Source organism: Medicago sativa, chromosome 5 (assembly GCF_051527215.1).
Source record: "Medicago sativa cultivar Bolivia chromosome 5, Bolivia_mono, whole genome shotgun sequence".
Lineage (NCBI taxonomy): Eukaryota > Viridiplantae > Streptophyta > Magnoliopsida > Fabales > Fabaceae > Medicago > Medicago sativa.
The window spans coordinates 20,999,349-21,071,437 of record NC_140753.1 but is presented as its reverse complement, the minus strand read 5'-3'; the positions used below and the strand labels follow the sequence as shown (position 1 = coordinate 21,071,437).

The following is a 72,089-nucleotide window of genomic DNA, read 5'->3' as shown; positions in this document are numbered from 1 at the left end:
GATAGGTAGTCCACCATTATTCCATGATTAAAAATCATTGAAAAAATTAACGATGATAGATGTCATCTTTAAGAAGTAAAAATTCATGGTTCTCTTTATTTGCATGGCAAAGACAATCATTTAATTGATACCGATTTAACAAAAATAAAAGAAAATGAACATATATATTTTAAAATTCAACTCATATTCTGATTCATCTTCTCCAATTGCTAAGGTGGAAGGCCTCCGTGAAGCATATCTAAAGAGAAGTCGATAGGTTTGCTGACACTCTAGCTCTTAGACGTCATAGTGGGGAGTTTTCTCTTCATGTCCTTGAAGAGATGTGTTGTGAATTCGGTCAATTCCAAGCCTGACATCAATGAAATTTAGATTCGTGGAGTAAGTATCAATGGCAACCAATAATCAAAAGAAAATAACCACAAGCAACAACAACAATCTAGATTTAATCCGGAAATCAAGTGCATAGCAAAACCACGATCTAATCAAAGAATAAACAAGATAAAGAGAGTAGAGAAAAGATAACAACACCAAGAAATGTTTACCCAATTCGGTCCAACTTGACCTACTCTGGGGGAGAGATTGATCTCTCCAATCCACTATCAATGAGTTCCTACAAAGAGATACAAATGAGTTACAAGAAATTAGTTTCAACAAGCTCACAAAGAACAAAACTTAATTTCTACCCATTATCCTGATCTCACCAATGAACAAGACGCTCAATGATTTTCACACACCCAAGATGTTTACAAATGTTCCCCAACTCTAGAATCTAACCCCCAAAAGAGAACCAATCATTATAGCATTTGATTTCCTAAGGATCTTCTCTTTTGGTTTCACAAGACTCGCCCAAATTGCTCACAATTGACTCTCCACTCATGTGTTTTCCATCCCCGTGAATCTCTCCCCAAAAGGCACCAACCGTTTCCCAAGAGCCCCCTCTTTTGGTTCTCCAAGATTCACATCTTGAAGTTTTGAACCTCACCCAAAGACCCTAAGCCTTTAGTATCTAAATACCTTAAAAGTTCCTTCCTTTGATTTCCATGAGATTCACCAAGCTTCCCCAACAGATGGGTCATGGAGTGCTTAAATAGTGTTCAGGAATACGCAACATCGTGCCACATTTCCTTCCATCGTGCCACGATGGAGCAGGTAACAATACTGTACTATACCTTATCCGTCTGAACGCGTCACGTTGCCCTGCAAATGTGCCATGTTTTTTCAAATGGCAACCCAGACTTGAACCATCCAATCGTGTCACGTTGCCCTGCAAACGTGCCACAATTTTTCCAGTACTTCAACATCCAAATTTTGAGTCAATTTTCAACAAGATGTATCCAAGTCTTGTTTTGTTGTTTGACACTTATAATAGGTGCCTTAATGCTCCTATTCGTGCTGCGTAGTTTTTGTGTTTCTTTGTTTATTTAATAAAAAAGTAAAATAAAATCAAGTCATATTTACTTTTTTTGTTGTATTAGCATCGCTCAAATCGCCATTTTAACTGACCTATCAGATCATGATTTCAATCGTAAAAAGATAAGAAGCACCATAAATTTTTATTTTCAAAATAGTCCAATATATAACCCATTTACTTATAGATTGTAAAATTACTAACTACAACTTTTTTTCAATAAAAAAGAAAACTTTTTGAATGAAAAAAAAAAAAAAAAAAAACTTATAATGCACTATACCCTTATGTATAATATGTACCCGGTCCTTTCATTGTTGTCTTTTTTGCTTTTCTAAATGCTTTTTCCGAGCAAGAGTAGATACTAGATAGAGTAATTAAGGATGGTTAGGGAATATGATTGTGTTTACCAACAATGCCTACCTAAATATCCCATTTTTTATGGAACAGTGTCATAATGTTTTAACCGTACCACAACAGTGGCCTCAGCCATTTAAACAAGTTTATTACTCCCTCCGTCCCGGAATAACTGACCCATTTTCTAAAAAAAAGTGTCCCAAAATAACTGACCCATTTCAATTTTCAATACAACTTTCATCATTCTCAATACAATATAACACTAAATAATACTACTTTTATCATTCCCAATACAATATATTCCACTTTCCCCTTTATTTATACATTTTTCTTAATATGTGTGAAAAACAAAATTGTGTCAATTAAATTGGGACGGAGGTAGTATGGTATTGTCACACAACAAAAGAATGTGATTCCTCTGTGTCACTAAAATCATTGTTCTTTTGCTAATGATTCGATAGTTTGCTTTACTATCAATCCAACAAATATCGTTGTTAGTTAATGTCGGTGTGCTCTATGTATGGCCTTTTTCTTGACTTTGTGAAAATCTATTACTAATTAATAGTCTTATGTTTCAACATCGGTGTGGGGTGTAAACTTTCTATTATATCTGGGGCCTTGAATTATTACAATATTAATTAAGATCACTTTGGAGTGTAACGTAGTATTTGCTCTCATTACATCTATTAATTCTTTATTGCATATATGGGTGGGAAGGGGCAACTTAGGTAGACATGCCGCCTTAAATTTTATTTGTTTATTCTGTCATTTAGTTATCATATGTTATAAGGTAGTTCTTTTTTTCTCTAAGAAATGTTCTAAGGTGGTTTTCTTTAGGGAGTTTTTTTTTTTTTTTTTTTTTTTTTTGAAGTATTCTTTAGGGAGTTATAAGGTAGTTGAATTTGCTTTAATATACATACATATGTAATAAAATTCATAGTCTATTTAACGTCTATTGAGTTATCTACTATCGGCTCAATTAAGTTACACTTTACTAAGGTGGTGGTCATGATGCAAGGGATGGGCGTGGATGACGAATTTGATTACACGCTAGAACTGAATAGTCAGCTGTTAGGGGAATACCTTCCATTTAGATGTAAGCTGAATATTAGTGGAACAAGCATTTGACTTTGTCCCTCCAAATACAGTAACATATTATTAAGTGTTTGAGGTTAGTTTTCCCTTTTCACCAAGATATTCTACATCATTTTGAACAGTCAGTTAAAACCATGTTTTGGAGAACTCGAGTTTTATTTTCGATGGTCGGTCAAAACGATTTTTGGTCAGACTTTACATACTTCCTAACCGAACACTAAATTATTAGGGCCCTTTCCCAGATCATTGGAGGGCTAACACCATAAAATAAGTTAACCTTTGTTGTTCCAATATCCTTTTGGCTCCCTCTCAAGTAAACAAGGTTTGCACATTTCATTTTCACCTTCCGTGTGTGTCCCCCTTTGCAAGAAAAACCCCTTTCATCGGTTTTTCCTTTATTCACCTCACTCTACTACAAATTGTTGGCGTCTGTTTTGTTTGTTTCTTTCAAGCTACAATTCGTTGTTGTGACGTTGATATGGATTTAAATGGTTTATAGTGTACAGATAGTTGTGTAGACTAAACTTGAATTGCAAAAGTATGTTTATATCTTTATATTTGGATCTAAATGAGTTTCGCAATTTAATATGAATATATTAAATATGCATAATGCCTTTTGGATCATATCCTAATAATATCAACAAAAAAAAAGTTATTATTTTATAAAAAAAAAAATTAATATATCGCTGAATATGTTTGCGATATATAAAACTCTTTTTAACAATTTTTTTGACACGTTTGTTTTAAGATAAACTATATTTCTTTTTTGAAGTATTTAGTTTTTATATATCAAAAGAAAAAACATTCAACTCGGTAAACAAAGAGAAACTCTATATAGTCCACAACCACGTCAAAATAGTTTTATTTAGTAAAAAACTTTACAATTTTAATATGTTTTAACTACAAATATATTTCATAAATTAAGATTAGTAATGAATTATTAATGTTTCTTATTAATGTTTCTTAGATGATTATAACAAGTTAATCTTTTAAGTTTTTTTAATTACAAATTAATCCTTTAAGTCATAAAATTTCTGCACCATTATCCTATTTTATCAAGCTCAGTTAAAAATTGTTAATGTTACGTTTAATATTAAGTTGGTATGTCAAAATTCATTGTTATCAAAATTAGGGCTCATAGATGTGTTATTTAGATGTGCATAAGTAATCATGTTTTATGTAATAAGTTTTTTTGAACCTACCACCACAATTTTAAATGGTTCATAAGTACTTTTTAATGAAGTTAGTTGAAAAAATGTGTGATAGTTTAAATATACTATGATTTGAAGGACCAGTTTGTAAATAAAAAACGTAAAGGACCAATTGATAAAAAAAAATTAAAAGATTAATTTGTTATAAACAACTAACTTTAAAGAATTCAAGGAGTTGTTTTGCCTAAATTTTATCAACCTATCTTGACTTGAATTTCAAAATTTATGTGTATGACGGTATGTGTGTGTGTGTGTGTGTGTGTGTGTGTGTGTGTGTGTGTGTGTATATATATATATATATATATATATATATATATATATATATATATATATATATATATCGTATCGCACATGGACTCCATTTCTGCACCATTAAGGTGAGAAAGTCACATGACATTGGTCGATCCAATTGTGATATATAGGCCAATTTAACTATTTTCTCTCTCACTCTTTCACATCTTTTTATGTTTAAAAAAACTATATTGTCACATAATTTGAATTTATCAATATCATGTAATATTATGTCTTGTGTAATCCATTGAACGCGTATTTGCTTAGGCTTCATGACATTGAAACATCAATGTCACACAAGTGTTACCCATGGTTGTTTACATGTATACGATGGATGATGAGATTTCTTGCACCTTTCTTGCATTCTAGTTTTATATTTAACCTATATTTGAATATTGTTTGTATGGATGAATTATATTGGACCTGATAGTGGTGTTCCGAGAAGCAAGCTGAATTCTAGGGCCACAGTATATACACTACGTATACATGTACTGTAGCATGAGAGAAAAAAGCTGCAGAAGAATGTAGAAATATGCAAATCACGGTCATCCTATTGTTTTTGTTTTGTCTTGTCACCATCTTACTTCTCTTTTTTCCGCAATATTCTCTCTCTCCCCCCATTTGCATTGCAACCTCCACGGAGAGAGAACTTTAACTCTTTCCTTCATGCATATATTCTTCTGTAATGTCACTTTGTCCATTTTTTAGAGGAAAAAGAAAAGTGAAGGAAGAATGGCGTTCTAGCGTGCAAGGAAGAGATTAAAGAGTTTCATGGTTCATGGTTGGTTACTTGGTTTCATTCATGGTCATGGTTACTTGGTCTCATTCTGTTTTGTTTTTTCTAGGGTTTCCGTTAACTACAGTAATAAGATATCAAAATTATACAAATTAAAGATATCAAATTTTTTAGAATAAAATATACTTTTTTTCTCCAACTTAATCTCTAAATATGTAAATAAATTTAGTAATCTTTCAGGTATAAAAAATAGGTCAATTTAATTTCTGCTAGTAATATGTTGGGAACTAATTAATTGACTTATTCTTATTCCCAAAAAAAAAAAAAATTGACTTATTCTTATATACTTTAAGAATTAATTGATGAATTTGACCTTTACTATATGATATATATATTAACAACAAACAATGTCGCCTCTTCAGCACAAGACATGGAATATATATATTAACAACAAACAATGTCGCCTCTTCAGCTAGCACAAGACGTGCCAAAAGGGACGACTAAAGTTCACAAACAAAGTTCAAACAGAAAATCGACATGGTTAGCAAATGCCCACACAATCGAGCGGACATGCCAACCAATTGTGAACACCTAAAACATGAACAACATTTTGCTACCTTCATCCACCAATACGAGTGGATTTTAACTTTTTCCACCAAGTTCCGCATATGGGTTTCCTTGTTACTAAATAGCCTATTATTACGTTCGTTCCATAAAACCCAAACACAAACGACCCAACTGAGTTGCATAAAAGATCTTCTGGTGACCGAACCCCTTGATGAATAAGTAAGTTGAAGGAAATGGTCATCAATGCTAAACGGGTCAGCCCTTTAAACACCAATCCAAGCGCGAACTAAATGTCATAACTCTCTGAAGATGGTACAAGAGAAAAATAAATGTTGATTTGTTTTCACTTCTCTGCATCCAGTCACACATATCTGAGCCTCCCGAGTAATGATCCCACAAGCCATCAGAATAGCTTTGGTTGGCAACCTGTTACGGAGAAGCCTCCATGCGAGAATAGACACCTTAACTGGAACAAACATGTGCCATATCAAATCCGAAATAGTTGAGATGTCTTTTCTATCATGCGGTACATCTACATTCTAATTTTTTACCTAAAAAATAAATGATTTGAAATATACGAAGTCAGGTAACATTATCCTTGAAAAACCATTTCTCCCAGAAAAGTCATTTCACTTTATATCTCTCTAAAAATTGACTCGGGACTATTATTAGTGAGTGATTTGTAATGTGATGATTTATTTGTAAGTATTTATTTAAAGGTTATTTGAACTTTGAGGTTTGTGATAACCTAATGAGTCTTAATGTCCAACTCATCTAAACTTTATCTTAAACAAAAATTAATTTATGTAATGTTAAATCTTTTATCTTTCTTTTTCTTTACAATCCGGTCTTTTATTTTTGAAGAGTGTTAAAAAAATGTTCTAGAGATATTGGTTAAGCAACAAAATAAATAAATTTTTACAAAAAAAATAATGTAATTTTTTGAAAGGAGATAACATGATTATTATTTGATCAAAAATAACAATTTATATTTTTAAAACAAAATTTCTTTTTTAGATTTCAACCCTTTATTTATTGGGTCTTGCTAACAAGTATCTTACAAATGTCCTAAGAATATGGTTAAAGATTCTAAAATAGAAAAATTATTGATAAGTTTTATGTAAAAGAAAATTACTTTTTCAAGTTTTAATATATTGAATACATCAATCCCATGATAAAATTCTTTTTTAAACTTCTTAACTAGCATTTCCTTTATTTCTTTTATAATAATATCCTTATTTATTAATTTTGTTAGGTCTGCAGCAACTTAACATAATATTTTCCCTCCAATTTGCTGTATTAGGTTAGCAGTAATTTAACCAAACAAATTCCATCTAAAAAAAATGTATCGCACCAATTTCATTCCTATCCTCTTGCCTTTTTTTTGTCAATATTTTGTACACTTATTTAATACTAAAAAAATGCATCGCACAATTTCATGCCTTTTTTTGACAATATTTTGTACTCTTATTTAATACTAAAAAAATTCATCGCACCAATTTCATTCCTTTTTTTTTTGACAATATTTTGTACACTTATTTAATACTAAAAAAATGCATCGCACTAATTTCATTCCTATCATGTTCCCTTTTTTTTTGACAATATTTTGTACACTTATTTAATACGTTTACAAACAGAATACCCTAATTTCCATGCAAACTCGGCTACCCTAATTTCCATGCAAACTTGGCTATATATAGCAAACTTTAAACTGTGTTTTCTGGGTTAAATTTAAATCATTCTAAATCAAATATGCTTATATATGTGTCTATGCAAACGACCTTATTTAATATGTCTAACCCAGACAACGCCGGATCTCTAACATAGTGTGTATATAAAATTGCTTTACCCCTAACTGGCGAAATCAATTTAAGTTTAATCAGAAAATAAATAATAATAAATAGATATGAATAGGGGTGGCAAAACGGGCACGACCCGCCGGGCCAGCCCGTTTAACCCGCCATTTTAGGCGGGCTGGGGTGAGATTTTGAGCCCATCAAATTAGTTGGCCCGCCCCTGTTAAGCCCGCTGAAAAGGCGGGTCATAGCGGGTTGGGGCGGGTTGGCCCGCGGGCTTATTAAACCCTTTTTATATAAATTTTAGTTTTGTTGTTCTTTGTTGTTCCTCCTGTCAATATTAATATGGCAATTATAGTTGATAATTGATGAAGCACTGTTACAATAAAAGTTATAATTGTAAATGCTGACTCCTATTGTTGATAATTGATGAAGCACTGCTGTTATAATTGTTTGGATTGCTAACAAAAAAATTGTTTGGATTGCAAAAAAGTTGATTTCTACTTGATATATGCCTAGTTTTATTCCACAATATATATTTTTTTTACACTGATGCACAAAACCTTTCTTCACTGGAAATAATTTTGTTTACAAAAAATGTTTGCAGAGCTTGGTTCATATACTCTAGACTTTACTTCAAGTGGCCGGTATATGGCTGTTGGTTTTACTTACTAATAATTTAATAGTTTAGTTTAAAAATGTTTGTTTGATTTTATCTTCGTAAGAGTGATACTCATCTTGCCTTCTTTTGGATAGAGCCATTTAGGGCTGTGTATCTTCATAAGCTACTGAGATAAGCACTAAAACAAGTTTTTTGAGCTTTATTTAAATTTTAAAGTATTCTATTACATTGAAGCAGGAAGGTTTTTGTTTTGATTTTTTGTCTAAAGTTTTTAAGGTTTTTACTTGTTAAAAAATTTGACTTCTTCTCTTCTCCGATATTAAGCTATCACTTTGGTATTCCATTTCTTTTTATAATAAAATTAGCATTTAAAGTTCTTTCACAAAATGAGCATTTAAGAATTGGTATTCCGTCCTTTGTTTTCAAAGTAAGGAGAATATCTTTTTTTGGTCCTAAAGTAGTAAACATAATTTTTTGCCAACTTGTGTCTTGAAGTGAATCAGAGATAAACATTTTTGCAAAACCACTAAACAGATTTTAATAACTTAATTTAGCCATGGTGTGTACATATAAAATGAAGGAAATAATCATGTTTTGAGATGTGTTTTAAATTTGATTTTGTGAAGTTAAAATTGAGTTTACTTGATGTGTAGGTGTAGTAGGTGATGATCAAGAGAAGGATGTTGGATGCATGGAACCAACTGTTGCAGCAACACCTGAAGCATCAAATGTCTATTACATAGACGATTAACTTAGGGATGTTGAACAAATTATGTAGTACATGTTTTATCGAGACTTTTTATGGTTGATTTATTTTGAGACTTATTTCATGTTGTTGGATTTATTTTGTAATTTGTTTTATGTTGGATTTATTTTGAGATTTGTTTAATGTTAGAGTTATTATATTGAATTTATTATTTTTATAATAGCGGTATATTTGTTAATAACAATCGGAAAAAAAAAAAAAAAAAAAAGACGGGCTATCCCGCCAGTCCGCCTTTAGGCTGGGCGGGGTGTGAGTTTGAGCCCACCTCCTCAAGTTGGCCCGCCCCGTCCCACCCCGGCGGGCTAATAGCGGGCTGGGCCTAAACGGGGCGGGCTGGCCCGTATTGCCATCCCTAGATATGAATGGATTGGAAGTTTCAGGGATTGGTAGATAGATAGAGTTCAGTTCATCATGTGATTCTCCAAATTGAAAAACTGCCAAAACGGACGGATGGACGTCTGATGAGACATTCTGACACAGGTGCATAGTGGAGTACTCAATCTCCTTGTCGTGTATCCATGAAATATATTTAATTTTTTTTTTTTGAATTAATGAAAAAATATATTTAATTTTATAATAGGAATGCTAAAAACATTTTGATTTTATATTATAAAAAGCGGTTGCTAAGGAGTGTTATAAAAAAGCTTCTTTAAATGGTATGGTTCCTATAAAATTTGATTTTCCAAATTTAATCTTTACTTAATTTTAATACTTCTTTTAATCCATATAAAAAATTTCTGCACGCAGTTTTAATCCCTACTAAATTCAATTTTTTTTAATCATGCTTAAACTCTTAAGTTTTTGAACAATTTTTGGTACATGTGTTAAGAACATTAATAGAAGTTCTTTCAATGAAAATTATCTCAAAATTTGATTTCTACGTTCAGATTTCTGTTACTTTTATCTTGAACTTTTGTCATTTAAAAAACCATATTTAATTCATTTCATGTTAAAAAATTCTAAATTTGTGTAAATAAACCTTTCGTAATGTTCTAAACTTCTCTAAAAAAATCGTTCAAAAATTTAAGAGTTTAAGGATAATTAAACAATCTTTGTTTTAGCATGGACTAAAACTAAAATTACATGTAATTTTTTTGTAAGGACTAAAAAAACTATTAAAATTAAGTAAGGACTAAATATAAAAGTTTTCAATTTTATAGGGACAACAAACATATTTAACCTATGCCTTGTTTCTTTCTTTTTGAAAGGTAAATATATAATATATAATAAAGAGGTGGAAAACACACAAAGTACGAAAAAAAATATGTCATAAAACCAACAGGAGAGGTCACAAGAGATACTCCAACATGCAAAGAAAAAAAGAAGGCAAAGAAGAAGAAATACCACAACTACAAAATATGAAATAGTAAAAACACCAAAACTCGTTAGACAACACCCCAAAAAGAAACGACGTACCCACGAATGGCAAGGAGGAGAGACAACAACAGATGGGCGTCTGAGAACCAGAATCCCAACAAGACAAAACACATTAGGACCTTGCCCCGACACCACAAAACACTGTAGATCAAGCACATGACGGAGAAGACTTCCCACTTATAAAAGGAGCAGGGGCTACCATGGTTTTTACCAGATACCACTTCCATGAAGACAATTTCGCCCTATCCACCAAAACCTCAACATAAACTGAACCCCTCTCCCACAAAGATAGTATCGTTACGAGAGCTCCAGACATCCACAAAATGACATGCCAAACAAGGGACAACCCTTGCCTCACCTGTTTACTAGAACCAACCTCGTGAAAGAAAGGAAAAAATGACTGACATCCCTATCAGGAACAAAATGTCAACCCAACCATTGAAAAATGCCTAACCACCCCTACGAAAAGAACAAGTGAGGCACCGAACCCAAATGACACCCCCCTGCGCTCTCTCTCTCTCTCTCTCTCTCTCTCTCTCTCTCTCTCTCTCTCTCTCTCTCTCTCTTAATCACCATCTTACATCTAAGAAGATTAATTATTTTAGGGATCCTATCTTGGAGAAATTGCCAAGAAAACACTATCAATTTAGACGAAACCCAGAACTTCCAAACCTTACCCCATCTCAACTGGCAGACCCCCAACCTCTTCCTTACAATTAGTACGGGCCGTGTAGCCACCCTTACGGTTATGCTTCCACCACCAAACGTCCACTTATTTCTATTACTAATAACTAATGATTTGATCTAATTGCAGGTGAGCCAAGCAAATCGCTCATGTCTAATTTTGTGGTAAATCATTCACTTTTACATTATTAAAAACAATGTTACTCACGTATAAAAAAACAAAAGTTAGTGTTATCACCAAATGAAGTTGAGTATGATATAAGAGACTAAACTCCCACATCATAGCAAATCAAGGAATGTTAAGCACATTTGCTCATGCACTCTCTCTTGGACACTCCCACTATCATTGGTCCACATCCCTTTTATTTAAAATTCTTAAAACAGGCAACCGGTTCCATTTAACAATCAAAAGTCTCTTCTGTTCATTTACAAAACAAAATAAAAAAACTTTATTTATTTTTATAAAAATGAGGAAATCAAGTACTCATTTATCGTTCCAGATTTCATCGTAAAACCTCCTTCATCATCATAACTGCAACAAAAATTGCAGGAAGCGAAAAAAATTAGGAATAGCCAATAGACTTTTCGACGGCGGAGCCGTCAACGACGACGTCAAGTTCCACGACAACGGCATGGAGGCTTCCCTCCTCCAGTGACAGTAACTGATGATTGATTTCGTGACTGGCTCAAGAGAGATCGGGACAGAAATCATGGCTAAATCCAGGAGAAGCGGCGGTGACGAGCATATTTTAACGGCGAGATTGTGGCAAGATACCAAGTGGTGGTTATGGAAATCTGCATCTTGTTTGGGCTTCATGTGAATCTGAGGAACGATTTTAAAAATGGCTATGAATTTATCTAAAATTATTGAAATTAAATTAAGAAATTTATGGAAGTGGAAACTGTAAAACAAGTTGGCTGCATTCGGTGATGGTTCCGTGTAAAGAAGGAGGAGTGATTTTTTGTTTAATTTAGAATAAAAAAAAGGTGTGTGTCTTAATCCAAACCTGTATAGCAGGTTAGCAGGTAATGAGTTTTAAAAAAATGATGACATGGACCAATAGTTAAGAGAGTGTTTAAAGGAGAGTGTGAGAGAGGTTGTCAATAGCATTTCTCATATTTAAAATACTTACATTTAGCTTTTAGCACACTTTGAATATGATTAATTCCGATTAATGGAAGGAATCTAAGAAAAACTTTAAAAAAATAAAAAAAATATGAGTGCGAACAAACATTTAAGTTAAATAGTTAATCGTCTCTTTTTAACACGTACTATCTTATTTATTACATTCACGTGGGTTATACAATTTTCGAAATAAATCTTACCTAAAGTGGTGTGATGCACATAAATTTGATCCAATAAAAATATGTTAGAGTGAGTGTTTTTATTTTTTAGGGAATGTTAGAGTTTGTGTTGTTAATTTATCTTTAAAAACCTCTCTTATATTTATTTTATGTCTACGGTTTGAGTTAAGAAGAAATGCATTGTTAGTGTAAATTAACTTTTTTTTTTTTTGGTTCAATAGCCTGGTGGCAAGATCACACACTTTTTTAAAGTGTGGAGAAGTGAGGAATCCGGGGTTCGAACCCCGGCCCCTGCAAACATTGTCCCTGGTAGCTACCAACTGAGCTACACTTACAAGACAGTGTAAATTAACTTTACTCATCATACATCTAAAGATAATCCACCATTATAACATGACATCTCACTCTCATAGCTTAATACACCCTCCGTCTTTTTTTATGAGACTAGTTAACAAAAAAAACACAGATATTAAGAATTTTTTTTGAAGTATTTGTCACAAATGTATGTATATTGTCCCTTGTGTATAGATATATTTAATGTTAACTTTTCATATTTTAAGATATATTGATAGTATCAATGAGGGATATGTTTGAAAAAATAGTAATAAATGAATCCGAAAATTTGTAGATAGTCTTATATTTAAGGATAATTGTTTTTTTGAAGTAGTCTTATAATTAGAGACAGAGAAGTATTAAAATAACTGTTACAAAGAGGCATAACAAATGGTTCCCATTAGATATGGGAAAATGTTGGGGTGACATTAAAGTTTGAGATATCGGTCACTTTAATATATTTTGATGAGAGAGAATAATATATGAATGATTAAAATAAATTACTTTGAAGAGAATGAATGATTAATTAAGAAAGATAGAAACAAAGTTATCAATTCTTTTTTGGCTAAAGTGCAATTTTCACCCCTTAAGTTTTAAAAAGTTGCGATTTTGGCCCCTATGAAAAAAAAAGTCAAAAGTGACCCCTTATGTTTAGGGAAATATTCTCTTTTGACCCCTAACATAAGGGAAATATGATCTTTTGACCCCTTATCTTCTAAAAAAGTTGCGATTATGGCCCATTTTTTGGGACACGTGGCGTCTTCTCAGCAATTTTGGGACGAAAGGGGCCAAAATTGTAATTTTTAAAATAGGGGGCCAAAATCGTAACTTTTTGAAATTTAAGGGGTGAAAAGGGCACTTTAGCCTTCTTTTTTTTGGTGGTGGCCACGGTTTGAACCCTGGACCTTGCATATTACCATGCGTTGTCCCTACCAACTGAGCTAAGCTCACGAGGACAGAGAGTTATCAATTCATCAAAACTCGACGTGTCCCGAGTAAAACTTGTAAATATGGCAATATAAAACTAAAAATTAATTTACACATTGTATACGACTTTCTATCTCTATTTTTGTTTTGATCACTCATATCAAAGGTTCTGGCTTGATATGTTCCAATAATAACTTCATATGAAAAAAAAAAAAAAACTATTTTCCTTTTTTTTAAGGAAACTATTTTCCATTTATGAAGCAAACATTTTTCCACAATATTATTAAGAGGAATTCGAGGATACATGAGCAAAATCAACATGTACGGATATTGTACACCTATAAATTTAAATTTAAAGGAGTGATTATTTAATAAAAACTATTTAATATAATTAAAAAATATAATAATCGATTGACATTTGTTAAATTAAAGTGTGTTGAATAAAGTTAATTTTCTTATTAATAATTAATAGTGTAAATGTTGAATATTTTTAAGGAAAAATATACAAAAATAGTATAATGTTATAAATAATGAAATGATTTTTGTATGTAATTATTTTTCTTAAATTACATAAATTTATAAATAGTTGTTTGATTCACAAACATGATCATTATTTATTTTTTTGATACAAGAACAGGGAAGAGCCCAAGAAAAAAAAATTAAGAGATTAAATAAACATTTCAAGACTCTCAAGCACTAGAAATGTCATTAAATTGGAGGCATTGAAGCTCTCTGGAAGGAGTCTCTATAACATATAAATCAAAGGAGTCCAAATATAGACTAAAATTAGCTAGCCAATATGTCGATTTGTTTCCTTCACGCCATGTTTGGTTGATTTGAACTTACCAACTCATGTTTCCTAAGTCACGAATTTGCTGAATCAAGGTAGGAACATTCCCGTTGATGTTGCATTCCCATGTTACCATGTCGACTAAAACTGTTGAGTCGCTCTCCAATTGTAGGTGTGTGATCCCTATCTCCAAGCCATATCCATACCAATATACATGCCCCACATCTCTGCATGTAGCATGTCGCATGAACCTATCTTAGGAGCATAACTATTCAAATAAATTCCATTGTTATCACGGATAAGGCCGCCACATCCCGAAAGACTAACTGAGCTTTTATGCGAGCAATCACAGTTGAGTTTAGCCCAACCGTCCTGGGGTCTCTTCCAACCAATGAAAATAGTGTTAGTGTGCTAAGGCCATTCAGTTACGAGTGTTTGTTCGCAGTTAGCCAGTAATCAATCTCCATAGCCATCTTGAGAATCACATCAATTAGATTAAATATGGCGATGTAACTCTTCTAAAAAAATGCTATTATTCCTTATTTGCTCTAAGATAGTTTGCCACTCAATAACAAGTTACCATAAGATAATTTGCCACTCAATCTTGTGTGCTCCCATCTTTTTGATGTTGAGATTGTTAAAGATCGAATCCTTACAGTTCAAAGAAAAGAAATTAGTAATGTGATTAGATGCTACTAACCTAAGCCAAACTCGGGTTGATTGCCCACAATTTCTCAGAGCATGGGTGATTGATTCATCTTCATTTCCACAGGTTGGAAACAAAGGGGATATTCCAATTCCCTATCTCATTCTATGATAATTCGTTAAAAGTTGCTCATGAGCAGCAATGCACATGAAAGTTTAAATTATGTTAGGCCCTTTCCAACTCCACAAACTCTTCCGATTGCCTTTAATGGAACAGTCTCTCTCTCGCTGCAGGTTATAAGCACTTTGAATAGTAAAATGACGGGTGTTTGTTCCATCCCAACCAATGGAGTCCGACCATCTGTTTCTATAGGAGCTGGGATAGCCACCAACCGATTGACAGTTATGTGGGGAAGATTAGTGGTGAGAAAATTGATGTCCCACTCGCTTGTATTTGTTAGAGTGTCCTTCACGGTAAGTGTCGTATCAATGGTCTTCTCAGTAGATAGATTCATAAGAGCAACCATCGGGCATCCAATTATTAAGCCAAAATTTTATTTCTTGACGATCTCCCACCTACCGAATTGTATGTCTTTGGAATTGGTCCCAATATACATTAAGGCTTTCCATAAGGGGGAGTCGTAAGTCTGAGAAGTAATAGCATCTCAAAGATTGTTATTTGTACCATACTTACTGTAAAAGACCTCGCACCAACGATCATCAGGTTTATTGATCATGTTCCACAACATTTTCATAAGGAAAGTTTCATTCATTTTTTTTGGGTTTCTAATACCAAGACCTCATCACCTTTAGGTAAGCAACAAACTTCCTAAATAATCAAATGAGGTTTGCGAATTTGATATGTGTTCCCTCCCCACAAGAAGCCTCTTTGGATCTTTTCAATCTCATCACATAAAGTCTTTAGGAGTTTGGCATATTGCATGTGATAGTAAGGGGTAGAGCTAAGAACATACTTGGATAGAGTAAGTCTTCCAGCCAAGATACGACACTCATGTTTCCAGCCGCTCAATCTGCTTTAGATTTTCTCAATGATATGATTGAATTTTCCTCTTGTGGTCCTCGTAGGAATAATATTGGTCCTCCCATGATCACTTATGAATTAGGTGATAAAACAAATGTATTGGAACCCTTGTAGACGTTCAAATTATTTAAACGTCCAATATTGCATATATTTTTAACTAAATTTTATAGAGCTGTGATAACTGAACACACAATCTTAAACACAATATAGACACCACGTACAAAATACGTATTTGTTTTTTTTTTCTTTTTTTTTTCTTTCTTTCTCTTCTCTCCCTCCCATCCATGTTGCTTCCTTTCTCTGTCATCTATCTCCCACCCACCTAGCAACCAACTGCCCCTTCCTCTCTCCGGCTCCGGCACCACACTCTCTAATATTCTTCTAAGATCCATCTCAGCTGTATACCATTTCCATGTTGCTCAATACATCTATTTTTTATTTCCTTTTCTTCTTTCTCCTTCAACAACAGACTTCTCTCCCTTACACCATCGCCTCCGACCTCCCTACGCCGCCCACCGCCACCGGAGATGGGTCAGTTCTCTGTGCAACCTCCTTGACCTCTCACGCCTTGCTGTAATCGCCATGTCCCGAATGTAACAACACCATCAGAACCGCTACCTTCCATCGTCAATTACGATGCTTCCAGTGGCTGGATCTCCGGTCGTCTTAGATCCGGTCGTTCCCGTTGTCACAGATCCGTTCGTTACTTCGCTTTGGAAGAGAAGTTTCTACTCCGATTCTATTTTCATGGTGGCCTGTTATGTGAATTTAATCTTGCTGGTTTGTTTTTGTAACTTTTGTTGAGGAAGGAAAGGTGAATGGATGGTGATGTTACAGAGAGAAGAAGAACAGTTAGAGAGAGAAAGAGGAAACTACGATGAAAGGAGGAGAAAGAAGAGAGAAATTACAAAATTGCACTTCCAATTAAAGTTGAAATGACATAATTAACCATGGTGTCTGTATTGTGTTTAAAAAAATGTGTTCAGTTATCATTTCTGAATTTTATATGATTAAATTAAAGTAAATGCTAACATTTTTCTGAAAAGAACATGTTAAAGAATTTAATATAGAAATATATGTTTTAAAAGTTGTGCATTTAATTTTTTAAAAGCTAAAGTATATTACTTTTAGGGTTAAATATGTTTTTGATTCCTATAAATATTTTAACTTTTTGTTTTAATCTTTATAAACAAAATCCTTGACTTTTAATCTCTGTTTTTAAGTCAACTCATATGTATCGTTTGAAATATTAAATTTTTTTCGTAATCATGTTTAAAATATTAAAATAATATCTCCCAAAATAAGTTGAATTTTTAAAAAAAACAAGAGTTAAATATTTTTTGTTTTGTTTTTGGAGCTTAAAAATTTAATTTAATTCATGTTTTGTTATAAAAATTATCATTTTTTGGTAGCAATTCCTATAATATTTTAACATTCTTGCAAAAATTCATTAAATAATATAAAAAGTACACATAACTTGACTTAAAAGCAGAGACCAAAAGTGTCCTTAAATAGTTTGAATTGAATTGTTTGACTTTTTAATAAATAATTTTAGGAATCCTTAAATAGTGTCCTTAAGACACTCGTTAGCAAGACCTTATTTTTTAATACAAAATTATTACTTTTAAATTCCTTTATATATGTTGTTAAGGCACAAGTTAACGAGTCGTGAAATTAATTTCACATCTACACTAAAACAGATTGCAAATTTACCTCATATGGAAATGACATAAAACACTTCTATTTTTCCATGGATTGGTCACTTTGGATCTTGTAAGAGGATTAGCAAGAACACCCTTCTCTCTTCTCCTGATGTTTTTCCCAGCACTGTTTTGTAATTATTGTCTTTATTTATTTATTTACTTTTTTTTTTTATAGAAAGTTTACTTTTATTACTTGTTTTGGCTAAAGTTTCTCTCACTCGATGAAATGATAGAAAGTTAAAACGCTTTGCTTGCGATTATATGAAGCGACAATGGATTCAGAGCATGACCTGTGCCCCAGTGATCACCATTATCTTCCCCAATGTCCTTTTTGAGTGAATAATATTTGTCCCCTTAATACGTCCAAATTACATTATCTAATTTTGATAAGTACAAAGTTTATGGTAGTATAAATATTTTGAATAAGAAATAAGATAAGTACAAAGTTTATGGTAGTATAAATATTTTGAATAAGAAATAACCAAAAAGAAAATGAAAGATTTTTTTGACAAAACATGGGAGATTTGATGGCTATTTGATTCAAGGGTTCTAATATGATAATGTACCAAACAAAGTAAGGAGTCGTGTAACCCCCATTCCGCATCCATAACTGGGGGCCGGCTGTTTGTTGATTTTGGTGTGATTACACTGTCCAATTCCATGCCCCATCACCTCCTATTTCCAACAATTTCATTTTTTTCATGCAAATTGCATCCAAATGTAAAACTTTAAGGCTCCCCTGTTTGATCATACAATAATATTATTTGAACAACTATTTTATAGTACAACGTGTGGGACAACCAAAATATATAAAAGAATATAGGTTTTGGCATAAAATCTAACACAATAGAGAGAAAAAATAAAACCATATTATGAATATGAGAGAGAAAGTTGTCAAAAAATAGTTATTCAAATATCAATTCTCTTCGTTATAAGTCTCATCTTTCTGTATCAAATTTTTTACAATCCAACTTCTTAAGTGCGTGAAGATCAAATGGTAAAGTACTTCATAGATATGTTTAATGTATTTGAGAGGAAACCCCAAATGTAAATAATACTATTTTCGTCTCTAAATTATTTGTTTGTTTCAAATTATATGTCATTTTGCAATATTAATGTTTATTTTTTTATTATACTCTTCATTATTTATTACTTTATCTTTTTTTTAATTTATGTTTTTCATACCATTAATTAAGGACATTTTTGTAAAGTAATTCACAATTATTCTTTTGACTTTTCTATACAACATTATCTAAATTTCTTATTCTATATGAAATTTTTAATTGAGTCATTTCAATTTTCAATACAACTTTCATCATTCTCAATACAATATAACTCTAATTAATACTACTTTCATCATTTCCAATTCAATATATTTCACTTTCCCTTTTATTTATACATTTTTCTTAATTTATGTGAAAACCAAATTGGCTCAGATATTTCGGGACGGAAGGAGTATGAAATTTTTAAAGTGAGATATAATTTGAAACGAAGAAAGTATATATTAGTATGTGTGAGAGTGTCTAAATGATTTTTATTTAATGTGTAAGTGATCATACAAGAATTTCTCTATATTGAAACATAAAATTTCAATCAACAATATCATTTGTTAAGCACTTTGTGTGCTTGAATTTTGTTGCTAAAGTTTTTGAAAAAAAACTACAAATTAAATCATAATTCATCCAAACTTGTATTTACCAGATACTCCATGCAAATCATATACAATCTATTTTATCTCATTTTCATTTTTGGTTTAATTTAATTTATTTCAAAGCTTCAAGAATTTATGAGATTCAGCTAAAAGTATTTCAAAAATTCAATATAAGATCGGTTGAACTATCATATGTGGACAACTCTTTATTAAACTGGAGAATTAAGTAAAGGTGATGAATGATGCATGATGACGCAAAATACTGGTCACACATGTCGGAGAAGACCGCAACGCACATAAACATTTTATAATCTCCAAAATCTATAAATTCTTGTGTCCCTGTCTCTCCCCTCTTAACATGTCATGCTACACTACACAAGTGCCTACCTAGTAGTAGTAGTAGTATCTAATGTCAACAACGACGTAAACCCCCTTGTTCCTCCATTTGATTCCTCCCATGCAGGAGCAACAAACCCAAAACAAATCTTACATAACTAAACGCGCCATCTCACGCGCCACCGTGAACAGGTCCAATCTGCGTCAGTTTGTTACAGGTACGGGAATGCGTGAACTATGGAAGCACCCTGAAATTAGCTTACAGCCTTTCGGTTTCAGTGTAGGAGTAGTGGAGTACTGTTTTTGTCTTTGGACTTTCCATGACCGTGTGCCACATGGCGAATTTTGTTTTATTCCCATTCTTTTATTATTACAAGTTTTTTTTTTTTTTTTACCAAAGCAAAGTTACTCCCTCCGTCCCAATTTATTTGACCCATTGGCTCATTTCACACAGATTAAGAAAAATGTATAAATAAAGGGGAAAGTGGAATATATTGTATTGGGAATGATAAACGTAGTATTATTTAGGGTTATATTGTATTGGAAATGATGAAAGTTCTATTGAAAATTGAAATGAGTCAGTTATTTTGGGACACTTTTTTTTAGAAAATGGGTCAGTTATTCCGGGACGGAGGGAGTAACTATTATCATTACTCCCTCCGTCCCATATTGCTTGACCTATTTAGAATATTTGCACTGTTCATGTAACATGCTTTGACTCTATTTTTTTTACTTATATATAAAAACAAAATATAGCATATAAGATGTTGTTAGATTCGTCTCGATTAATATTTTCAAAATATCAAATTTTCGTAATTTTTTCTACTAGATTATTAAAGAAATTTAAGTTTAAAATTGTGCATTGACATACGTGATGGAGTCAACTAGGTCAAGTAATATGGGACGGAGGGAGTAATATATATAAAGTTTTTTTTATATATATTTTGGTTAAATATGTATTTATTTCTTATATACATTAGTTTTTCGTTATAGTTTTTCTAAAATTTTCCTTCAACTTTTACTTTCTATAAAATTTTCAATCACTATTTTTTTCCTTAATTTTTAAGTTAATTTTTGTATTTTTCAATGAAATTGTGCAGTATTGTATAGAATATATAAAAATCTCTCTCTAATAAATTAGAATTTTTTAATAAAACAAAAATTAAATATGAATTTTTAACCACAAAAAATATAAAAATTCATATTTAATTCATCTTTTGTTAAAAAATTCTAATTTTTATGGGAGATATTATTATAATATTCTAAATTTTTCTACAAAATTTTATTCAAAAATATGAATTCTACATGAGAGTTTACTTTAAATGAAGGACCGAAAGTGAAGATGGAAAACTTTTGGAGAATTAAAAGTTAAAGAAAATTTTTATAGAGACTAAAACGAAAAGTTGACATGTTTATAGAGAACAAAACATTTTTTTTTTACCAAAACAAAGTTAACTATTATCATTAATCAGCCAATGTTCAATACAAGAAGGATAAGAATAAAAAATGCGGTGACTAGCCCAAGAACAGGTCGCCCTAGCTAAAGTATGAGCAACCATGTTCGCTTGTCTCCTAACAAACTTCACCTCGAAGTTGGAATGTAAAGATAACTGGTAAATAATACTAGAAACAATAGCAAAAAATTCCGAATCACCATGACCCGAAGACGATAACGCTTGCACTAGAGTAGCGGAGTCGGACTCGAAGACAACCCGTTCCCATATGTTGACATCAGCAAAGTGAATGACCTCGAGTAAGGCTACTACCTCCCCCTCCAAAACTGTCATATTTGTCCGCTGCCATTTCGGGAATAAAACATATTTAACCCTTCTTTTTTTGGTATGTTTTTTTTTCTTAAAATGTTAACCAGTGTCCTAGGAACATTCTTTAAAGACTTTTAATGATAAATTTGATAAAAATTTGTATAATCAATGTATTGGAAATCAAAATATTTGACTTTTTTAAAGAATAATTTATTATTTTAGAATCTTTAAAGAGTGTCCTGGAGACACTCGTGAGCAAGACCCTTATTCTTTATCATTTTTTTTATTGTTGTTATAAAACTAAGGAAGTCCCACTAGTCACATTTATAAGCAAAAAACTACTTTTTAGGTTCATAGGATACCTAATGTATTTGGTCTGTAATATATATCAAATACATTAAGTATTCAATGAAACTAAAAAGTAGTTTTTGCTTATAAACGTCACCGGATGGAGTATGATAGTTCTGGTTGCAATGAGGGGTAAATCGAGAGATCTAAAAAGGAAGAAGCTCGCGATTTTGCTAAGAAGTTAGTGTGACTATTTCATTCGCGAAGAGAGTATACTACGGTCCACTCAAGGCTGAGAAGATCCTTGATGTCTTGAATCAAAGTAGAAAACTTGTAGAACACAATGGAGAAAATATAAATAGCGAATTACATCTTGGAGGTTCTTTTCTCTAGCTAGTGAACACCCTCAATGAATATCATGAAGTTTAGTAAAAAGGATGTCAGTGGTGCATGCAATGTAGACTAAGAAACTAGAAGGCACAATTAGCCCTTTGTAGCTCGATGTGATGGGGTTTCCGAGACCGCTGTCATCCACATTGATAATTTGAAAATATGGTTAGAGGAGTTTCTCTAGACCCATCTATCTTGAATGTTAGTATTCGACTCGTGATGTAAGTAAGGAATTAGTGTGGAAGACAAATTTCTAGCTTCCATGGCAAGACGGTAAGTAGAGATCGGAGCATTTGAGAAGCAGGTAGAATTTATATTTCTCTAAAACCGCCATAATACACTAGAGATGATGTTCACATCAGGCGAGGTAAGGCCAATCTTAGCCACTTATGGGGGTCCATATTGTTGAAAAAATCAGCAAATTTGTATCCTAGACTATGCCATAATTTTTTGGAGGTCGTATAGTCTCAAATGAATGGAGTAAGGACTCACTAAAAGATGAAAAATGAGGACAAAGATCGTTTGCGGCAATGTTATGATGATTCATCAAAGAGAAAGTTATAACAAGCAAGCTAAATCTAATACCATGAAAAAGGTGTGGCATCTACATAATAAGTGTCAAATTACAGTTATTTTCTTTAGCACTTGTACTCTTGTTTAACAAGTAAACCAATATAAAAACCTTAATCATATCCAAATATAATTTTTATTACAAATTATGCCAGAAAGCTAATACGTTCTATTTCCCACACCTTTTTGTAGATTTTCGACATGATTACACAAGAACGGAACAACACAATGCAAGTAGACTTGCTGGAAGACAAGCGAGAGCATCTAAAAGGCATTTAGGCAAAACCCGTTTCGCCAGGGGAGATGCATCGAAGTGAAAGAGAGCCAAAACATAGAGTTCCAAAGAGATTTGTCAAAGTTGGTTTGCTAGGTGAGCAACAATTTGCTAAGCGAACTAAGGCAGTTTCATAAAATATCATAAGACAATTGGATTTTCCCTCCAAATAAGAAAATTTGATTCGCTAGGCGAGCATAACTTCGCCTAGCGAATGACCACTTGCACAAACTTTATATATAGAAGTGTAATTATAAATTTTCATTTTATCACTTTTAACTTAATGCTTTTAGAGAGAGAACATGGAGAGGAAGGCATGAGCAACACCATATGAGGGCTAGGAAGCTTGGATTCAAGCTTGTTGATGCTTACCCAATAACAATCAACCTTCTATTGTTAATTATGCTCTCCATGGGTAACTAAACTCTCTTTTGTGTTGGAATTATATGTAAATAGCTAGGATTCTATGTAGTACTCTTAATCTGACATTTTGTATATAATTAATTCATTCACTATAATCTTTGGTTTAAATTTGTTCTTAATGTTTTGTCGACGAGCACTCCGCAAATGAACTATTGATTTAATTTCACTAAGGAATTGTCATTTTATCTAAAGGATGTGGGTTACACCATGTAAAGGTGCTATCACTTTAGAAATAACGGGCAAGTCAATATTCATGTATAATTGTCCGAGCTTATGCCATTGATTCAATCGACTATTTTGTCGTCGAGCATCGAAAGCCAGTTGATTCATTGTATCTCGCATTGTAGTCCTATAATGTTGATGTATGTTGAGGGATAAATGGAGTTATATCTGAGATATAAAATGTATAGAATCGATTAAGAGGAAACATTAGATAAAAAAGCATCCAAGTATAATCCCAACACAACTTTCTCTAAATTTGTCGTATTTTACTTACGATGATATCACTAAAACAACTTTTACAAACTTAGTTTAGAATTTTTGTAAATTTAAGGAATATCGAAACTAAGCACGTGTCTATGTGATTCGACACAATTTTTTTTGATAAAACTAACATAATACTTACTGTTGTACGAGGACAGATAAAATCCTATTTATCACTACACCACATTGCTTCAAGAGCCAAGGAAAATCGGTCTTAATAGTGCAGACTTCATTGGAGTTATCAGCCTAGATAAAGGCATCTTCATTGTTATGGTTTAAGTGTGGTTTGAGGTAGTTGATCTCATCAAAGATAACTCATGGTAGGTAAGTGTAGAGGGTGGTAAGATTTAGAGGTTATGCGTTGAAGACTTCATTGATTTTTAAAGCAAGGTCGTTGATGTGCACAAGCACCGAGGAACTAAGGGGCAAAACGATGTCTAATAACTAAACTAGAAGGAAGAGTCTTTGAATCCAAAACACCATTGAAGTCCATCTTTCAGGACATTCTTAGCTTTGAGAATGGAATTCTAGGTAGGTGGGTTAGATGTAGAGTCGCCGACCATCTAATGGACCATGGCCTAAACAACCACTTCCTGAAAGGACTTTGTACCTTGGACCCCCCCCCCCCCCCCCCCCCCCCCCCCCCCCCCAATCCACAACGTAAATCTCGCGCTAGATGGAACACCATATATATATATATATATATCTCCAAGAAGACGCTTGAAACAGGAAGGATAAACACATCCACTCGGTGTATACTAACTCCTAAAGCGGGTTTATGAGACACCATGTTGACCCAAAGTTTGTTTGTCCTTTAAAGCAAATCCCAAACAAGCTTTCTATAGAATAGTGTGTTAGCAACTTTGGTTGTACGAATGTTGACTTCGCCCTAAATCTTTGGTCTAGTAATTTTATCCTAACTCACCAGATTAAGACCTATATCATAAAAAATTTCAAGATTAACTTGTGAGATGTTTTGTCAATGAGATCACGTATATTTTGAGGAAGCCAAGTGATTTACGTATATTAAGAGGGGATAGAAGGCAATTCTGAGCAATCAATGTTTTTATTTGTTATATTCTAATATAATATATTGATTGTATTTTTTTATGAGAAGGAAAATAAATCAACAAACAAAAACTAATTTTATTTTATTGACTTGTATTTTTCCTAGAACCAGAGTTATGTATCTTCTACAAAGAGGTCAATAAGTCATGCATAACATTGTTGTGTCTCTTAAGTCTATAAATGTACTTTTTAAAAGGATTGGACTTTTTTCCATGTAAAAGGGTTAATGGTGGAACTTATTGACCACTTTCATTTCATTTATGTGTAAATTTCTTTATATAAAGTTTGAGATACTTATTATTATTTTTTTAAAATACAACATCTCTTTAGATCATATGAAGGAATTACACGAAAAAGAGAAACAGATTATATACGCAAGAAAAAAAAGTCGGATTTTGGCATTTGAAAACAATAAAATACGCACTTATTTCAGTTGTGCTCAGTAAGATAGATATACATGTGTGTTTGGATAAACAGTTAGTGACAAAATCACAATGGTTCACCGTGATTTCTCAATCTCACCGTTCATCTAAACATGTATTAAGTCTTCTTCCCTCAAACAAAAAATGTACCAAGTCTTCTAACTTCAAAAAGAAAAAGATAATTGAGAATTGGTTGGAGGGGAGATAGATGTGTGCTCCTTAAAACAGAAACAAGCCAAAATATTATAATGAACTTTAAATATAAACATGAACTATGATAATTTATAGGCCACATTGAGACTACATACTAGGGTCATCATCTCGACACTTACAACATTACAAGACGACAATGTGAATAAGATGACTAAATTCACCCCTTATTGGATTTTCACAATTTGTATTTCTTCTAAAGGTTAAAAAGAGTCATCCACATTTATCTAATAAACTCCTAGAAGAGGCTTCTCCAAACGAGCATGGACACAATAGTGTTTTACTTTTCTCAAATAAGATTAAATATTTATTTGAGTATGTATCGACGATTATGAGTATATACATATATTCATAGCTAGGTAGTATAATACTAGAGGCTCAACCAACTTTATTCAAAATAATTCCACAAGATCACACAATTAGACACACACTTTACTTAATATTAAATTTTCATAATTATCACAATACAAATAAATACTACCAAAAATGGGATGTTGAATGGTGGAGGTGACCCATTATACCACACTTATAGAAATGACAAATCAAAATTTAAATCCCAACCAATAGATGTGTACATGTTCAATGTAGGACAACACATGAAATGAGACTTTCTTATGTAGAAGGAATGTAAGTTACGAAAAAAGTTAATTTTTTTAATTATCGTTTGTATATCATGAACACAATACATATATTATTGTTTTGCTATTTTAAAGTATAGATGAGTTGAACTTCAACCAAGTGATTGAACTCAATTTGTTAATGAGTTTCCTCTAAGACGAATTTTTTGAGAGAATTCGAGTTTGATTTCTCATGGAAATAATGATCGATCAGACTTTACGTATTAGCTCTTAATCAAATTTAAGATACTAGAGTTCCCTTTCTCTAAAAACCAAAGAGTTAACAAAAAAAGAGTTATATTTCATAGGTTCACCAACATTACAGCATATCCTAAAGCTCTATGAATGTTAATTTACATATTAATAGATCTTCTACCATAAAGATCTTCCCATCAACGATAAAAGTTGATTTTACATAGATAAACCAACTTCTTATAAAGGTTAAATACATTTTTTGGTTATTTAAGTTTGACAAAAATATCAAATTAGTCTTTTAAGTTTTTTAAATTTTAAATAGATATTTTAAGTTGTTAATTTAATGCATCTACTTGAAGTTTTTTAAGTTTCAAATAGGTGTTTAAAGAGGAAACGATGTATTAAGGCCCAATTTGTTTTAGATTTTTTTAGTAAAAAACATAACTTTTGTTATTTTGAAGTGTTTATTTAGGATTTTTAGAAAAATCATTTTACCAAAAAAGTCTATTTTGATTCAAAAATGAAAAGCTATTAGGATTAACTTGAAATTTTTTTTTTTCCGACCCTGTTTCCCAAAAAAATTTCAAAGTTGACCCCCTATGAAAAAAAATACAGAAATGACCCACTTTCAATTTTTGGTGGTTTTTTTTTGTCTTTTTCTGCCAGTCCCGCCATTTGAAATGGCGGGAATGAGCCGCCACTGATACATGTCACATCGTTACAGGTTTGCTTCTTTTTTTTTAATTTTTTATTTCAGTCCCGCCATTTCAAACGGCGGGAATGAATATTTAATTATTTTTTTCGTTTTTTTTATTTTTTTGACCAATATTTGTTTATTTAAAACACAAATAAAAACATATTAATTTATTTAAACATATAATACATAACGTTATTAACTATCAGTTAGTTATACTCAGACAATTTCTCCTAATATGACCGGTATGCCGACACAATCCACACTGTCTCGGTGTCAGAGTCTTCTCTACCACCTCCTCGTCCATTTCAGTCCTTATGTGGGTACTATTGGGTCGACCTTTCTTTAGTCTTCGCATGTTTGGATTATGGCAAAGCACGGGACCGTCGTATGGGAGCCAATAATTTTATACTAAAACTTATATGTATGTAAAATAATTTAAGAAAATAAACATTGATTAAAAGAAATCAACACAAATTTTATCTAATGTTGATTAACTGAATCATCTCTCTCTCGTTACCTTCATTCACAAGAAGTATAATTTTAAGCGGTTCATCGAGAAACAATTCTAGTGATTCATATCTAAAATTGAATCATATATATCTCCACCGAATGTTTACAACATTGTCTCACTTTTTTACTCTTCATCTTTTTCTAGGATACGTATCTGTGAAGTATCTTATAAGTATCATTGGGTATCTGCGGAGTATCGGATAAGTATCCGTTAAAATATTTTTTAAAAATTTAAATAATTAATTCGGATACTTCGTGGGTGCGTATCCGCGAGTATCCGTGGAGTATCGGTATCCGATACGTATCCGGTACGGGTACGTCTCCGTTTTGGAGTATCCGGGCTTCATAGTTAATAACGTTATGTATTATATGTTTAAATAAATTAATATGTTTTTATTTGTGTTTTAAATAAACAAATATTGGTCAAAAAATAAAAAAACGAAAAAAATAATTAAATATTCATTCCCGCCGTTTGAAATGGCGGGACCGAAATAAAAAATTAAAAAAAAAAGAAGCAAACCTGTAACGATGTGACATGTGTCAGTGGCGGCTCATTCCCGCCGTTTCAAATGGCGGGAATGAGGAAAACGACAAAAAAAAATTGAAAGTGCGTCATTTTGGGAAATAAGTCTCATAGGGGGTCAGATTTGAAATTTTTTTTGGGAACAGGGTCACAAAAAAAAAAAAATCGATTAACTTTTCTCAAAATCTATTTTTTTTTTTAAAAATAAATAAGGAGTAACAATTTAACTAGTTAAATTTTCTCTTTTAAAAAAAATGATTTGTTTGGATAGTGAACAATCACAAATAGTTTAAGATTTTTATTTTATTTTAAAATCTCCAGATATTTCTAACACAAAATCTATTCTTTTTAAAGTTAAAACAAACGCATCCTAAATTAACAACTTAAAAATCTATTTAAAACTTATTTTTTTATGGTGACCGGGATTTGAATCCCAAATCTGCATATATTATGAATTGTATTTCTACCAACCGAGCTAAACTCACGAAGATTTAAAAAAGATTAACTCGGTGTTTTTGTCAAATAAAAGAGCTAAACTCACGAAGATTTGAAAAAGATTAACTCGGTATTTTTGTCGAATAAAATAAAGACCAAAAAATGTATTTGGCTTTTTACTAGACAAGTCAACTTTTATCGGCAACATAATTGTATTCATTACACAAAGAAAAATAAAAACATTGTTGTGTATAAAGAACAATAGTTTGTTTATTAGTTGTTTTGTTGTTTTCCTCTTTTGTGATTCGTCCTTTGCCTCATGCTACTGCTGCAACCAGAGCAGAGTACTATTGTCCCCAAAAAAGTGAAAAAGTTAAAACCTTCACAGTTAAATTTACTCATTCATCTCCACCAGTTAAAAAACCTAAAGTTACCAAGTAACCGGACATAGCCGGTAAAAGGTCATCATCAATGGTCCAAGACAAAGCAAGAGAGAGATAGATAGAGAGAGAGAGAATTTGTATTTGTATATGCTGTTTGTTTATTTAGATTAAGACCACACATAACACAGAACCTCAAAAGTATATGAATATCAAATGAAGATTGAAATTTTCCTTTGAACAAAAAAAAAAGCACATAGAGAAAAAGAGTGAGAGTGAGAGTGAATGTTCCTTTGTTTTCTTTATTCTTTCAGCTCAAATTATTATTCACTATATCAAAGCAACCATTGATAACCTAACTTCAAATTTTGCTACAAAAATGGATTTTGATGAAGATCAAGAAGAGGAACAAGAGGAAGAATTATGTATGGGTGGAGGAAATTACGACTCTTTACCAAACTCATCAAGAGTTGTTAAGATGCCTGGTGGAACTGAACCTATCATGGTCACTCATCCACTCAGAAACATCCTTAACAACAACAACAACAACAATGGAAACAGCAACATGGTTGGTGGTGTTGGAAATGGAAAAGCAAGGTATAGAGAGTGTCTGAAGAATCATGCTGTAGGTATTGGTGGTCATGCTCTTGATGGTTGCGGTGAGTTTATGCCGGCAGGAAGTGAAGGAACTTTGGAGTCACTAAAATGTGCTGCTTGTAACTGCCACCGTAACTTCCACCGAAAAGAGTCATCGGCAGATGTTACTGCCGGTGACCCTTTTCTGTTGACACATCATCACCATCCACAACCTCCTCCACAGTTCGCGGCTTATTATCGAACTCCAGCGGGGTATTTGCATGTTTCTGGACAGCAGAGGACTGGGACACTTGCTTTACCGTCAACTTCTGGTGGCGGTGGAGGTACGCAGAGTACGAGGGAAGAGCTTGAAGATGTTTCGAATCCAAGTGGTGGTGGAAGTGGTTCAAGCAAGAAGAGGCATAGGACAAAATTCACGCAGGAACAGAAGGATAAGATGTTGGAGTTAGCTGAGAAATTGGGTTGGAGAATTCAGAAACATGATGAAGGTTTGGTTCAAGAATTCTGTAATGAAAGCGGTGTTAAGCGTCATGTTCTTAAGGTTTGGATGCATAACAACAAACACACTCTTGGTAAGAAGCCCTAGATATGATAACATAAACCCAAATAACAAAATTTGAAAATTTTCTTTCCTAGGGTTTATTGAATATTCCATGTCATTTGAAGATAAGATAAGGGTGCAAGTGGAATGGAACATTATTATAAATATTTATGCTACTTAATTTGTCTTAGTGTTTAAACGTTTAGGTAAGATTCTAGTACTTTAATTTGATTAGATGATCTTATTATTGTTGATGAACTAATTTGAGTTTAATTTTATTTAGACTTTTGGTCATGATTTAGTTTCATTTGTACAATGTACATGTTTTAGTTTTTTTTTTTTTTTTTTTTTTGTGTTTCTTTAATTTGCAGTAATGGTTGTGTTATGGTGGTGGTGATGAATGTGACATCATCTTGTAGTAGTTAGAAGGTTAAGAATATGAGATTTATGATGATGAATTGATAATGAAGCTAAAAATAGATGACCCATCTAGTTTTAATTTTGTTTGTCTATATATTGAAACACTCCATTTTATGACAGTTGTTCTCGAAAGCATCAATGTCGTTTTAGCGCACACACCTGCATTTTCCGTTTTTCATGTCTTTCTCTACCTATTTGCTTGTCTCTTTTTCTTTAACTTCTTCATCTAATGGCAAAACCTTTTTGGCTCTTTTCACACACCTGGAACAGTGAGAAAAATCTTCCTTCTAGCCAGTGTCTATTTGCTTGTTTTAGTGATTTTGTCAAAATTTCTAAATGTAATTTTTGCTAAAATTACTGTCACATTGTTATTTCGTACTTACCTTCTTTGTAAAAAAAATACTATAATCTCAATCAAGTATTTTCAATAATGTATCTAATTTCTTTACTCATTATTTTCTGAAAGGAGAAATTGATAACTATATTTGATAATATATGGAGTATATAGGACACACATCCTGGGAACCAGTTTTTTGTTAGTATTATCAATAGTTGGGATTTTCATTTCATCTTTTTCTGGATGATACAAGGAACTATGCTAATTAATATTTTATTTTATTTCATGTGATTTGTATTAAATTTGAGAAGTACTACAATTAATTTGTTCATGTTTTCTTTTGTGTTGGGGAAGAAAAGTTGGTAGACTCATACAAACCCAGGCGTGAAGTAATTAAACTCATCTATTGTAGAAATACTTTATAGAATAATAATATTATTAGTGAGTAAAAAGAAGATATTTTTTTGGAGTACCAATAAAAAGAACAATATACTGTTTTCACCTATTTTTCTTATAAAAAGGAACAACAACTTTTATCAAGAGGGTCTTGGAAATAAGAATGGAGATAATAATCTTTATTTTATTCCAAAAAATATAGTAATCTTGATTATAGCTTCAATCATTTATTCTTTAAGAGGATTATAGCTTCATTCATTTAAACACTTAATTACATTCATATTAAAAAAATATTAACAAATTTCTTATTATTTATTTAATCTTATTTTTACTACCAAAAAAATTATTTAATATTATTTTGTAAGGAAGAAATTTTGTCCATGTTCTTGATTTGAGTCAGGTAGAGACTGACATTTTTCACCCTTTCCCTGAATTTCCCAAATTTTTTACTGCTATTGTTGTCAGTCCATTTAAACCGTTGGATAATATATCAATGGCTCACATTGTTTCTTTCATAGGAACTCAAAATTTTAACCGTATGTGGTGGTGATGATTGTTGATAGCAATGGCATGGTGGTGTATTTGTTTTCTTTCTCTTCTTTTTTTCGTTCTATATCTGTTATTCACTTTGAAAATAATTATCTTTCCCATTTTGACCAACCCTACTCTTCTATAAGTTAAAAACCAAGCTATATGCAAATAGAGGTAAAATAGAACAATAGGGACATGACTTTTATTTTGCAGCTTTCCAACTACTACCATCAATGGCGTTTTGAGAGACATGGGGTAGAGAATCTATTATGATCCCTAGAATCTCTGTTATGTCAGTTCTCTCCTTCATCACAATCATCGTAAACTTGTTGACTTGTTGCATTTAATTGACTATAGGAAGGTGGAGCACTAATTAATTCATTAAAGTTATAAAGTAGTAACACATACATGTAACTAGCTAGTAATCCAAGCTAGTAATCAATGGATTTCGATTTGTTGCAATTAGCAATCAAAAGACATGATGAAATCTGAATTATCGATTTCAATCTAACCATCACTGATGTTTTTTAATTCGTGAAGTGTTTTTTGAGAGAGAATGCATGAATTGTTAACATTAACAACTATTGCTAAGAATGAGAACTATTATAAGTGGTTTACCGGCTCAGTCTAGGGTGGGAGAGCTTGATAGGTCTCCTACCGTGAGAGACCAAGAAAAATAATGTTTAATGGTTGGATATTGAAGTTCCAGAGTTCTTAACATACACCGGCAATACCAAATTTCTTAATTTCATTCTCCCTTTCATTCTCTTCTTTATCGTGTAATAATGCAAATTTGCAACATCATCACTTTCAATTACTCAACACAAATATGCAGCAATTGCTGTTTTGATTTTTCATTTTCTTCGTTATAGATCTTATCTTATAGTGCCAACACCCAATACTTTTACATTTTTACTTTCATTTTCACTTTCCCAGATTCGCAGCAACCATTGACATGGAACTTCTTTTTTCTATTATCTATTTCCATACTTCTTTGAATGTGTGAACTATTGAAGGAACTGTGTTTTTTTTTTTTAATTGGGTCATGGTTTTGGGACATACACACAACACCATTGATGTTGAAAAGATTTAAAACTTTTTGTGATTTTTATGGACTGTGTTCTTGGTTGAAGGTGTGTTGGTCTTGCAAATTTGCTTTAATTAATGAATATAAAAGTTTGAACATTGATGATGATGAGTTGAAGCTTAAATGTCATAACTTTACCAGTTTTCTTCATTTTTTTTTGAATCGGCCAATATTATTAAACGCCATCCCCGCAAGACGCAAGGTATGGACGCGATGAAATTACAAAATGGTGCCGCATATAGACGGTACACCATAACCACCTAAACACACCCCTGAAAATAAACCCACCAAAACAAATCACCACCTAAACAACAAACTTCAAAAAACAAGCACTGAAACACAGTATCCACTAACCCATTGTCACTACTCACCCACAAAGAACACCCTCAACATAAAACTTCTAAACCCCAACACCGAAGTTGAGCCACATTTCGAAGAGCACCTAACCGAAAAATCATGCAGCTATCACAAACCTCGCGACCTCCGATCCACCGAAAGAGCACAAAAACAAAGCCCAAAATACCTGCAGGGCACCCCTCGCCCCCGATAGACCAGAGAAGAACCAAATCAAGTCAATCAAAGATAGCAGCTAGACCCCGACTCCCGATCTCGAATCCAAATGAACCGGCCCGCCGAAAAACTAGCACACAAAATGAGAGACGAAAGACATGGCATGCAAAGTCTAAACAACAAACAAAACTTAACGGAAAAAGGCTCAACACAACGTGACACACTCCTCCCAAACTCCATAAACACCTAAACCACCCAAAAGAGCTAGTGACGACAAACCTAGACCTGTGTAACAGAAGTTGCATCCAAAAGGAAAAAACACCCTAACAAAGCAACCGCCTCCTCACTTAAACACCAACCACCACCACCACAAAACATCACCCCCACCACACATCACCACAACCACACTTCACCATCCCACCACATCGAATATCATCCTCCACCCCTACATCACCACCGTGCATCACCATCATCGTCGCTGCATCACTACACCGCCAAAAACATCCTTACCAAGACACAAGCAACAACACAAACATAAATTTAGAGGAAGACTGGATCCAGCAACAAACACGGGCAGCGACGCCGGGTTGAAGCGGAACCACAACCCATATCATTAAACGCGGCCACCTGCAACAAAGAGAATGTGTTTGTCGCCGTAGTAAAAAGAACTACGGTGGAGCATTCACGGCAGTTCTGAACAGCCCTGTCGGGATCCCGAAACCCGTGACCTCCTCACATCACATCACCACACAGCCTAAAACTGCCACCCAAAAGCACACCCCAAAGAGTCGCCGTCGTCGAAGGTACAGATTAGCGAAAGCACCGCCGTCGGAACCCATCGCACCACCACCAAACTGATCCGCGACAGATCCACCACCACCAAACCTCACGGAAAGAGAAACGCAAGGGGAGAGCCAAACCCCAACACACCACCACCACCAAAACCTACAGCAGATCTGGAACAGAAAGCAGCAAAACAGCGGCGCGATAACACACCTGCCGTGATCAGCGACGGCGCAACCTACAAAACAGCACCCAAAAACCTCCAGCGAGTCAGATCCTCCCATAGCCTAGCCATAACCGACCGCTGCAGCACCAACCACAAACGGATCTGACGAAAAAACTACACTGAACCGCCGGACGGGAAAGAGTGCTGCCGGTGGTGCGGAGGTTGAACCTCGTCACACCACCACTCCAGAGGTCTACATCGGAAGAGAAGAGGTTTGGATTTGAGGAGAGGGAGGTGTGGATGACTTCTAGAGAGAGGTTTTTATCTTCGTCTTATTGTGCAACTATGATGCATGATTGTGTTAGTTCAACATAGAGTACCAGTTTTCTTCATTGATTATCAATGTCTGAATTTATTGGGTTTATCCCATTAATTTGCACTTAAAAGTGTTAATATGAATGTTTGAATTTATTGGATCTATATCAGAGATTTGGAGTTATTATTGGGTTTACATGCCTGGGAAATTTTGCACTTAGAAGTGTTGATATTGTGAGGAAGAAGCAAATGGTGGAAGGATGAGATTACAGAGGGAGCATACGGAAGAGAAATACAAGAGGAAGATAAACAAATGAGAAATAATCAAGTGTACTTCATTTATTGTGTGCTCATTCAATCCAACGACTCTAAAAAGGTCTCTCACGGTAGGAGACCTATCATGGTCTCCCACCCTAGACAGCGCTGTGGTTTACCATAAACCGGTACTTTGAAATTGTTAAAACATATGACAATGGCCAATGTCACAATTTTAAAGACTAGAGTGTTCTATGTCTTTACGATTAAGATAATCTTTGTTTACCATAAAAAACAACATATATGTATACACTATACTACAAAGAAAAGAGATGACTCGATCATAAGACAAAATAAATATAATTTGAGTTTGAATCACTTATATTAATTTATCTTGGCTTTTGTTGAATCACATCGATTAGGTCACCATTTTAGTCCTGAGTATGAGTTATACTATGAGTTTTTATTTTCGGAGATTGACAGTCTTCGTTAGAATCAACTTTTTTCGGCATGATACTTGGTTGAGGTGAAATATCTTCAACTTTTTCAAGATTATTTAAGTTGTCCATGCAAATCAATCGTAATGTGAACCAAATGGGGGTGTTAACTCGACGTCGAATAGTTTTGGGAACTCTAATGGAGGAGGGGTATATTTGATAGGGAGGAGCAAGTTTTGAGTGCGTTAAAATTCGTTTTAGTGACTCAACAGTTTGGTAACTTCGAATGGATAAGTGGAGTTGGTTGCTTAAACCATCAAATGTATTTTCGGTTAAATCTCGATATGTTATTTTGAGTGGGAAACTTCTTTTGCCTTCTTCATTAAGTGAAATTGGTCGAAAGGGTTTAAGGGGAATTTGGACCAGTTTTGCGCCTAAAAAAGTTTAAACATTTTCTTGGCAACTCATCCTTGGTATAATTCGAACCCACGGAAACTTGAGAAATTGTCGGGGTGTTGTTGGAAGGAGTGTGCTCAAATTGTGTGTGGTGTCCCAGAACAACTAAGGCGGATGACCACTTGTTTTGTAGGTGTTTGTTCGTCGAAAAGGTTTGGTATGCAGTTTTTAAATGGATTGAAACATGAGTGATTTTACTTGAAAATATTGTCTTTCTTCTTGAATTCGTCTCTTCTTCGACTTGGAGCAAAAAATACCGAAAAATAGCTAACTCTTATTTGGCATGTAACTATTTGGAAGATTTGGAGGCTCGAAACGGGGTTATTTTTTCTGCGAAAATTTCAAAGATAGAAGATATTATAGATACGATTAAATTTATCTCTTGGAGGTTGTTTCTCGTTAGAAAAAACGGGAGACCTTTTTTATATTTTGAATGGTTTTCAAACCTACTTTTTTGTCTCGCCTCTTGAATTAGGGTGCTTGTTTTTTCGGATCGTGCACCCCTTATACTTTTCTTGAATTATGGGTTAAATACTGTTTGTGCTTTTATCCTTCATAGAATAAAAGTTTGTTAAAAAAATTACAACATTTTCCTCACCTAGATGATGCAAGTAATGAATGTAACTTGCTAGTTAAATAGCTTTATGGGTCAGCTTTAATATGCACGCTAAAGGGGAGTCTTGGTTGATTACTTAAGGAAAGAAGAAGAAACGTGCTTAGTTTGGAAGCTTTCCTATAAAAACACACAATAGGGGGGTTGATGTTTCAAGTATAGTAGCACAGGATATACTTTTGTTGTAGACAGCTTGCTTGTTAAGTAGTCCAAACCTTGCCCATTACCAATACACGTATAAGATGCTTTGCTTGTTTTGGGGGGTTTTCAGCATCAGATAAAGCTGTGTGTTTCATGATCCATCTTGTGGTCCACACATAACATTATAATGGAACCCTTGTTTGTTGCTTGGTGCTAAGTTTAGGCTGTGAGCCTGTGATAAGTCAGATATAATTGGCCTACATACAAGTATCCCATCCCTTCCTATATGTGTTAACATGTTCATGAATTGACGGGTTTTGTCTATCCCTTTGATCATTCATTTAATTTAACCATGGTTTGAGATTGCCGTTGCATTTTAACAAAGAGTACGGTGAAAAATTTAAAGAACGGTACGAATGCTCTTTGTTCTTGTATAAGTGTGGGTAATCTCACATCACAAACTAGTTTTGTTGGTTGTGTTAAACCCAATCACGATTTCTAATATGATATTAGAGACTTTCCAATATCCATTGGGTTGCATGCTATCAAGTTTTCGCTATCGGACCACCCACCATGTTCTAGCTATCGAACCACCCACCATTTATGTCTACGAACAATGTACAATAGTGTTGGTCGTTAGGATGTGTGTTAAAGAGTTTCACATCAGACATAGATGACTGCTGAAGTTGCAACTGTGGTCGTAATGTCTTTGTACAAAAATTTAATGACATATTCAATTTATTACAACATTAAACTAAAATCTTGTATGTTTATTCTTGGTCTATCACAATAATTTTAGCAAAATTTTGCCATGGTAAATTGCATATATTATAAAATGAGAAATGAGTACAATAAGGGCCTGTTTGGTTTGGCTTCTGAGAAGCAATTCTAGCCCAAAATCAATTCTCTACAGTGCCAAAAGCAATTCTAGCCAAAAACAACGTGTTTGCTTCAGCTTTTCAGAATTGCTTTTATCCTTCAAAAACAATTCTCCATGAAGCTACAAATCCTAGCTTCTAGCTTTTCTAGAATCAATTCTCCTTGAACAACGTGTATAGGTTTGTATATTTTATTATTACAACATGTTATTTTACTTTATTGCCCTTTATCAATTCTCATTCTTTATCAATTCTCCTTTAGCTATGTCTATTTTAGTAATTATACATTCAAAAGCAATTCTACATAATTGCATCCAAACATAAATCATTTTGTTTAATCAATTCTACATAATTGTATCCAAACATAAATCAATTCTCTCAGAATCAATTCTGTCAGAATCAATTCTATCAGAATCAATTCTCTCAGAATCAATTATATTCAAAGCTGAACCAAACGGGCACTAAGTGTTCAAACTCCATTATATAAAGTAAAAGTACAAACAAAGGACAAAGTCGAACAACCCAAAATAAAGGGGATCCGAGAACAACCTAAAACAAAGGTCAACAACAAAACAAGCGGTCCAACAAAGTATGCCACAAGGTCAACAACAAAACAAGCGGTCCAACAAAGTATGCCACAACAAAAAAGAACCATGACTCCATGAGCAAACAAAGAACCATCTTAAGAAGCACAAGGAGACCTTTGACGATTTATTCCAAAACCACTACCAAGAAAAGAACTTAACTTAATCCACGATTTATTAAAGGAAATAACATCATTTCGCACCTTCCAAGTTGACCATGCCACATGATGTCAAACTAAAGCCCAATGTGTTTTAGTTGAGGGTCACCTCCAAAACAACAAAAATATCGACTTTCAATCTTTATCAATAATATTGCATTGACAATTGACTATATCAAATCTATGTGTTTTAGTTGAGGGTCACCTCCAAAATAACAAAAATATCGGCTTTCAATCTTTATCAATGATATTGCATTGACAATTGACTATATCAAATCTATTTTCACTATAGATTAGTCTCTCCAAGTGTGTGTAGGTAACACTTGATTTACACTAAAATTATATTCTCTTTGGTGATGCGAACTCTGTCAATTTCTTGTTTGATAATTAGCAAGCATGATAAGCCTTTACTTTTAGAGCACTCTATTAATCTTAATGCCAAGGTTAGTGATTTTATCAAGAATGATTACTGCTATATCCCTAGCTCTATTATACTAAATGTTCCGAATTTAGTTGACTTGATTCATAAGATTACCATTCCTAGAATTAAAGGTCTCGATGAGCTTGTTTGGATTCATTTGATGGATGGTGATATCACTTTCGAAGGCACGTTCAACTTTAAAGACCGCATGGCCAACTTATTTCTTGGGCTAAGAACATCCGACACAGACATCTCTCCGACTAAGTTTTAGATTGTTTGGAGACCTATTCATAATAAGTTACCCACTGATGATATTGAGGATTAAATGTTGCAATCTTTGTGACTCGTAGATAGAAACTACTTTCATCGTTTATGTGATTGTCCATATGTTGCGAATACTTAGGGTTGGTTGCAGAATCATTGGTGTGCAAATTGATACCGACTCGACTCTTAATATTATTATTACTTGTGATAGAGAGCTTGTCCTCCCGATGCAAATTGGTTATTCAAAGTACTATTATTAATACCTTTGCTGCTATTTTGTATGGTAGAAATATGTGCACGTTCCAAGATCATCTTATTAGTTGGAAGACTTCCATCAATACTATCATTTTAAATTTTTCTTCGAGTTGTAATTACAATAAAATTGTTGTTTCTTCTAGCATATCCGATTTTATGATCCTTAAAGCTTTCTTTGTTAAGATTACCCACTTAATATGCTCCAAAGATAAAAAAAAGTTGATGTGGCTCCCTTTGATATACCCTTGGGTTAAGTGTACCAGTAACACCGATGGCGCTGCTAATGATGGTCCCGCATCATGTGGTGGTATTTTTAGAGATTACCAAACTATTTTTTTTGGTTGTTTTGCTTCTAATATTTGTATTTTGTACGCTCTGAATGCTGGAATTATGAGAGTTATTCTTGCTATTGAGTTAGCTCATAATTGTGACAAACTATTGGTCCTAAATATTCCCGGAGTTTGTCTCTTTTGCTGATTTATATTTTTGTTGGAGCATTGATGTCAAATTATAAGGTTGAAAGATCAAACATCAAGTCATGAGACTTTGAGGCAGTGTTTTGTGAATTAAAAAAAAATGTGGAGGTTCACATGAAGACACACAATAGTAATGTTTATATTGTGATGTTTAATTTTTTAATTACCCGATAATGATAAAAATATCAGTAATTATTTTTCATTCGTGCATGTGACTTTCCATAATGTAAGTTTATGTCTGTTGTGATAAGATTGAGAATACAACCAAGTTTCATATATTTCCTCCAATCATATCAAATTAGTTTGTTTTCTCTAATTTTATGGGTTAATTTCTTTTAATCTTATCCACGAGAGTCTTTGAACCGATCAATTAGCTCTTACAATTGTAGCTAAATTCAGTTGCAAAATCTCTTTATAAATAGATGACCACGTTCAGTTCAAAATCATAGTCCATTTTGATAAATAATAATGTCACTTATGAGTTAAGAACGATCTTAAGAGTATATGTCATTTTGATATTTTTCAATCTTTGGAGAATCTAGAGGTTATGAATGGTGGTAGTGTACCATATTTGAATGGTTATAGTATCATATTGATATTTGGAGATGTTAAAAGTTAAAATGATGGTAACACCATATTTAAGTGATTAAAATAGGAGTCATAGTGCCATACTTGATTGGTTCCAATACTAACTTCGATGATTAATTATTTTTTTTCAAAATACGTTGAAAATTCTAAATATTCTGGGAGTTTGACTCTTTTGCTGATTTATATTTTTCTTTCCTCCGATCTTGGAATTATCATTTTTGCGCTCTAAACTTTTTTTTTTTTTTTTTTGTGTTTTGACGAAATTCTTGCGCTCTAAACTTACCACAATCCTTTGCAATATATTGGTAGATGATCATTGGTTATTGTGTTCGACATTGTCTCTTTTTTTTCTTTCTTTCTAAACTTTAGTGAGTTGTGTTAAACATCAAGCAAAGAGTGACTCATTTCTGCTTGATGTGCTATGCGCTACTCTTTGTCTTCCCTACTCAAGCATTAGTTAAGCCTTTGCATATATAAGAGCCGTACACAAAAAATTATGTTTTTTTTCAAAGAACAAATTATGTTAATCACAATTGTATATAGTATTCATTATTATTATTTTCTTTATTGACAACTTAAATTTATTGCATTTCAACTTTCAAGTGAATAGAAGTTTAATTTGTGAAGGATAAAGAGAAAGAAAACAAAAGCTAGAAAATGTGCATAACGTATGGTTCTGAATTCTCCATGAAGGTCAACTAAAAGATGCAAAGGAAGAAACTAAGAAGAGGAGGGACCGGTTATAGATTCGGTTGGATTACAAACTTTATCCAAAGCAAAATTGATGATTCGAAAGAGAAAAGTTTCCAATGAATTTGGTTTTGTCACCTTACATTGTGTTGTGTCCCTTGTGGAGAATCCTTGCTGTGGCATACTGGCAGGGTAGCTGCCTTACCAATGACCTTAAAAATTTGTCGTCCCTACTATGGTTCCCAATATCCAAACAATGATATTTAGTCATCACAATGATTCCAGGAGTAATGTTTGGGGAGCCCAATTGGCCCATGGTGTGACTAATTTCTCTTTGAAAATAGAAAGGAACAAAAAAACATAGACACAATGCGGTTATAGTGTTGTTATACGTACAAAAATTGCTAGCACCAACCAAGATTATGTTGGTTTGATTGAAGCTTTACTTGAATAAATTAAAGCAAAATTTCAGATTGGAATTTTGTAGATTAAAAAAATTGAAGGTGCTATTAAAAGTAGTCGGTTATGAACAGGGACGGATCTATGTTGATCCATGTGTGGGCTTGTGCCTACACTAAATTTTTAGAAACTATTATTTTTTGTAGTATAATGTATCAATAGTTGACATTTTGACTACATGACCCACACTTATTATAAATTATTTCTCTTTTGGCCCACACATATCATCATATATCTCAAATTCTTTCTTGATAGTATGAATATTATATCAAGAAGCGGATGCGAAATCGAATGAGAGATGATCGATTAAATGATTGTTTAGTTATTTATATAGAGAAAGATATTTTTATTGATTTTCAAAATAAGAAAACCATTCAAAGTTTCCATAATATGAAAAATTATAGAGGACAATTATTAATGCTACAATTTTTTTTATATGGTGCCCCCACTATTCAAAAATCCTGGATCCGTCAGTGGTTATGAAGATGATATTAACTATCGGTAAAACTGATAGATACTTTTATTACGAGTGACTCATTTTACTATTTCAAATCGATTAATAAATATGTATAAATAAAAGAGAGATAATAATATTTTTAATAAACTATATTTGTCAAGTATTGATGTAGTTACTATTATTAGGAGGAAATACCAATGTGGAATGCAAGTCATACTAGTTGTGAACAAAGCTAGACATGGAAGTAATTTTTGGAAGGGCATGTGTGTGGTCTAAGAGGATTTCTTGCAAAAGGTTACCTGGAGGCTTGGATTGGGACACATTTGGCAGAATTTTGGAATGATTCGAGGGGCTATCAATCTCGTCCTCTTACTGTGTATTTGATTTGCTAAAAGATAGGCACTTGACAGAATTATATGACAAATTTTTATACCATGTTTGGTGGAAGAAAAAAGAGAGGCTATTTTGATATTTTATCCAACTTATACTTGAGACAAAAAGTTGTGTCGTCTCTTGCCCTTAAATTTGTCATATCTCTAAAACAATTTTACAATCAAACGCAGTACAACTGAAGTTGTCATGTCTTATATTTTGTAGTTGATTGGTTGTTGGTGAATCTTACTTGTAGTTAACACATATGGTGCAGTCACTCCTGATGGCGGTTTGTCATCTTGTAGAGGAGTGCTTAGAGATGATAACATAAATTTTAATTGTGCTTTTGCAGCAAAATTACAATTGTGTTATGTCCTTTTGAAGCGGAGCTTTGAGGAATTTTTAATGGTTTGAACATGGCTTGGAGCATAGGGTTCAGTAAAATTCATGTTTTTTTGGTTTTTTGAAATACAATTTTTCTTCTAAAGGATGGTTGCATACTACTCATTGCATCAAAACTTGGTGGAAGATATTCATCATATTCACAACAATGACGATGAAGTGACTTTGAGTCACTCGTTCAGAGAGGCGAATCTGGTTGCTAACGGACTTGCGAAACATGGTTTGTCTTTGGACAACAATGTCAATATTTTTGAATTTTCGTTTCTAATGTCTTATTGACATATGTAACTGGTATTGCTTTCCCTAGAGGCTTTTAGTTACCTTTTTGGGTTAGGCCCCTTTTATTCATAAAAAATCAATAACTAATTTATATATTAAATTGAAAATCGAAAGATTTGTTCAATCTGAATTTAATTTAATTTTTGCAAATAGACAACTCATTGTAGGAAGAACGGAGTATATCATATGTTTTGACAAAAATTTCATTATTTTAAAAGTTTGGAGACATGGGCTTTCTTGGCACTATAGAGTGAGCCATGGAATTGGGTTGGTATACAAGCATTTTGGGAGACACAATTTTGAAAAGGCTATTACTTTTTTCACCCTGCTTGTTTCTCGCACGTCCTATTTTTTCCCAAAATACCTTTTGGATTATATAATTCGAATTTGAGTTTTTCCCACCCTAGGGTGAAAAATGAGTTTTTCACCAATTCGGATTTTATAATCCGAAAACCTCAAAAAATAGGGTGCGCTATTTGATTTTTTCGGATTATAGAATCTGAACACCCTCTAAACACTTTTTTTTTTCATAGTGCTGATGCAGTTCGGATTACATAATCCCAACTGCATCCGCACCAATTCTGACCATGTTTGTAATATGGATAGTCATTTTAAGGACAATATTAATCTTCCTAACTCTCATCCTTGTGTTTTTATGATTTTATTTGACATGTTTTTATCATTTTTTTACTTGGTTTTTTGGTTGTTTTTAAAAGCAAAATTCAAAATTGCTGAAATGGGAGAGATTATGATTGCTGATTATACATAAGCACAGTTTGGATTATGAAATCCGAACTCAATTCAGATTATGAAATCTGAATTGCAAGGGGCATTTTTGGAAATTTTACAGGGTGCGTGAGACTGCCATAGGGTGGGAAAAGTAATAGTCTTTTGAAAAATCTTCTTCATGTTTTAGAAAATTGCTCTGTAAGTAGTTCATGTACAAAATGCTTGCAACGACAATTGATTACCATTCGCTTCCAAAGGGTTATTAATTGTCGTTCATTCATGAACAACTAGGAATCATTCAAACTCAGACATATGGTAGGAACAATAATTAATTGTCGTTCAACTCCATATTAAGAGCACTTATGAGTCATCATCAAGGCTTAGACCGAATGATGGCTTGTACGGGAGTTGCTATGAACGACAATTATGCTTTTTCTTCACTCTTTACAACCCTTAGTTTGTCTCCTTTTTTTTTGTCCAACTTCTTAGTATCTCTTCGCATTCACACATCTAAGGCTTTGTTTGAGAATTTGGAGGGGTAGGAGAGTGTTTTAGAGGGATGAGATTAGAGGAACAAATAGTTAAATCTTTCAAAAAATTCGAGAGTGTTGTTCTAGTGAATGATAAAAGAATACTAATGATTACTGTACTCTTAATTTTGCGAGTATTATAACTATCTATTAAATTTGAAAAATTTACCCAAACTCTCAAAACCCTTCTTCAATACAATTTTGTTGTTCCCCAAATTAAGGGGATTTTGTATTATGAAGAAAAATAAGCCCCTCAAAGTCCTCACCTCCCAAAGCTCTCCATTCTTTTTTCCTTTTTCTTCAAGCCCTCTCTTCCCCTCCTCTCCAAACTCTTAAACAGAGACTAATTGTTTTGATTTTACGATGTATTCCCATTCTTTTGGACTTCAACCCCCAACAACATTAAAGCGATGAAGTGGATTTGGTTCAGGTCCCTTAAACATGTTATGTTGAATTCAAGTGTATAGAAAATCAGATGGAAGAAGTCTCTGCATCTGACGCTTTACCATCATAGCAAGCTAGTCAAAAAGAGTTTTGTGCAAAGAACCAATCAGAACAACTACAGTACAATCCATTCTTACTATGGGTTGAACGGTAGTTAAGTACCGTTCCTGCCAAGTGGCTGAGTTTAAATGATTCTTAATTGCCGTTTACAAACAAACAACAATTAACTACCGTTTGAAAGCGAATGGTGATTAATTGTCGTTGTTGGCATTTTGGTTAATTTCAAATGTCTGAGCCATACATGGGTGTCTAAAGAGAAATTTTCCAGGTTTTATACATACCTAAGCCCATATTAATATCGTTATAAGCCCCCTTTGGGTTTAGATATTTCACACCTACTTCTTTCATTTTCACAACTTCTAAAAAATTTCATATTCTTTTTTACTTTTGACTATTTTCTTTCGCTCATTCTTACCAATTTTTCATCCTCTTTTTTATATAATACAAAGTAAACTAGGTATTTAACCCATACGTTGCACGAGTTTCATCCAAATGCGTATGTTTTTTCGCACAAATATTATCAAATATCTTGAAATGTTATTTATTTATTAAATCGAATAATTGTTTTTAAATTAAATTCTACAACGACATGTTATACTCAAAAATATAAATAGATTTGACTTTAATAATAAAAATTAATATTTATACAATTGATTAAAAAAAAGCATAATCTTGATATAGTCCACTCTATAATAATTTTTTATTTAATTACCCTCAATTTGGGTTTAAAAAAAATACAAATTCAATTGTTTTATTTAATAAGTAAAATGTATATTAAATATTTAAATCATAAAATGTATTTACTTTAATTAAAATTGTCGGTTGTCATATGGATACATGTGAAAAAATCAAATTCCCTGTAACCTAAAAGAAACTTATTTTCTTTACAAAAAGACACTTAAATGGCTCAACTTAAAACCATTTTATCATAGAACTTTGTCTTGTCCAGTTGTCCTATAACCTAAAGGAAACTTAAATCATTAGTTAACGTCTCCATTTAACACGTTGAAGACTACTATGACTAACATAATACAAAATGGTGGATTATTTTGGCTGAGTTAGAGACTATTATGACAGTGAACCAAAATAACTATTAGTATTAGCCCATAAACAGAACAATACAAGTAGAACCTATGATGCATAGGTACGGGTACGGTATCCGATACGGGTACGGGTACCGGTACGTAATACGTCAAATTTTAAAAAATGAAGGTACGGGTACGTTGGTATAAAACATCAAAAAAATATTTTTCAAGTGAATTACTACACTTCTATCATCATGTTACTTGAGAGTTTTATTTTTTTTGTGCATCCCCTCTACTATTTTCATCAAAAGCAAGATAATTTTGATTATTTTTTCAACGCCCGTACATTTTTGCTGCACCAACTACGACGAAATAACCAAATAAAAATAGATACGGTTCGGTACTAAATTACGAGTACCATACGCGTACCCGGTACCGGTACTTCTCCATGTTTGGAGTACCCATGCTTCAGAGAGTAGAACACTATTAAAGGAATGAGTTACCTCATTAGTATGTTTCTTCACGAAAACAACACTATAATGTTGAAATTGCATAAATATCTTAATTTCTCGTAATGATAGAGTAGGAAAAAAGTTGTAAAAAAATTACAGGCATTAGTAAAATGACTATCTAATAGCATGTTGAGTCAATATGGTGTATGAATCCTAAGCTTGCCTCGTTTGAGTAATTAGACATGTTGTACTGATGCTGGCCTGTGTGATATAGAAAGAATGGCATAGGATGACAAAAATTGAATCTGGTGTGTAAAAAGTTTAGCATGAAGCCTTGGCATTGCGACACAATGTCTAACACTGGTTTCTTCTTCTGTCATTGCTTGTGGCTTTAATTCCAAAATTGCTAAGAATATATTCAGTTCATGATCTTTTTTCTTGCATCTCATTATATTCTATATATAACATTAACAATGTTTTCACACCAAATTTCCTCTCTTAACGTGTGTGCAAGCATTAGCAAAATGTGTTAGTCATGCCAATACTACTAAAGATAACCAACACACATGATTAACCAGCTCCAAATTTTTAACTCCCACCCCATCCTTTGTCTTTAGGAAGACACCTTGCTCCCATCCTACCAAACACATTTTTCTCCACCAATCCTCCACCCCATAGAAAATTACATTGGATTTTAATTGAGGCTTTGTAAAAAGAATAGAAATAATGATCAAATATATATAATTCTCTCAATGAGTGGAAAAATAAAATAAATGGATGCAATCGGTATATGCCACTCAATATTTAAGTTGTTAATTGTTATGGAATGTGATGTGTTTTTCAAAAGACACCCCATAGTAGTTTTGACTTACGAATTTCATTACATACATCAGTCACCATTGTGATATCAAAATACATGGTATGCCTCTAGCTGTTACATGACCCTTCACACTCATAAGTTGCATATACAATAGTCTTCCATTTGATCCAAGCCATGCACCAAAAAAGATCAGTCATGCTTACACTTGATTCTTTCCTCTGCTCAAATACATTTTAAAATTAGTAACCAATAAAATCACCTTAAAAGTGCTATCAACACTTGAGAATAGATAAAATCAAAAGTAGAAATGTCAAAAGTAAATTGTTCCCACTACTTTTAAATGATTGATATATAGTATTTTGCCAAACTTGATAATTCATAATCATAGCTTGGAATCCACTCCAACTGAGAGGACTAAGATAAAACTTTCAATAAAGGATGCTAAGTAAATAATTATACCATAGAATTAACATCCACCTGAAATATAAATCTCTCAGAAGGATACATACCTAGGTTGTGTATTAGTATCAGGACAAACATAAGAGTTGCTTAAAGTGAAAAGAAGAGGAATGATCATGCATAGAAGGATAAATAATGAAATTTGAGATTACAATGAGAAATGCATTTTCAAAATCAATAGCAGAGAAAATACACAATTGAAGAAAAAGATGAGATGTAAGATAGGAGGACATAGCAAGAAAGTAACCTTTTTATATCATGCAGAAACAATGTATAGAGAGAGAAATCATATAAAAGTAAAAAAGATCCACATATTTATCTTGTCTGCAACCATTTAAGCATGCCTTGAGTATAATGGATGGAAAGGTAAAAATAACAAAGACAAATATACAACGAATAGAAAATGTAAAAACATGTAAATACTTAATTTAGGTGCTGCATAAATATATCATCCAATTTTCAAATAATTACTCATATGATTTTTATAAATCAGAGGGCATGAAAAGAGAAATACAAAATAGATTAATGCAGATTATCTTTCTTGCAAATCTTTATATATGTAACTTGCTAGTCAATGGAGTGTGACTTTCTGACTCTCTTCGTTAGGGTTCCAGGATAGTCAAGAGATATGTAACATATGTAAATAAGCAGTAAGGTTTAAGTATGATGAGCCAATAATGTTTTCAATTGAGGCATAACCTTTTTTTCTTTAGTTTTATTTGCACTCTCTCGAGTCGGCTAATTCTTTGTTCAAGATCAGATATGCTTACGTTAGATAAATAGCTGTAGCTTTTTGTTTGAGTCTCGGATTGGCCGATTATGTCACTTGACAGCTTTGAATCCTTGCTCTCATTTCCATGTTCCAAGACAGCCTCACCATCCTCAACAGATAACAAAGGAGTCAGCGTATTATCTTTTGGAGGTAAACTTGGAGCATCAGGATCAACATCTTTCTCACATATCAAACCATCTTCAACAGAATTTTCAGAGGACATAGATTTCAAATGTTCAGGAATTGAACCACAAGGAACATCATCAACAACAATATTTCCTCCATCTTGAACAGAAGGAACATCATCATCAATATTTCTTCCAGATTTCATAACAGCTTGAACAGATGGAACATCAACTTCATCATCAACAATATTTTCTCCATCAGCATCATCAACAATATTTTCTCCATCAGCATGAGGTCTATGTTTTGATGAACTTGCAATTCTGTTAGGGGGCACATCATTCATAACAAAACCTTGAGTACCCAAAACTGTTTTTTCCCACCACTTTGCATAACAAGTGGTAACACCAGCCTTAAAAAATCTAGATGGAAAATATAAACCTGTATGAGACAAGGGTCTGGTGTAATTTTTCCAGGCAATGGCTTGAGTCTTATTGAGTCTGGACACATGAGCAGGAACATCTTGATCAAATCCAAATTGCATAGCAGTTCTATGTGGTAGATATTGCTCTATAAACTCAAACCCAACAAGCTCAGAAACTCTCAAGCATGTAACAAATGACAACATTTCTTTATCCAAATCCTTCTTAAATGGTACAAGCATTTCATCAATTGGATAAAACATTCCCCACTTATCAGAATATCTAACAACATAAGGGCGCCAAATAAAATCATCAATAGCAGAATCTAATGCCAACCTCACATTGTCAATTTTCAAGGCCTTAACATTATGCCACCTCAACAATATATGGTCTCCATAATTGATCAACTTGGGTTGTGGCTGCAAATTTTTGAACCTTTCCCAAACCCAAACTTGTACCAAGTAAAAGGGTGATTGAAGAGTAACTTGTAAAGGATATCTATCAGGATTCCAGCTTGTTTCCACACAGATTCATATTTTGGTTGAAGTTGATCAACCCACTTAACCCATTTGTGTGGGTAGCGCCAGCCATTGAAACGGTTTTTGAAAGAACGTTCCTTTGAATCAAAAACAGAAGTAGAAGAAGATATTGGTGGTGGTGGTGGGTTAAGAATTAAGTTTGCAATGGGTTTGAGAAAATGATCAGTTCTGAGAGTTGATTGAGTACTGTGAGAAGAAGGTGAAACAATGAAATCTTGTTTCACCTCTATAATGGTATCTTCTTCTTCCAATGTTGGTTTCTTCATCATATTCATCGTCTTCATCATATTCGATGGAAAATGAGAATTAGATAGCAAAATGGGTTTCAAAGTTGAAAAAAGAATGGTGCCGTAGTAAGTAAACTTTACTATACAAAAAGCATTCTTTCACATTAATGGTATGTTTCTGTTCAAAACCCAAATTACCCTTTTCCAATTTCGAAATACACATATCATATCATAGCATTTTTTTAAAGGATATTTTTGTACTTTCAGACATAAATATATTAATGACCAATGTATTTGTATTAGAGCAATGATAGGTATACACCCTTGATGTGTACACCCCTTTAAACCACTCTAAAAAAAATTCAATTAACAAATATATGGTATGTGTGACCACGTTTTTTAAGTTGGGTGACCACTATTTTTACAAAATTTATTTGGTTAACTAAGTGAAAATAATGGTCATGCGCATTTTAGTTGCGTGACCACATTTTTCAGCTTCTAAATAGTGGTCACAAACCTGAAAAAATGTGGTCACACAGACTATATATTTGGTTAACTAAAATTTTCGAAAGTAGTATAGAAGGATGTACATTTAAGGGTGTCTACCAATCTTATTTCTTTGTGTAACCAATTTTGAAGGATAGTGTAGCATCGAAATTGGCATAATATCATGCTTTTTCAACTTTCACAAGAGTAGTCTTACGTTGTTGCACAGACAAAAAACCAAATCCAAGTATTGAATTTTGATTGAAGTAGTAATTTTCTCCACATATATGATCACTCATAGTCAAATTCAGCCTACACAAGTTAAAGAAATGATTTGTAACTAAATGAGAATAAAATTGAAGAATATGGACCCTCTTTTCTCTTTGGCCATTGACCATGTCCGAATGAAACTGCTAAGTTTGTTAAAATTAAATTGTTTTTGAAGGATAGCTTCTTTTTTTTAGCAAGCTTACTAATAGCTAATATACATGGTTTTACATTATTTTTATTTATTTTGACAAATAGTTGTAGTTGTTCATGTTAACACTATTACACTATACTGCAATTTGATATCATTATAATTTATATCACACACTGAATTGATACGTTATTTCATCAAAACAACGTTATTCATATCCGATCAGGAAAATTTACCCCAATATAATAGGCATAGTAAGAAGGTAAATACAAAATCCAATTAAAAAAGCAAGAAAATAAAACCACTTTAAACCTTCCACACCAATTGAAGTAGCTTCTTATCCTCACTTGCATTCTTTCCCCTCATCATTATTTTATCCTTTTGCTTTGATCTAACATATGATCCTTTCACAGGAACAGGGCTTGAACCTGCCCTCAAACTCTTCTCCCAATCAATCTTCTTCACTTCTTTCAAACATTTTTTGGGTCTAACATTTGGTGTAAAAGCACAACCCTTTTTATTTACTTCTTTGTTAACCTCCTTGATTTCAATTTTAGTTCCTCCTTCCATTCTCATCCTTATAATCACCTCAGAAAGTGCTCTAATTTTGTTATCTACTTTATCAAATGCTGCCTCTTTTGCATCTCTCTCCTTTCTCTGCTGAAAAATCCGGAGCAATCGACGAGCAAGATTGTATAAACCTTCCTTAATCTCCTCTTCTAAATCTCTTTCAATCATCATTGCAAGCTCACTTCGTATCTTCAACTCCTCTGCTGAAATAGGAACCTCAAGAACATTTTTATTTGACATATCTACAAAAAATAAAAAAAACACTTAAGAATTTTATCAACAAAACTATGAAGAATGGGAAGAAAAAAAAAACGAAATTAATTGAGTGAACCTAGAATTTCACTTCACCTTTGGTGTACATTCCATGATGATCCATGTTATTATTAATTAAATATATAATTATATTTGGTGCAACATTGAAATATATGCATAATTTATATACTAGCAATGTGATTTGGACATGGTGAGATGGGACCTGTGTGACACTGTGTAAGGAATAGGACACAACATAAGGTGCTTAGAAAAAATGCGACAGTAAGAGATGTTTCAGTTAGATCCTACAAAATTAGACACCAAATAGCTCTTACTCGATTAGCATAGATTTCACTTTGCATGGATGATATTATGATAACGAGGAGACACAATTAATTTTCCAAAATTAATTGAAAACTCTGCTTTACGTGGAAGAAATAAGGCTGGTTGGGTTGCACTTAAAGCACAATCAATCAATAACAGGGTAGAATCTGCACATGTTTGATGTATCTCATTGGATGTATACCCTTCTCTCCCACTTGTTAACATTATAACTTTTGTTTGAAAAAATGCAAAATATATTTTCACTCACACCCCGCGCCCCTTAAATTTGTGTTTTTCTTTTTTAATAATTTGAGGGACCAAATATATATTTTCAGTGACGGGGCAAAATTGAAGTCAAAGAAAAACCTTTTATTGACTTAGCCAACACATGAATTGTTAGCACCATGAGGATTCAAACCTTAAACTTTGAGATAAACGCACTCTGAGGTTCCTAGCACATACCACCAGGGCAACCCATCGAGGTTTTGACCCCTACACTTAATTTTTCTTATTGATTATATTTATTGTTACATATATTTGAGTTAGTTTGTTAAAAAAAAAATTTGTTTGTACATTTTTTTTAATATATGAATCCACTCTCATCCATTATCTTTTTAAAATGATAAGAAAAAAATCGGACATATATAATTTGTTACATTTTCTTTTAATATTTGAATTTACTCTTATCTATTTGTTATATGTGTATTGAAAGTACAGGGTAATTTTGGAAGGGAAAAACTAAAATCATTTTTTTTTGTGGTGGTCAGGGTTTGATCCCCGAACCTTGCATATATTAATGCATTGTCCTTACCAACTGAGTTAAGCTCACGAGGACAAATTAAAGTCAGCTTTAAAAGAACTGAAAAGAGCTATTTTCTTTATATATGCGTATAGAATAGATATAATTTTAATTGAAATTTCATAAAAACTACTATTTCTAATTTATACGCATTAACACAATAAAAATACAGCACATACGGGTACATAACGCTAGTATGTATAGAGATTTTGCCCTTTTACATTGTAACATTCTATACTTTTTTAGAATAGTTATACTTATCATTTTCAAAAAATATTATATTTATCTTTTTCAATAACATCAAGATATAACAAATATAATATAAACTCTTATATTTTTAAATCGCACTTAAAATAAATAGCTTATGGAAAACATAAACTAACTCTCTCTCTTAAGGATAAAAATGTAAAAACAATAGTAATTACAAACAACTTTAATACAAATATCCACTTTCTTAATTTCCGTGATTTTGCAAAAGATTCTTATATACAGGGACAGAGGTAGTATAACATTAGACTCCCTCAAATTTGAAATTTCCTCGTAACACTAGGAAGTTGAAGATTCATTCATAGTCAGCCGTAGAAAACAATAGATACCGGCACCATAGAAATAGTGCACACCAATTTTCCCATTCTCTTTTGGAGAAAAATCTTGTATGGATCAATACCAAGAATTTTGGTTTGGTCACACACAAAGAGAGAAGAGGGAAGAGAGAGAAAATGTAGAAGAGAGAAGAGAAGAGAGAGAATAAGAAAATCTTGTGTGTGTGTGACCAAACCAAAATTTTTGGTCCAGTCCACACAAGTGTTTCTCTCTCTTTTGTCTTTGCTTTTCATGTTTCATGTGAAAATACTCATTAATTAATATACGTCACCTCAAAAAAACAAAAAACTACCTAACAAACCCGAACCTTAAAAAAACAAAACAAAACCTTCGTATTCTATTCGGTTCCTACGATCACGATTCTCATATTCATTCATTCATTCATGAATACGCACGTGATCACCCCTAACCTCGCCACCACCCTTCATCATCATCATGTGCATGGTTTAACGAATTCTTCACACCGTTACTCCAAAACCAACCATCGTCTCTTCCATTCATTCAAAGTCTCTAACAACGTTCGTGTCTTTTCAGAGCTGAAGAGGCAAAACAAAATTGATTACAATGATCCTGATTGGAAAGATAAGTTTAAAGAAGATTTTGAGGCACGGTTTAGACTCCCTCATGTTACTGATATTTTCCCTGATGCTTCTTCTATGCGTTCTACTTTTTGTCTCAAAATGAGGTTTGTAATTCTTTTCATAGTTGGTTTATATCATTGACACATTTTAATCGTAACTACTTCTAAAGTCGCTAGTATAATTGAATGTGATTTGTTAACCATGTAAAATTGTTTAAGATGTATCAAAATTTAACTCTTAGTGCTCACGATTCACACACACGCAATTTGATTCCGTGGTGTGTGGTTGTTTGCTCCGTATTTGGAACGTTTCTTTAGGTTGTTTGTAACGCACGCTTTTTAGTGTTGTTTGCTTTTTTCTCTCACTTGGTCAGGTTTTATGTCGATCAGTTGTGATCTTCCTTTATGTTTTAATGGTTCTATTTGTACCCTATTTGCCTAAAAATATATACTTTAGTTTAAAAAAATAACACGGTCAATTCAATTAAAATGTTTGACTTTCATCGCGGCTATTTTTAAAGTTATATGCATATGATTGATTGTAATTTGTTGATGTTTGGAAAAAAAATTACTAGTAGTGAATGAAAATTATACTCTTGTTTTTGTGTGATGACAGGGCTCCTATAACTAGAGACTTCCATGGGAATTATGATTCTGGTGAGGAATGGAATGGATACATTAGTGATAATGACAGAGTGCTTCTTAAGGTAGTTTGCATTATTTGGTTTTTGTGTTGTTTGAACTTTAAATTGAAATTGATTCAATGTTGTCGATGCGGAATATTGTGGAAGGCCAAAAATCATCGATATAGATACGCCATTGCGGCATGTGGCGCCACCATGGCGGGAATTCCTTCACAAATTTCCTATGGCGGCTGTCCAAAAAACCGCCATGCCATTCTGCCATGGCGGCGCCATGACCGCCATTTAACAACAATGAATTGACTATGAAGAAGTAGCTCGATAGCTGTTGTTAATGTAGATGTTGGATATTGTTTTAGGTGGATCTTCTTTGAATTCATGTCTCATTTCAAGTCATCTCAAGTTGTGTTATTAGCTGTGACTGATATTTGATTTTTTTCTAAGATTTTCAATCATATTAGTCTTCTTTGTGGAAAACTTTGTGCTATGTCTGTCAGCTATAAACTTCGTGTTTGAGGATGGAATGCCTCGCGAAGTGTTTTAGTGACAGTTCATAGCCGTTTCGGGTAATAAATAATCGCTCAAATTCTTGCCTTAAGTTGGAATCTTCTGTTTGGTTCATTGGTTGAAAATTGGTCTCATTTTGTTATTAACACTTTGTTGTTACATAGCAGCTATAGCGACACTATATCGCTATAACGTAGCGAAGTTTGGACAGACCACTATTCTTTCCACGATACGCTATTTAGTACAAAATGTTGTCAAGTAGTGGCTAGTGACATTACAGCACTATTGTGAGGCAGAATTTTAACAACCTTCTATTTTCCGCTATCTGTGATTGACTACTTTGATTAAAACATTTGTTCGTTCTTGGTTTTGCAATCAAGCTAATATTTGTCTTGTGAGAGAGAATATTTTTTACATTTTTCACTTATCCTTGCATTGGAATGTCTTGTAATCGAAATGAAGTGAAATGCTGGACTTGGATATATTAACTGATGATCTTATTCAATTATGTTTAAAATACATGTTTTTGCAATATGAATTGCTAATGTTTTTACTTGTTTTGATCTTTCAGACAATATACCATTCATCACCTACATCTGCTGGCGCTCAGTGCATTGATCCTGGCTGTAATTGGGTGGAACAATGGTAAAGTATTTGATTTTCCTAATGTCAATCTGGTATTTAATGTTGCTACATTGAGTATAATGATTGCAAGCAACTTGTTTTTCGGAAAGGGAAAGAATGTATGATTTAGAGATGAACATTCTCCGGAAAATTATGAACAATAGTTATTTATTCTTTCTTTTAAGTTAGTGTTACAATGTTTAGTTTCTATGACTTTTTTTTTAAGTCTTCATGATGCATATAATTTTGTTTTATGACTAGCGTAAAGCGTTATGGTAAAAGATTCTGAAATTTTTGTAGGGTTCATCGAGCTGGACCTCGGAAAAATATATACTTCAAACCAGAAGAAGTAAAGGCAGCCATTGTTACTTGTGGAGGACTGTGTCCTGGTCTTAACGATGTCATTAGACAGGTTTGCTTTCGATCAAATTGTTTCTGATATGGCTTTGACAAATTTTTGAGAAAAGATAAACATCCTGTTTGTTTCAGCTGTTAAAAAATCTCTTTCAAAAATTTTTGGCAGTGAAATTTTTAAGAACAAAAATCACATTTCTGATTATTTTAAGTTTTTTTAGTAGTTTCTGGGCAGTGAAATGCTTTTATCCCTTAGTTATTAGCAGACCTCAAATATATTCGTTAACGTCATGTACGTTTTATTGGTATGCATTTAAATTTGTTTCTGAATGTTTGATTCAGTAATTAATGTGCTGCAGATTGTAATCACACTTGAAATATATGGTGTAACTGAGATTGTTGGTATTCCTTTTGGCTATCGCGGTTTTTCTGACAAAGAGTTGATGGAAATACCGGTAATCTCATATTTCCCTCCTAAACAACAATTGATTCGACTAAAGTTCGATACTAAGTCTATTGAACTTGAGCTCTTTCTAATGCTATCTATTAATATTGCGATTTCATTTACAGTTGTCAAGGAAAGTCGTTCAAAACATTCATCTCTCAGGTGGCAGCCTATTAGGAGTTTCACGCGGAGGACCTGGAGTTAGTGAAATTGTGGATAGTTTGGAGGTTGTTGATCGATCCATTCTATTAATGAAATTGATTATTCCATACAGAAGTAATATTTGTCTGTGTACACGCGCTTGTGAGTGCACACTGTAGTATATTTACCGTGATTTTTATTTTATATGTATATTGTTGATTGATTGCAGGAAAGAGGGATCAACATGCTCTTTGTGTTGGGTGGAAATGGTACACATGCTGGTGCAAATGCAATTCACGACGAGGTTTTTAATCGTTTAACCCTTATATTAGTTAATTGCATTTATTTAGATCATTTTGTAATCTATGATTTCTTAAGGAAATCATCTTTTTGGATTTGATTTGTTGAAGTTCACATAAAAGTTAATATATAAGCATGTCTTGAAAATCGAATGATTTTAAGATTTTATTGTTTTCAGTGCTGTAAAAGACGGATCAAAGTGTGTGTTATTGGAGTGCCGAAAACTATAGACAATGATATTCTATTGATGGACAAAACTTTTGGCTTTGACACCGCGGTTGAAGAAGCACAAAGAGCAATAAATTCTGCATATATAGAGGTAAATTACTTGATAATGAATCAATTTGACAAACCCGGTATTATTTTCTATTTAATAAATGCTATCATATTTAAATATTTTACTTGTCTTATTAGGCACATAGTGCATATCACGGAATCGGGATTGTGAAATTAATGGGCCGTAGCAGTGGATTCATAGCAATGCAATCTTCCTTAGCCAGTGGACAGATTGATGTATGCCTAATTCCCGAGGTATGTAAGTTAAAAACTGCGCCTAGCTAGCTTTCTGTCTTTATCGTATAGATAAACTGATACAAGTTCTATCTTTGGTTCAAAGGTTCCTTTCAATTTACATGGACCTCATGGAGTTTTGAGTCATCTCAAGTACCTTATAGAATCAAAGGGATCAGCTGTAGTTTGTGTGGCAGAGGGAGCAGGACAGGTGATTAAGATTTTGTAATCACTTTCGTAAATAAAACATTGACAAAACTCGCATCCTGAAAATATTTTTCCAAAGAATATATCATCAGACATAGAAACACAAACTTGCTAATAAATTTTGTCTTCCTGATGCAGAATTTACTTCAAAAAACTAATGATACCGATGCCTCAGGGAATGCTAAACTTGGAGATATCGGGGTTTATATCCAACAAGAGGTTTGCTATTATTTGCTTATGGTGCTTACAATAATGTAAATGGGTTGAAACTTTATGAAAATTGGATATATATACTATTGTTTTATCCTATATAGATGAAGTATCAAACCAAATATAATGAAAGAAACTGTAAGATGTCTAGAATTAACATAAAAACAAGGGATGGTGATTTTAATATTCTTGGATAGCTTATTCACATTTTCTTCACAAACTAATATGTATGCTTTCTGAAATAAGTGAGACACGACGTAGTTTTATACTCGTCGTGATCTTGATCTGCTCTCCTAGTTTTATTTCTGTTAAAAGTAAAATTCAAACAGCATATTTTGAGCTATTAGACAAATATTGTGTTGAGTTATTTTGTAATGTCATTCCAACAACTTTTTTTTTTTCAGACGAAAAATTATTTCAAGGAGAATGATATTCATGCTGATGTGAAATATATTGATCCAACATACATGATTCGGGCGTGTCGAGCAAATGCTTCAGATGGAATTTTATGCACTGTACTTGGACAGAATGCGGTTAGTCACTCTTCATCTCTATCTTTGCCCATTGTTGTGTATATATATATATATATGATTTCACTTTTATTATTGGTTCTCAATTCTCCTATGGAAGTTTATCAGCCTTGTATTCATATCAACTCTTTACTGCTGTGTGCTGACCAGAGTTGTTAAATAGCGTCTATAGCGTAACAGAATTTGAAGAAATCGCAATTATGCCATGTTACGTTATTTAGTACAAAATTTTGTGAAATATCCGCGTTTTAGAACTGTTGTATTGTATAGCAGAATTTCAACAAATCACCTATTCTGCGATCCACAATTGACAACACTGCTGCTAACCACATCTAGCTTTATATTATTTTATACTTCGCCCAATTATAAGGATGAAAAATGTAGGTCTCAATTAAAGTTACCAAGTTTCTATTGATATACTGTTTTCACAGAAAGGTATATACTATATATGTAAATATTATTGAAATGTCAAATATGAATATTTACAATAAACTGTGGTAAATGGAACACTGGAGTACAATAGGGATTGCATTACCCTTGTAAATCATGCTATGTCTACTCATCTTTGTGATTCTTTTTGTCCTACATATAAGATTTCTGCTTTAGAGACTAGTTTATGCTTTATAAGATTAGGAGGGTCCACTGTCTTTAATGCTTTTTCTAGTTTGTGATTATTTGTTTTGTGTGGTGACCTTGAATGAGAATACAATTCCCCAAGCACAAAATGCATATGGCATTTCCACTTATGGGTCCATATCTAGTTGTTGAAAATACGGTTCACGAGTAGTTTTGTCAATTGAACCGTAGTATTTAAACAAGTTGTAATCTTAAACTCTACGTTGAAAAATAAAAAATACAACAAACATTTTGCAGCCGGAGACGTAGGCATAATTGATTGAACTCCGTGATCATATTTCACGTGTTCTTTGTTTGCATTTTAGTCTATGTTTCCTTTCGAATCAAGGTTTCTGTTCTAACACTAGTACCGTACATTTGTTATTCGATATTGATTCTCGGCTTTGGTATTGCAGGTTCATGGTGCATTTGCTGGATATAGTGGCATTACAGTAGGCATATGCAACACACATTATGCTTACTTTCCAATCACCGAAGTAATATCGCATCCTCAATTGGTGGATCCAAACAGTCGAATGTGGCATCGATGCTTAACTTCGACCGGTCAACCCGACTTCATTTGATTATTTTCTATTTTTGAACTAATATATTCAAGAGGCTTGAAAATTTAGGCTTCCACAGATTATATCATAGGAATATGGATTCAAGGTATTTTTGGTTAGTCTGTCCATCATTAGTGGAATAATACAAAGGATGGCATTTCTTCCTTATATAAAAAATTGGTTATTTGTATAGCAAGGCAAATTCACAGTCCTGCAAATTGCATTCAAAATAAAACTTGAGGAAATAACCAAGCACTGAAAATGCTTGATTTTGATCTACTGTGACATTTCTTGTACCTATAATAAGGCCTAAATCTAGTGAGAATGCATAGCAGATTTAATTGTTGCTTTTCTGTTTGTACTCATGCCTCAGTTATTGGATTGTCTGTTCTATCTGCACGTACTTCTCATGCATTGAATATTCAAAGAATGCTCCAAATTTGTGGTCTATTCAAAGAAAGTATTTTAACTTTCTTGATAGCAATCACAAGCAGTAGAGGTTAATAGCTGCTCCCTTAACTGTAATATCTTAGCATTTGGAAGATTGAGGATAAATGGGGATGTGAAATATGTGTATGATTTTTTATTCATCTTATTTGGAGGAAGTATTTTTACTTTCAGCTGTGCTGAAGTCACCAAAATTATGTTTATCATTTTTCTTGTAAAATGGTATCACTACATGAGGAGATATAATTTATTTGAATCCAAGGTCCCAATAGTTAAGAGACTCAACAACTTAAGCAAATGGTCAAAACTTTGATCTTTTAACTCGTGTCGAAGAAAACTCGATTGAAAAAGGAGAATTTATCTTGTGTGTCCAACACATTTCTTGTGAGTACATAACATAGTTATAAAAATAAGTTGTCCTTGTTGGAAAATAGTTCATTGTGATTGGCTGCTCTTTATTCTTGAATAATTTTTGATGTTATTTTTCTAGAGATATAACATTGCTCTTTATTTAAAGGTATAAGTGGAAGAATAAAAAAGTCAACTCAAAATCATCTATCCCCTTTTTTTTGCCAAGTAATCTAGCGGCTACAACTCAAAGTCACACATGGGGTGTCCGAGGTTCGAACCCCGGCCCCTTCATATATATTATGTAATATCCCTACCAACTGATCCAAGCTAACGAGGATTCTTCTATCCCTTTATAGATGGTTATAGATAAATTTTAAAATATGTAAGTAAAGTTGAAATTTAACATACATGCAAGAGCCAAAGATATTTAAGATAAAAAAAAATTGAGCAGTGTGAAAAATGTCCGTTCTTGCCCCCACTGGACTGAATCGTTCCCGTAATGAAGTCAATAAAGACTTACCTAAAAACGTACCCTTCTGGTGTGATAGTATTAATTCTTGATGGTAATGGTAAGATAAAGCTTTTGCAGCCTTATTTGGAACAACATTTCTGAAAATTTGCTACACATAATAATGGAACATATCCATCCTCACCTTATTCTTGTTGTACAATTAGTCAATACAGGACTTTAGTCAAAGGTTAAAAAAAAGTGCATGAATAGATTTGGCCAAAGAAACTAGTAAAATCAAACACTTTTCTGTCAAAGTGAATCCACCAAGGTCAGCCCTAGTGAACAAGTGATCTTTATACATATATTCTTCTCTTTTTCTTTATTTTATTACTATTCCTTTTCTCTCTCAAGAGTACCTAAGCCCAAAATTGTTCCTTCCTTTATGACTTTTTACTAAGCTGAAACATTTTCTACAATAAACCATTTTTAATGGTAGATTCCTATGTGCGATAACCATAAATTTGGATCATCTACAACGCTGACACGTGTGACATGCAACGACTGCAAAGTTGTTAGGTCAAAGTTCATTTTTGTTTTTGATCCAACAAACTTGTAGCTGCTGCATACGCATATGCAGCGTTGTAGATGATTCAATCATGGCTTCATTGATGCAACTGTCATAGATGCATATGATCTGAATTTCAAATTAATGTGTAATATAAAACTAAGATTCTTTTTTACATATATAACTGATGACTGAATACTCTTTTAGCCTTTTACCAATGTTTCCTTTCTCTTACAGTCTTATACAATTTTTTTAATATGTAAAAAAGAAGGGAAGTTAAGTGCTGCATGGTTATGTGAATTCAATAAATAACTGCTTCTGAGTGAAAGCAATTTTTGATTGGTCAATGGTCAGTGATAACAGCTACCAACAACACTACATCACACTATGGCCAATTTTTTACATATAAGTTCTAAACCACTAGAGGCAGAGCTTGGAAAATGGTAGATAAAGAGCTTGAGTGCTTGACCATGTGTAAACGTGAGAGATAGAGTCAGAATGGGCACTTAAAATACATCGTCACTGCATTCACTATAAGCTGTAAAACTTTCACCAACCTTGGTCAGTGTATGGCAGTGCCATTGACCATATAAGTTTGGGTCCCTACTACCAAACACTGCACAAATTACACATGCATTGAGTGAGTTTAAACACAACTTACACAAGAATGATAGCTCGGAAAACAGACATATATAATTCTCCTTGCAAACTTTGCCAACTCTCTTTTAGTCCGGAGAAATATCAAAAAATCCAATTTAGTCCTTGAGAAAAGAATTTGTGAACTTAATGTCTCTCTTCTTTAAACTTTGTTTGATTGATGTAGGAAAGAGAAAAAAGTGAAAAAAATACCTGTAACAACTAGTTTTTACATAACCAAGGTTGAGGTGTGATAATAGCGATTATGTAGTAGTTTTTTTTTTTTTTTTGTGTTACAAGGCTAATCAAAAACAAAAACAGCAAAAAGAAAAGGAAATGAAAGAAAAAAGAACTAATCTCTAGGAAAAAAAAAGGTTTCAGCCATGTCAATCTTGAGGAAATGCAGCAGATTATCGGGAGGAGAACCATGAAGTAAGAACTCAATATTCGATGAGACTTCTAAATTGGGCACGAAATCCGCACATTGATACAGTGACATTTATTTGCGCTATTAACTCATTTATCTCTTGTATCAAAACCACATAGACATGGAACTTCATAGAGACACCGTGAATGAGATTGACGTAATGCAATTAATCAGAGTAACAAACGGTGTCAATAAAATTCAAGTCTTTGGCAAGCAGAACACCATGGTAAATAGCATATTTGTCCTTAAACAAAAATCAATATCATAAAAAGAATAAAAATGATATTTTATTACACTTAGAGTTTCACATCAAATCATCTATGATTTTGTAGTAGTTTGGTCTGGAATTGGGATTGGGATGTCGAGGATCGAACCTGCAACAACTAGTTCTTACATGACCAAGGTTGAGATGTGATAGTAGTGATTATGTAGTATTTTTGAAGGCTAATCAAAAACAAAAACAGCAAAAAGAAAAAACAACAAATCTCTAGAAAAGAAGGTTCCAGCCGCATCAATCTTGCAAAGATGCAGCAGATCATCGGGAGGAGAATCATTAAGAACTCAATATTCGACAAGGCTTCTGACTTGGCAATGAAACCCGCACATTGTTTCCCTCGCGAAGAATGTGACAAACAGTACCATTTATTTGCGCTATTAACTCTTTTATCTCTTGTATCAAAACTGCATAGACATGGAACTTCATAGAGGGGCCTTAAATGAGATTGACACAATGCAATGAATTAGAACAAACAATGTCAATAAAAATTCAAGTCTTTGGCAAGCAGAAGACCCTAATAAATACTACCTCCGTCCCTAATTATAAGACCCTTTTGAGAAGAAAAAAAAATTGTCCCTTTTTATAAGACCCCTTTGGTATTTTCAAGTACATTAATTATTTCTTTACCAACATACCCTTATTTATTTTGCATCTTTTTCTTCAATCAACAATAAATATTATGTTGAAAACATAAATTAACTCTATCTCTCTCTTAAGGATAAAATTGTAAAAACAATAGTAATTATATACAAATTTAATACTACAACCAACTTTCTTAATCTCCGTAATTTTTGCAAAATGCTCCTATATTTAGGGACGAAGTAGTAACATATGGGTCCTTAAACAAAAATCAATATGATAAAAATAATAAAAATAATATTTTATTACAATCAACGAAAATTATAAAATAAAGCAAGAAAAATAAATGGAACAAAATATAAATATATTTCGTAATTTTTTCACGTTTCCATACTATATATGAGTTAAAAATTATAAACTTAAGTTTAATAGAGGTTTTATATTTTTTGAAGAAAGTTTAATAAAGGTTTTTATTTTCCTTCTAATTGTTGATGTATTTACTTTCTACCCAATTTGAAAGTATTAATTTTTATTGTGGATCTCATCACACTTTTTTTCATTCTTATGCCCAAATTCTTTTAAAGGAGGGAAATTTTTTAGGACTACTAGTTATTTTATTTATTTCACTTACTAAATTGAGTCTAGTATATTTTTTTTTTAATTGCTAAAACAAGTCTTCGGTCCAAAAATGAATTATACCAAATTAGGAAGAACAAAATAGAAAAAAATTTAATTAAAATAATACTTTTTATAATTTATTACTCGTAGATTTAAATGCATAAAATATTTCAAAAATGTCTTTATTAATAATATCTTTATTAACAGTATATATGATTTATTTCCTTCAAACAAAAATTATATATAATTTATTAAATTGAATTTGTCAAAAAAAAAATTATTAAATTGAAGATTTTTTAACGAATGTCTTTATATTTTTTTATTCATTTTACTTTTCTTATTACATTTTGAAATTTTACTTGACTGTAATGACTTTTTTCTTATTATTTTTATCATATTAAATTTTGTTTAAGGACATTTATATGTCATTTTATAAATACAACTATTTATTTTCTATCACCATTTCCTCTCAATTTTCGAAAGAAAAAAAGACATCATTTCGTCTCATATAAAACTACTACTATCATCTTTTTTTTCTTTTAAGGACTATTGTGACTACTCGTTACACATTCAAAAACAAAAACGACAATTTGCCCGATAAAATTTACACTAAAGATACAAAATACTCTGAATTGATCACAAATAATTGTATATGTGAATTTATCATATTTATGATCAAAATCAAATATTTTAATAATGTGCAATTTTATGTTTAATTGTGAAAAATCACTTAGTGAAAAGTTTTTATCCAGAAAACATTTAAAAATAAAAACAAAAATCATCATTTTTTTTCCTTCTAAAAATGAGTAAATGTTATTTTATATCCAACCTAGGGGAGTGGCCTTATATAATACTCCCTCCGTTTCAAAATGAGTGTCGCTTTAGCCAAAAAAAATTGTTTCAAAATGAGTGTCGCTTTCAGTTTCCAATGCAATAATAACTTTTTCTTTTCAATTGTACCCTCCAATTAATACTCAGCACACTACTTCCAAAGTATTACTTTTAAAACTAACCAATAGTTAATAAGGATAATTTGGTAAAATAACCATTCTCTTTCTCTTAATCATTACATTTCTTAATATGTGTGTAAACACCTAAAACGACACTCATTTTGAAACGGAGGGAGTAGAACAGTGCCTTAATAAGCAGAAGTGAATTTTTGTTTTGTTTATTTGTCTGGCCACAAAGACCAATGCATAAATGTTGACCGGTCAAAGAATCGAAACAAAAGCTACAGTGTGGGGCTTTTCCATTATGGATGTTTCTAATCCCAATATACAGCAAAGACGAATTTTGGGTTCCCTGTGTAGATCTTGGTCGCCTATACAGACAAAACAAACTACTCCAAACGTTAGTTACGTTAAATCTTCAAATTATACACGTGACACCAACCAAACCAATCAAACCATATATTATGACATGTCTACCCTTATCAAATCCTCCCACCGTTACTCCCTCATGTCTCTATTATAAACAAAATTTCACTTTTTAAGTTCATTCAATAAATGATGTATGTGGTCTATATATAGACCACATACAACATTTATTGAATGAATCTAAAAAGTCAACTTTTGCTTATAATAGTGACCGGATGGAGTATTTTAAATGACTTATTTTAAAAATGTATATATTTAAGTAATATATTTTGACCATATTTTTTTACTGATATATAAACATAAATTATACATATTGGATTTGTCTCGACGAATATTTTTAAAATATCAAATTTTTATAATTTTTTTCTAATACATTATTAAAGATATTTACGATCAAAATTGGATACGTGACAGAGTCCTATGTCGTATAATATGGAACAGAGTTCCCGTGAACTTAGCTCAGTTGGTAAAGACAATGCATAATATATGCAAAATCCGGGGTTCGAATCCCGGCCACCATAAAAAAAAAAATATGGAACAGAGTATATATTATGACATGTCTACCCTTTTGAAAATTTGGATTAAATTTAGCCTCTGAATGAATACTTTTGTTATTAAAAAAAATCATCCTTAAAAAAAAAAAAATCAAGTGTGACAAATTTTTTCTTCCCTTCAAAATAGTTGAGAATTTTTTTTTTTAAGGAAAATATAATTGAGAAAATATTATGTGCTAAAAACATGTATAAAATATAATTAACACATGGCTGATGGAGATGTTGACATGTGGCGAAATCTGAAAAATTAAATGCGTTATTTTTATTTAATATTATTATATTATGTGTGTGTGTATGATGATGATAGTATGATGATATATACATGATGATGATGATGAGAAGTTAGGAGAGATTCACATGTGACAACACAAATTATAACCTCTCAAATATTACATTCTCACTGGACAAATGTTATGCCTCAACAACATTGTTTCATCAAAATTTTCTCTACCAACCGCATCTATGCAGTATTTTTTTTTTGCAGCTGATCTGTAATAATCTGACTATAAACAACTACCAACAACAACATCTTATCCCACCTTAAATTCCTATCAACTTATTCATCCAAACATGGCTCTTTCAAATGGACTTATGGTGAAGGAAAGAAAATTCACATAATCATTGTGAAGTTCCACTTGAAGGTCCATCAAATTTGATCCTTTTAGCATTTGGACTACTATTTGAAGAATTTGGACATGATCCATTTGTTAATTCATCACTCTTAAAACTCATGCACCCTGCATCAAGCACCCCTATAGGGCTTTGAGGTACAAATGGTGCAAAATTATTGCCACCAACCTTGATCAAGGAAAGATCTCTTATCAATTCAACACACTTTAGAACTCTCTCCTGCACAATTCAGCAAAGGAAACATGATATCAAACACAAGGACAAAACTTAAAGTAAAATTTGTTGTTTGTTCTTGCTCACTGTATTTATGTGGGAACCACGGACCCGGATTCCCTGCGGTAGAAGTTCAAATTACACAATTAACTATCTCGACCATTAACTTAGATTGGATGGTCGAGATCTGTAACTGCATACTAGGGAATCCATTTCCGGGAACCACACACAACCTCACCTTATCTACAATGAAGAAATCAGTTATGGCCTTGTCAACTTCTTGTGCTGGCAGTTCCTTTAAAGAAATGGCCACCGCTGCAGCGATTTCAGAAGACCTGAATTCCAAGAAGTCAATACCTGCAATGCAATTGAATTGTACAACAACTCTTTAAACTCATTACTCCTTAAGAACAATGTAGTACACAAGGACAACATATTTAGAGTAAGGAGAATGAATAGTATACCCTTGATTATGTTAAGGATGAGCTGAACTGATCTCGCAATCAATGACTTTTCGGGATACTTCTCGCAACCGATCTTAGCAAGGAAGTAGTCTATGAAGGAACAAGGAGTTAACGCGCGCATTTTCCATCCTAATGAGCTTAATATCATTAGTTCCATTCTCTGAATTGTTTTAGCTTGGAATACAAATTTTGGTTCTCCAACCTGTGCATTATCAATATCAATGAGAAAATTAGATTCTAACAAAACAAACTCATATGTAACGGCAATCTTCGAAGATTATATGATTTTTTGATACCTGTAAATCTACAGATTGAGGCACTTTAACCTCTTCCATTTTAGCTGCAAGTGAGAAGCAAGCTACAGCTAACAATTGCACAGTCCAAGTCACACCTCTCTGAACATGCCATACACAACAATTAGGCTTCCAATAAGAGATCAGAGTAATTGAAAAACCGGTAAAGAACACAAGCAAACTTCGATATTTGATATTCGATCTTACCGGTAATTGAAAAACCGATAGGAATCGATCCAAGTAGTTCACAGATAGGCAAAGACTCAAGGGTCCAAATTCATAATAAGCATGAGCCTGTTGATCACATTACAGAAAGCAAAATTCAGTAATTTGATAGCCCAATTACAATACAAGATTGAGGACTTTCATTACACAGTTCAAACCAGTAAAAAAACCAAAATTCAAATAAGGATGAACCAAAATGGAAATCACTTGAGAACTTTAACAAGTTGCCACAAAATTAGTTGAGCAAGCAAATTCACTGAAAATCCAATTACCTCAATGAAAAACCAGACATTGCATATTAATTGATTTTGATATTAAAGTCACAATCTAAAACCACATAAAAAACACACTTTTGATAACTAAATTCACATTAGAATCACTTAAACCACACTTAGTTAAGAATCACATAAACATTAAAGCAAAAAAATCATATAAAAATTATTATTTTTCATGACCCTTCAATGAATTAAAACAAAAAACCAACCTTCCAAATCCAATCAAGAGCCTCTCTTCTAACACTCAAATCCAAATCACCACTACGCAATCTTATCAAATAATCCTCTCTAGGCAAATGATCCTTCTCTTTCTCAACCATAACCTTCACAATTTCCTCACTCTGTGCAACAAAACATAGAAATGAATCCGATCCAACGTTGTCCAAGTGAACATTTGTGTGGTCCCATGAAGGTGAGATTCCAGAACCATCAACAACATCATCAAAACATGTGCTATTGTTTTCACTACATAAAAGATTAGATTCAGCACTGTCAAAGCTTTCAGCCATTGAAAGAGAGGTTGATTAAAAGGGTGCTAATAATGAAACTTCATCAAAAGGGGTTATTGAAAAAAGCTTAAAAAACAAAACTTTATTAATGGGTTTTTTGTGATTAGATGAAAAAATTGAAATGGCACTGGTTGAACATGGAAGGAGAGTGTGAGAGTGATGAAAGAGATGATGAGGTTTATGTAGGAAATGGGTTTGTGTGTTTTAGGGTAAAAAGAATAGAGAGAGATTTATGGGGCAAAAATGATGATGATGGGTATCCATTGACATAGCAAAGACCCAAAGAGAAAGGAAAATAAAACATGACAAAAAGGTTTTATGGTTATGGTGGGTTCCAAATAAAAAAAACACAACAAAAAAATTAGTTGTTTGATTTTGTTAAAATGGAAATTGTTCCAAGCAAAAAAAGAATGTTTTTGAGACCAAAATATTGGGATTTCTTTTTTCAAGCACAAGCCTTTTTCTAGTATTAATTTTAAATTATTTTAGAAAAATATTTAGGCGCGTTGACTTCTGATTCAATAGATACAAAGATAATTACGTATATCTACCGATGAACTCCTCACGTCGACAAAAAGAATCAATCTCACACCTTTGTAGAACATACACAAATTCCTTATTAAATGGATCAACTTAAGTTTTATGAATATTTATATAATTTGTGATAAATGTTATGAAACTAAAGAAATAGGAACAAGAATAATGTAGAGAGAAGTAGAGAAGGAGAAAGAAAGTGAAGAGAGATGATTCTATTATTCTCTTGTGATGTACAATTAGATTACATATGAGCTCTATTATAGAGAAATACAATGACTTGGGGAGCAAACACAATATGGCCCAATAAGCTAATAGTATAACCCAATAACTCAATTGTTATATGGACATCCACTTATAATATTCATAACAATAAAGAAGTTGTATCAAGAATAAACATTATTTTATTTTCAATTTTTAATATGTATATATATTATCCGATAAAAGCTAATCATGACTTAAGACTTAATGTTGTAGAATAATAAGAATATGTTCTAACAAAAAAAGAATAAGGAATGATATTTTTTTAGACAGTAAGAATTTAATTATTATGCACAAATACTATGAAAAAATGTATAGAGAGACGTCCAATATGTCTTTTTTTTACAACGTCCAATTATATTTATAATGTAGATATTTGTTTAAGTATTTTCTTCTCAAAAATATTTGTATAAGTATTTTTAAAAAATAATATCACAATATGACACCATTGTGAGATATAATTGGAGTTTATGTAAAACTAATGGTGTATTTTTTTACATTATCACTGAATACTTATTAAGCTCCATTTTGAAAGTATGTATGTTTTTATATAAGTAAAAACTATACTGGTAATATGAAGGTAATTCAACTTATTTTAATTCTGTAAATTATTTCCTTGGATTGTGACAATTACAAAGGGTAAAATAATTAATGAGCTATGAAGAACTTTCCTTTATCACGTACATGAACCATCGTGACTTTTCTCTTTCTTTATCTTATATTTTTCATTTTTCATTTTATACAAACATAAATGTCCTCTAATTCCTCTACAAAAAAAAAAAAAAAAAAAACAAAAAAACAATGTGCTCTAATTGTCATTCCATATTCCCATGGTTTTTGAAATAATACTCTAAATCACAGGATTTACTTCCAAAAAAACAGGATTTACGCATAGGTCAAATACTAAAATTATTTGTCAAAAAAATTACAATACGTAAAAGAGAAATGAAAGTTTTTTTTTTTCGTCAAGTAGTGTTAGAGTTCACACAATTTGACTCTGGAGAAGTGGGGTGTCCAGGATTCGAACCCCTGACCTCTGCATATAATATGCAATATCCCTACCTACTGAGGTAAACTCATGAGGATAAGAGAAATGAAAGTTATCATTGATAAACTAAGAATATCGCTGAGTAAAAAAAAAAAACTAAGAATGTGATCAAATAAAAAGATAAACTAAGATATTGATCTACAACCACATATACAATTTACCTGCATTGCCCAAAAACAATTGTTTGCAGGTATGTTTTGGTCCAACTTGAACCGGTGAAATTACTTGGTATCACAGGTTGTGTTCCAGCTGTCCCATACCATACACCCCTTATAGAAAAACATGCTAGCAACTCCTTTTCCTCTTTTCTCTAGAGTCTATATGCACATGAGTATGAGTGTTACAAATTCCAGAATACAGAGTCAATTTATGTATCTTATTGAAAATAAATACAAGCCACTATAAAAATTTGTAAGAATGAAATTCGTGATAAAAATAAAAACGTAACTTCCTTAAAAAAAAACGCAACTAAGTGATTGGCATCCAAACTTGATTTTTCCTTTCAAACTCTTTTCACGCATATAGTTTTTTTTTTCACAAATCTTATTTTATTTTCCGTAAATAGTTTTTTATAGAGAAAATAAATTGGCTGATAATAGTATATTACTTTACGTTACTCTCATCTTGTGTTATATAAATTACGTTGTCCGTATTTTATTGTAGCAGGTTTTTTTTTTCACATTAATCTTTTTCACAAATCTTATTCTATTTTCCGTAAATAGTTTTTTCACAAAATGACAAAGGTCCATGTTTAGACTCAACCCATAAATCAATTTTCAAAAAATGACAAAAATGTTACAATGCAGTCAATCTTACATAAGTCTTGCCTGTCACTCAACTTGTACAACAGGTACTAAATAATTAATCTCAGCCGTATGTATTTAATATTAATATATCAATGGTCAACCTTCAACTGGTCCTAGTTGAACCCCAACGTTTACTGGTCCAAATTAAAAGAAACCTTGTTTGCATGCATCTCTTTTTTTTTTCTTACTTCTAATCATCTAATTTTTATGGAAAGAGAACCTTCATAATGCGGATTGGAAGATAAGTAAAATTTAAAATAAAATAAAGTAAACGTTTTCTACTATATTGAATTAAGATTCTTACGAACGATTGATCTTTTATTATAGCTTATTAATTACTTGAGTCCAATTACTTGATTCACACGCATCTAGTTAAATCAAACTGTAATATCATTTTATTATATTACTATAAATACACGATGAAATATGACTAGATCAATATACAAAAAATGTTTAAAAGGTTTGCACTTATATTGTATCCAAATCAAATACATGAGCCAATGTTTTTTATTCTGAGTTTTATATATAATTTTTTTTTTGGAGAAAGAGTTTTATATATAATTGATTCCATATCTACACAAAACTTCCACAACAAAGTATAAATTACCCAACATAAATTGACTAGACTTATCTCATGTAAACTTCTTCTTTTTTCCGATCATATATATATGAACTTTGCACTGTATTTATGTTTGTACTATTTCATTGGAATTAACTTAAAGATATTGAAGAATTTGAAGGATAAAATTAATATGTTAGAAAAACTAAACATAAGATATGTACAGATGAGGGAGCTAGCCGTAAATATAAAATAATTACAGAATCGAGTTCATTCTTTCACAAGTTGAGAGTCTTTTATAGAAGTGGTCTCTATGGCCAAGACAAATATATCTCACTCAAGGAAAGCTTTGTTACATAATATCCGCATATGGAGTAGAAACCAAATTAATATGAGGGCTGTTTATTTTTATTTTTTTGGTAATTTATATCCTATTTATCAATTTCTAACTACTAAACTACTTGATTATTTCCTTCAAAAAAAAAAAAAAAACTACTTGATTAAAAAAACTCTAGTTTATCACAATTGTTCCACAGTGTTTGTTTCGACTCAAAATTTCCTCATCACAAGAAAATGAAACATAAGTGGATCAAATTTTCTCTTTTTTTCTTTTACTAAATAACCATTTATGATTTTTTTTTTGTAAAAAAAATAAATTAAGTTATTTTTTATTCAATAAATAATAATGTTTTTTAGAAAATAAATTATAAAAATTGTGTGAGCATAACACTGCAATAAATAAGAGTCCCGCACTTCATCACTTTTTCATACAACCTGGCTAGTTGGTGACAACGCCTCGAATGAGTTGGCAATTCACGCCAAACATGTAAATGAGTTCCATAATTTTCCAATTACATAACTTTTCTTTCTAATTTTTGTTGTTTGTTGGCTTCAAATTTGTGGTTTTGAGAAACAGAGAAAACGTGACACGATTTCATTAACGTGTCACGATTTT

General features: G+C 32.5%; 5 protein-coding genes across 5 annotated transcripts; 2 read left to right on the top strand and 3 right to left on the bottom strand.

Moving 5' to 3' along the window:
• The first annotated feature begins 29,023 nt into the window (after positions 1-29,023).
• On the top strand, positions 29,024-30,332 carry LOC146920951 (zinc-finger homeodomain protein 2-like). The gene has a single exon (XM_085714358.1). The coding sequence runs from the start codon at positions 29,267-29,269 to the stop codon at positions 30,068-30,070; it is 804 nt and encodes a 267-aa protein (XP_085570484.1). The 5' UTR covers positions 29,024-29,266; the 3' UTR covers positions 30,071-30,332.
• A 16,428-nt stretch (positions 30,333-46,760) lies between these two features.
• Positions 46,761-49,411, bottom strand: LOC146920950 (uncharacterized). The gene is made up of 2 exons (XM_085710748.1): positions 47,974-49,411; positions 46,761-47,033 (listed from the first exon to the last, which is right to left on the bottom strand). The coding sequence occupies exons 1-2, from the start codon at positions 48,852-48,854 to the stop codon at positions 47,015-47,017; spliced, it is 900 nt and encodes a 299-aa protein (XP_085566874.1). The 5' UTR covers positions 48,855-49,411; the 3' UTR covers positions 46,761-47,014.
• A 1,031-nt stretch (positions 49,412-50,442) lies between these two features.
• LOC146920949 (uncharacterized) lies at positions 50,443-51,265 on the bottom strand. The gene is made up of 2 exons (XM_085710747.1): positions 51,180-51,265; positions 50,443-51,073 (listed from the first exon to the last, which is right to left on the bottom strand). The coding sequence occupies exons 1-2, from the start codon at positions 51,205-51,207 to the stop codon at positions 50,568-50,570; spliced, it is 534 nt and encodes a 177-aa protein (XP_085566873.1). The 5' UTR covers positions 51,208-51,265; the 3' UTR covers positions 50,443-50,567.
• Positions 51,266-53,101: 1,836 nt separating this feature from the next.
• LOC146920948 (ATP-dependent 6-phosphofructokinase 5, chloroplastic-like) lies at positions 53,102-59,439 on the top strand. Its single transcript, XM_085714362.1, has 13 exons — positions 53,102-53,494; positions 54,006-54,096; positions 55,109-55,182; positions 55,462-55,573; positions 55,875-55,970; positions 56,086-56,187; positions 56,331-56,405; positions 56,580-56,720; positions 56,816-56,932; positions 57,018-57,122; positions 57,257-57,337; positions 57,733-57,861; positions 58,890-59,439. Exons 1-13 carry the CDS (start codon positions 53,193-53,195, stop codon positions 59,055-59,057), a joined length of 1,593 nt encoding a protein of 530 aa, XP_085570488.1. The 5' UTR covers positions 53,102-53,192; the 3' UTR covers positions 59,058-59,439.
• A 6,236-nt stretch (positions 59,440-65,675) lies between these two features.
• Positions 65,676-68,207, bottom strand: CYCD4;1 (CYCLIN D4;1). Its single transcript, XM_085714361.1, has 6 exons — positions 67,627-68,207; positions 67,125-67,211; positions 66,921-67,019; positions 66,625-66,826; positions 66,399-66,517; positions 65,676-66,166 (listed from the first exon to the last, which is right to left on the bottom strand). The coding sequence occupies exons 1-6, from the start codon at positions 67,924-67,926 to the stop codon at positions 65,936-65,938; spliced, it is 1,038 nt and encodes a 345-aa protein (XP_085570487.1). The 5' UTR covers positions 67,927-68,207; the 3' UTR covers positions 65,676-65,935.
• Positions 68,208-72,089: the final 3,882 nt, after the last annotated feature.

Excerpts from the sequence above, each read along its gene's own strand:
- LOC146920950 (XM_085710748.1), bottom strand. The coding sequence starts at position 48,854 with ATGTTTTATCCAATTGATGAAATGCTTGTACCATTTAAGAAGGATTTG.
- LOC146920951 (XM_085714358.1), top strand. The coding sequence starts at position 29,267 with ATGGATTTTGATGAAGATCAAGAAGAGGAACAAGAGGAAGAATTATGT.
- LOC146920949 (XM_085710747.1), bottom strand. The coding sequence starts at position 51,207 with ATGGATCATCATGGAATGTACACCAAAG. Across the intron at positions 51,074-51,179 it reads TCATGGAATGTACACCAAAG|ATATGTCAAATAAAAATGTT; the intron begins GTGAAGTGAAAT and ends TATTTTTTGTAG.
- LOC146920948 (XM_085714362.1), top strand. The coding sequence starts at position 53,193 with ATGAATACGCACGTGATCACCCCTAACCTCGCCACCACCCTTCATCAT. Across the intron at positions 53,495-54,005 it reads ACTTTTTGTCTCAAAATGAG|GGCTCCTATAACTAGAGACT; the intron begins GTTTGTAATTCT and ends GTGTGATGACAG. Across the intron at positions 55,574-55,874 it reads TTAACGATGTCATTAGACAG|ATTGTAATCACACTTGAAAT; the intron begins GTTTGCTTTCGA and ends AATGTGCTGCAG.